This window comes from Kogia breviceps, chromosome 14 (genome assembly GCF_026419965.1).
Source record: "Kogia breviceps isolate mKogBre1 chromosome 14, mKogBre1 haplotype 1, whole genome shotgun sequence".
Classification (NCBI taxonomy): Eukaryota; Metazoa; Chordata; class Mammalia; order Artiodactyla; family Physeteridae; genus Kogia; species Kogia breviceps.
This window is the reverse complement of record NC_081323.1, coordinates 90,138,085-90,205,079: the sequence shown is the minus strand read 5'-3', so window position 1 is coordinate 90,205,079 and position 66,995 is coordinate 90,138,085. Positions and strand designations below refer to the sequence as shown.

The window sequence follows — 66,995 nt, the reverse complement described above, 5'->3', positions numbered from 1 at the left end:
CCCCACCCCGGGACCCTCGGATTCCCTAGGATCCTGCGGTCCGCGTGGAGGCCTGGACGCAGGCGACACTCCCCAGCGCCCTTGCAGCCCGGTGCGGCCGTGTGCCAAGTTCTGAGCAGACAGCACGTCACGCGGAGCAGCCCTGGGTGGGGTGGGGGTGACCCGAGCCGCCCCCACACGTTCCCCCTTTCCCTGATCACGGGGTTCCCACCTAAAGCTGCTCCCCCGCCGAGGCTGAGCTGCAGCGAGAACCGCCCCCCCCACCCCAGACTCAGGGCCCCTGCACCGCTGCCGCCCCCATCCGCCCCCCGACCCCAGTCACCCTGCTCGCCTCTCCCGGGCCGTCCTTTCCCGCGGAGCCCCGTCCGGGGCCGCAGCCCCCCCCACGCTTGCGGTCCGCGCGGCGAGCCCTCAAGGCAGGAGCCGGCCTCTGGTCTGCGGGTGGAGCCCGGCGCGCGGACGTGGCGTCACCTCTCGCCGCACGAGCGGGGCGTGGCGGGGCGAGCCCCACGCGGAGTCTCCCCCCGCAACAAGCAGAGGTTTCTCCCCCCAGGCGGGGGTCTCGGCACGAGGCTGGACTCCCTGGAGGGGAGCGGGGAGACCCCGAGGGTTTCAGCATCTTGGGCGAGTTGGGAGCGTGGGGAGACGCCCAGAGGACCAGGGGAGAAGGAAACTCACATTCGGGAAACATTTTGAGAGAAAATGGACAGGGAGTGGACAGAGCAGGGCCGGGGCGGGGGGCGATGGCAGTGCCCACACCCCCAGAAGCGATGAGGAACGAAGGGACACAGAGCTGGCACAGGCGGACACCCCAAAACTGGCAGACAAGGTCGTGATGAGCCATTGACACGGTCAGTAGCCCTGCCCACCAGAGAGAGAAGGCAAGCCTCGACTGCAAGGGCCGTGGGTATGATTTGGAATTTTCTAGTAGTTGCATTTTTTAAAAAAGTAAGAGGGACTTCCCTGGTGGTCCGGTAGCTGAGATTCCGCGCTCCCAATGCAGGGGGCCCGGGTTGGATCCCTGGTCAGGGAACTAGACCCCGCATGCCGCAACTAAAGATCCCGCATGCCGCAACTAAAGAGCCTGCGTGCAGCCAAATAAATAAATAAATACTTTTTAAAAAAGAGACGAGGGCTTCCCTGGTGGCGCAGTGGTTGAGAATCCACCTGCCGATGCAGGGGACACGGGTTCGTGCCCCGGTCTGGGAAGATCCCACATGCCGCGGAGTGGCTGGGCCCGTGAGCCATGGCCGCTGAGCCTGCTCGTCCGGAGCCTGTGCTCCGCAATGGGAGAGGCCACAACAGTGAGAGGCCCGCCTAGCACCAAAAAAAAAAAAAAAAAAAAAAAAAAGAGACGAGATTAGTTTTGATAACGTATCTTAGTGAACCCGATATATAGGAAATGTCTCTATCTCAACACGTGATCGATATATAATTCTCTAAGCGAGCCGTCACATCTTTTCTGTGGGCTCATTGTTGGAAATCCCAGGTGTCTCGCACTCTGAGGGCGCGTCTTACCTCGGACCGGCCGCACCTCAGGTGCCCGATGGCCACACGTGTTGCACCCGCTGTCACCGTCCCCCAGGGCCATCTGAACCCCCCTCTTCCACGGACTGACAGGGAGGGGCTCTTTCGGAACTCAGGGCTGCAGCAGAGCATCTTTTGCTCCCAGGAAGCCCAGCAGACCAGGCCCCATCCTCAAGGTCACACCTATGCTCGCCCACCAGCCCACCCTCTGTCCCCCAGCCCTGGGGACCTTCCTTGCTGGACTTCTGCCCCCCTCCCCGTGCCCTCGCTGGCCCCTCAGCTTGTCCCTCCCTGAGCCACCAATTCCTGCATCTTCTCCGCACCGCCCCCCTCTCCTAGACACAGCATTTTACAGCTAAAACTGCCCCTGCCGTGAGCGAGCGGAGCCTCGGGCCCTGACCCCAGCACCCCTCACCACCCCCCCCGCCACGACGCGCTCACAGAGGGGGCGGGTCCACCCCAGGCGCCGGCCCCAGAGCCTGACGCCTCCGTGCACCCGTCCTATCACCTCTTTCCAGAAAGTTCTCCCTCATAAATAAATGAGAATAGAAATGGCCCATATGGAAATATTGTTGTCAAAACCACTGATTAAGTTTTACACAACCAGTGCGAGAGCAAACGAAAAGGTTTTAACTTTTTAATTTAAGGAAAGAGGAATATGATATAATTTCAATTTGTGATGAGATAAGATGTTCTCAAGACTGCGTTTCGATTGGATTACATCCTCGCGGACTTTGTGAAATATCGGCTGCACGTGAAGGTGCGGGGGGCGTTCGTTATTAACGTAACGGGCCGGCGTTCACGCCATCCGCCATCAGCAGCTCCTGGGCCCGCTGGAGAGACCTCGTTAGCGCAGAACCTGGAACTCCAGCCTGGGACGCGAGGGCGTGGGGAGGCACCTAGGTGGACCCGCAGAGGGGCTCTCAGGACCTGCCCCGGCCACCTGGGCACAGGCCTCTGCTGTGCGGGGAGGTAGGGGGCGGAGGCCCGGGGGGCGGGGAGCCCAGAAGTCCGAGCTCCTGACTTGGGGGTGAATGGGAGCACCCTCGGGGGGGAGGGAGGTCCCAGTTTGCAGAGGCTGCGTGCAGGAGGGCGGGGTCTGCAGCGCACGCCTGGTAGGAGGAGGGGCAGGGACCCCTGTCCTCTGGCTGCACCGCTCCCGGGGGGTTGGGGGCCTGCTGGGCCCAGGGGATGCAACCACCCCGAGCTCACATCCACCACCCACTGCACAGCTCCGGGTACTCAGGCTCCAGAATGCCGTGACCTGGCCACACGGCCCCAACGCCCCCTTTTGGGCTTCATGGGCCCCCAACCACTCGTGTGCGCGCCCCTAGGCCTACCCCGCGTCCACCACGGGCAGGGAGGCCCCTCCCAGGGCAGGATGGGCCCCGGTGGGAAGCGAACGGGGAGGCCCATTCCCTGAACAGGCCCGGCTCGACCCCTGGGCGCCCTCTCAGTGATTCTGCTACGAAGGCAGCCAGCGCTGCGCTCAGTGGCCCAGGAGGGACCTGGTGCGTGAGCGGCAGCTGAGTCACACCTCGCTGCGTCACGCAGACCTGGGCAGCCCTTCCTTTCCGGGACCCCGAGAGATGCTGGGATGTGAAGACATAAGACCACACAGAGATTCTGTCTGTGGGGCGACTGTGGTTCCTGCCGCGCTCAGCAAACAGGGCTCCTCCCCTGAGGAGCTCCCACACGGGAGGGGGCCCCCGCTGGCAGAGTCCAGGCCCTGGTCCCCGCACCGCCCAGCCGGAGGCCAGTGACACGGAAGCCCAGGCCCCGCCCGTGCACCTGCTTCCCGGGGGGGGCCGAGCCCTGCGTCCCCATATCCCAGAGGCCCCCCTCTGGCAGCTCTGCCCAGCCAGGGACAGCCCTGTTGTCCCCCTCGTCCTCCTGCATTTGTGCTGTGTGAGCCAGGCAGGGCCCCTGGCCTCTCTGGGCCTCAACGCTTTCCTCCGGGAAGGGAGGGGAGTTGGCTGGGGTGTGGGCACAGGGGGCTCAGGCGCCATCCGTGGGAAGGGCCAGGCCAGCCTCAGTTGTCACAGACCAAGACCACTGCTCTGTGCACCCCCCAGGGCCCCCCCAGGCCCTGGCTGAGGGGGGAGGCTGGGACCAGCCAGTGGGGGGTGCAGGGGTGAAGGAGGCAGGTGGGGACACCCCCCGGGGTCTCACAATTACTTACAGCCGCTGGGGCCTCATGTGCCTGCTGATGCCCCGCTCCTGGCCAGGGGCCGTGTCGGCCGGGGGTCGCCTACAGGAGCCCCTCTCTCTGACGCTCGGGGGGTGGGGGCCCGCAGGCCGTGCAGACCCCTGCACAGGTGCGGGGGCGCCAGCAGGTGGAAACTGAGACTGGGGACGGGGTCGCAGCGTCCCGCGGGCCAAGCTCCCTCCGGGCCTGGGAGGCAGGGCCACCAGCTTTGAGATGCCCCCGAAAGCCCCCGAGCTCTTGAAGCCCTTCCTGCTTCCTTCCCGTCTCTCTCAGGTCCAAGCGCGGCGGGAGGTGCCTGCTGTGTGCCCTCCCACACCCCGTGGGCACTGTGCCCACGTGAGCCCACGTACTTCTCCAGCCCCGGTGGCCCCAACCACAGCAGGTCTGCGCCCGGCCTGGGGTTCAGGCAGGCCCTGTCCCTGGGGGGGCTATGGACACCAGCAGCATCGCTACCCCCCTTCCCAGTTGAGAAAACTGAGGCCGGAAAGGCTGGCCGAGCGGTCCAGCGTCACAGCTTGAGATGCAGGTCTCATTCATTCATCACTCACGGGACAAAGCGTGCTGAGCCCCACCACGTGCCCGGCACCGTCCCGCGTGCTGGGGACACAGCCCAGCTCCCTGCCTGGGGGGCGCGGAGCGTCCATCTCAGAAGACAAAACACCAAAATTCCAAAAGGGATGTCCAAGTGTTGGAGACAGGCCCGGGCAATGGGCAGAGTCAGGGCTCGGGGCTTGTGGGCGTTGGGGCTCCAGGCGGGGGGGCGGCAAGGGCAGGGCTCTGCGGCGCGTCCCCCTGGACATCTTCCTGGCCCGGCGCGGGCCGAGCGGAGGCAGCCGTGGGACAGGCGAGGGCGGAGGCACGGCGGGAGGCCGGCCAGCTTCCCCGGGGCGGCAGGAGCCCCTGCTGGGTCTCACCCCCCCCCCCCCGAGCTCCCAGCAGCCCGGACCCTCCACACGGCCAGGCCTTGGCCTGAGGGTCGCCTCTGCCCTGAATGTCCTTCGGTTCAGGCCCCAGGCCCCCCGGCGGCAGGGTGTGTGGGGGCCTGAGGGGCGCTGCCCAGGGAACGGCCCGCCCTGAACCACCCCCGGACCCCGTCCCCGATGAGAACGTGGTTCCTCTGGGCCACGTCTGGGGAGAAGCCCTCACGGGTATTAAGCACCTCCTGTACGCACAGGAGGGAGCTCAAAGCCCCAGGAACCACTCAGCAGACAGGGGCTTGCGTCCAGCTGGGCCTCCCACTCGGTGCCCTGCCCTGCCCTGCCCTGCCACGCCCGGCTCCCCTCTGGGGTGTGGACCCCCTTGCAGTGGTCGGGGTCCCTGGGGTGAGTGAGCACTGGCTGACTCTCTTCCAAGCTGGGGGACAGCAGTGCGGCCAGGCCCCGCCTGTACCCTCAAGGGTGGTCCCATGGTCCCCCCTGCCCTGCCCCCCGGCTGAACGGACGTTGCATGACCCGGTAACTCCCCTGCCCCTAAGGACACTTCCGTGCTTGTCCTGCCGTGACCGGGTTGTACGGGGCCTGCAGGCGCTGGGCCCCCGGTGGACAGCAAGGACACCCTGCTGGCGGCTTGGGGCCTGGGGACGTGACCACCAGAAGGGACTCTGCTACCCTAAGCCCACCCAGCACCCCTGGGGCGGCCTCTGGGGTCCCAGGGAGCAGCCATGGTGGAGGGCAGCGTGCGTGTCCCCAGCAGGACCAGCCCCAGTTGCCCACAGCCTGACGGGCTGGACAATGCATGCTGGGTGGAATCCTCCCTGCCCTGTCTTAAAGATGCCTCGCACACCCCAGCCCACCCAGGCTCCCAGGACCATGTGGAGGGCACAGCCCTGGGAGCGCTGGAGGCGGGCCTCATGCTCCAGTCCCAGGCCACAGCTAACTTGCTGTGTGACTCCAGGGGGGTTGCCTTGCCTCTCTGAGCCTCAGTTTCCTTATCAGTAAAATGGAGCTCCTTTCCTGAGTGGCCCTCTGCTTCCCCCTGGTGGTGACGAGGCCACATTGCCGCAGGTCCCAGGCGGGGCGTGCCTGGAAGGACAGCGCGGGGGTCTCAGCTGAAGGGTCAGGCCGGCTGGTCCAGGCCGCCCCCCACGGCCCTCCTCCTAACACGCAAGTCCCTCCAGGGCCTCTGCTCAGAACCACCCATGGCGCCCAGCGCCTGAGGAAGGAAGCCAAGCTGCCCCAGCTGGCCAAGTCCCTGCACGGTCCAGGCCCCACCAACCACTCAGGGCCGCCCAGCTCCCTCTATCACCCCGCCCTCCAGGGGGTGCTCACTGCGATGGAAGGCAGCAGGCAGTTTCTGAGCCCCTCCACCATCACTGCTGGTCCAGACACAACCACATGACCCCATCAACCTCACAGGCAACAAGCAACCCATCGGTCACCAAAGGCTCAGAGATGGCAGGGCCCTAGCCCAAGGCCACACAGCTGAGCAGCACAGCCATGACTGAATCCATCTCCAAGCCAGGCAGCTGCCCTCCTCGCCCCAGATCACATCCTGAGCTCAAGTTCCCAAAGTCCCCACCTGAGACCCTCCAACAGCCCGTCAAGGCAGCAGGAGCGGCGAGAGCTCCGGAGATCCAACACGCTCAGCCGGGATGTCCCAGCTCTGTCCCCACCAGGACCCACGGGGTCCTGACCCGGCCTGCCACCGGGTGGGGGAGGACTGGCCCTTGGCCGTCGCTGAGGGTCCACCGGGACCCCCGTGAAGGGTTCTGCAGCGGCTGCAGACAGCACAGGAAGGCACAGCTAGCCGCACACAGGTGAGGAAGCTGACGCCCGGAGGGGAGCTTTCTCGGCAGGTCTCCCGAGGGTGGGGGCAGCGCTGCTGAGGACTCGGGGCTGGGCCGCAAGGCGGCTCTGCTCCCTCAGTGCTTCCCTGCACGGCCGTGGCCCCCCACCAGAAGTCGGGAAGGGCGGTGGGCCCCATTCCCTTGCTGGACGCCAGGAACTCGGCCCCAGGGCCCAGCCGGCCTCCGTCCTAAAGGCCAGAGTCACAGATCTTGACTGCGGCCCCCCCACCTGGGGGTAAGGCCAGCGCCGAGCGCAGCTCCCGCAGAGCCGGCACCCTGTCCCAGCTGCTGTAAGGCTCATGCCCAGCCAGCCCCTGCGGCCAGGTCAGGAAGTGGCGAAAATGCCCAGCCCAGAGGGCCCGCGTCTTCTCAAGGCCATGGGCACATCCGCGCTGGAGCAGAAACGGGGCGTGGCCAAGCCCCCCGGGCTGCCCAGGAGCGCGTGACCAGATGGGAGAGGGAACCCAGGCCACATGGGCAGTTTGTTTATTGAGGCTGCCCAGCCCCCCAGAGAGGGCGCTGCAGGCTCCGCCGCCCACAGCCACGCCACACCCCGCGGGGTTCCTGGGGCCCCGCCAGGCGGCTACTCGGGGTTCCTGCTTTTAGTCTTCACGGGCCAGAGGCTGGACAAGCGGAACCTGGGCTTCTTCCTCTGGTCCCCACCACCCCTCTGCAGGTCTGTGGGGCAGACACAGAGGGGTCACTCGCCCACCTGATGGCCAGTGCCCTGCGGCCTTCCCTGCCACCCGCAGAGCCTCCCGGGCCCCAGCAGAGCCCAACCCTCTGCCCTCCCCGGGGGGGACCACCGTGCGCCTGCCCTTAGAGTGCCACTGGGCTGGGCACGGCTGGAGGGCAAAGCAGTCCCCTCACCCCGACCACAGGGCCACCCGTGCTTCTTGGATCCCTCAAGCCACGGGGAACTCACTCCCTTAGGGTGAGCCTGCCACGTGGGTCCCAGCACCCACTCCGACGGGAGGCCCAACTCCCCCTGGGCCCAGCCCAGCCCAGCCCCGACCTCCCGCGCCACACGCAGTCACCCAGCTTCCGGATCATGTTCTGCAGCATCTCGTCCTCCTCCTGCTCCCTGAAACAGAACAGGCTGTGAGGACCACGCCCGCGGTGGGACTGCATGGGCCGCCGGGGCACCTGCCCGTAAGCCACAGCCTGGCACCACCCTGCCCCTCCCAGCGCAGGGCTTGCCCCCTGGGGGTCCAGCCCCTCATTAGTGACCTGGGGACAGGAGGGGCCTGGGTGCACAAGAGGCCTCATCGGGGAGAAACTCCAAGACAGGCTGCCTGGCAGGGCCTGCCCTCGGCCTCTGGCCCCGCCTGCGAGATGTACCTGGTGAGTCTCCTCCTCCCGATGATCGATGATCGAGATGATCGATCGATGATCGGGAGGGGAAGGCGCTGAGCCTGAGGTGAGAGCCGGGCCCCCTCCCTGGGCTCCGCGGCCCCCCCTCCCCTGAGCTCCCCCCTCACCTGAGCCGGTCCTCATCCAGGAAGTCGATGATGTCACTGCGGTCGTTGACGGTGTTCACGTACTGGTTCAGCAGGTCCTGCTCTCGCTGCCGGTCCTGGGGGGACTTCAGACCCTCTGCAGGGACAGCTGGCATCAGCCGGAGCCCTGCTGGCCCCCCCTGCTCAGGGACACACCGACCCACGCACTCCCCAAGGCTCAGGCTCCGCCACTGGAGGAGGGGGTGGGGTCTTGGGGCCTGTGGTGGGCTCTTGGCAACGCCGGCTGAATGAGTAAGTGCACGTATGGATAAGTGAGTGAACGAGTGAGTAAGCGGACAGCCGCGTCAGAGACCGTGGGCACGCGCTACCCGGCCCCTGCGCACATTAACTCAGTCCTCACAACAGCTGAAGGAGGCGGTGCCAGAACTGCCCCCGCTTTGCAGGGATGAAACCCAAGCACAGAGAGGTTGAGTGACTCAGACAAGGACACACAGCCAGGAAGTGGAGGAGCTGAAACTCCACTGCGGCTCGAGAGAGAGTGTGCCATGATCGCCTCCTCCTGGCAGCCAGCCGTGAGAGGGCCTCGGAAAGCCCGCACCGGTACACCCACCTCCTGGGACTGAGCCCCCTCCCGGCCCCTCCCACCTCCACAGGCCCGGGCTCCACGCTGGGCGCGGGGGACGCACCCGGCTTGGCCATCAGCCGGCGCAGCTCCCCCTCGATGTCCAGCTGCTGTTCCTCCAGGCGCTGGTCCCTGGCCCTGCCGAGGTGACACGGATGTGAGCCCGGCCCGGCCACTGGCCTCCCCGCGCCGGACAGGCCCGTGCGGAGACGAGCGCTTTCCGGGAGGACCGCTCACTTGTACATCAGCTCGGACTCCAGCCTCAGCAGCAGCTGCTTCTCGTGGATGAGCCGGAACCAGTCCGCCATGAGGGCGTCCTCCGAGGCGTCTGCGGAGAGGGGCTGGCTGGGCACGGGGCGGGGGCGGGGCCGGGGCCCAGGGTGGAGCTGGCAGGGGGGTTTGGGGAGGGGGTCGGCCCGGGGCTCACCCTCCTCGGCCACACGCAGGCGCTTCTCCAGCTCCACACCCCGGAGCTCCAGGGCGTCCAGCTGCCTCTCGATGTCCTGCACCTGCTGCCGGATCTCCTCCTGGGGCACGCGGTCAGGGTGCAGCTGGGGATGAGGGCATGGTGAGGGGGGTGGGGGCGAGGGCCCCCCCGGGGCTGAGCCCCTCACCCACCTGCACCCCAGCCTACTCACCCTGACCGGGGAGGGCACTGAGTCGCCAGGCGGAACAGGGATGCTGGCCGGGCCCGAGGGCCTCCCTGCAGGAGGGGCAGGACAGGCCTCTTCAGGCACCGGGCCCAACGGGACCCAGGCGGGGTCTGGAAGGGCGCCTGACCCCCCACCCAGCCCCATCCTCCCGGGACACCCCCCGCACCCCGGCTTCCCTGCTGCAGCCAGCAGTGCCCTGGGCAGCCCCGGCCGGTGTCCAAAGGGCGAGAGCGCACAGACAGACCCAGGCCCCGTCCCTCCTCCATGCCAGCACCCCGGCCACCCCTCCCAGCGGCGGCCAGGAGCTAACGCCCCATCGTCGCCGAGCGTCCGCGGACCGAGGCACCAGGAGGCAGGCGAGGCCTCTGCTCCGTCCTCTCGTCCCTACACTGAACGGGCCTGGGGTCCCGCCTCCTCCGGGTGCGCGAGGCTCCTCGGCCCCAGGCTCGTCGTCCCTCCACGCTGGGCTCCGTGGGCTCCTATACATCCTCCAAAGCCCCGCCGGGCACATCCTCCCAGAGGAGCCCCCTTCATCTGCACCCCAAGCAGGAACCGGGCGGCGTCCCTGGGCTGACCTGGTTCGCCCTGGGAAGGGGCTTTCTCCTCCTTCCTCCGGCTCCAGGCAGGGGCTTCCTTCCCCGAGGGCTCCGGCCGAAGCCAGTTGCCAGAAACGTCCAGGCTGGCAGGGACCGCCAGCTTCCTGTGGCAGGACTGGGACGGGGAGGGAGATGCAGCTGCCCACGGGCGGGGGACAGAGTCACATGTGAGGTCAGCAGCCCCGGCGACCCCCCCCCACTGCTTCCCTGAGCTGGGCCCCCCCGAGGGGCACCGACATGGGAGTCAGCCCTCACGGCCAGGTCCTGCCCGACGGGAGGGGTCACGTCCACGGGAGGGGGAAGGGGCAGAATCCTGACCCTCGACAGCACACGGGGAAACGAGCCCAGGGGGTCGGTGACCTGTGCGGGGACGGCTGAGTGCTAAGAACAGACACGCCCAGTCACGCACGTGCACGGGCATGCACGCGCGCATTACACGTACACACCCACCCGCCAGGACCACCAGCTCCCCTGGCCAAGCAGGGCCACTGCCCCCGAGGAGAGGACCACCTAGACCCGGGTTGCCTGGCTGGGGATGGCCGGGGGGGCTTCCGTCTGGCGTTACCTAGGAGGCTGGCCCCGGCCGGGCCTGGCGTCCTGTCCACTCGCACAGGGGTCAGGGTGACGCGGACGCCCCCCTCGGAGCCCCCAGAGACCTTCTGGGATGCATCACCCGCCCTCGGCTCTCCCAGGACCTGAGGCGCCTTCGGCTCCAGAGCCCTGAATGGAAGGCAAGAGGTCAGGGGAGGGGGACAGGCTCCCAGCACCCCCTGCAGACAAGCCTGGGGGAAGCCGGCCCGAAGGAGGGGCCTCGCGGTGCCCCCCGGGCTCACGTCCCTGACCCCCCCTCCTGGAGCACAGGTGCACCTGCATCTCAGGTGTGAGCACGTGTTCAGGTACCCACAGCCGATGGGCACCGGCCCCACCCCTACCTGGGACCCCGAGCACGCGTGACGGACCCCCGCGGGGCACACGGGGCAGCCGCCACCCACGGCGGACCCGGACCAACACGGGCTCAGTCGCCTGTGTGACCCCAGTGGCTGTGACCTCATCCACGGAAGGCTGCGGCGGCCTTCTCTCCCTCTCCATCCTAGCTGAGCTTTCGGGGGGGGCCGCCCCCTCCCCACAGCGAATGGGGGTCCCAGCCCAGCACCAGGGTCAGGCCTGGCGGGCGCACACCAGCGAACGCGCTTGCGTCCCCCAGGGCCTCCAGGCTGGCTCAGGGCGAGGGTACCGAGGGACCTGATGGACCCTCCCTGACCGTCCAAGTGCAGTTACACGAGGGCACTTGGCCTGCGTCACTCAGGCCAGCAGGAACTGGTTTCTGCTTCTACAGCTGACGCACACAGTGAGACGTGCACACAGCCCTGCTGTGGATTTCGGCGGGCGTGGGTGCTGTCATTCACCTGTAAGCACGCGTGAAGCACCTACTGTGTGCCAGGCCCTGTGCTTGCCCCGGACACAGGCTCCTGTGCGCACAAACCCACGGCACGGGCACGGGTCCAGCGCCCATCAGACCACCCACCCCTCACCTCTCGGCGGGGCTTTTCTTCTCCACGGGCTTCAGGCGGGCCCTCCATCCTGCCGGCCCGTCCTCCTGGCCCTCCTGGGGGCCGGCACTCGAGCCTGGTGGGGGTGAGGAGCGGTGGTCTGCTGGGAGAGGCTGCACCTCCCCCGCCCCTTCTTCCTGCTGCCGTCCCACCCTCAGGTACCCCTGCGGCCAGCCTGGCCCCCGGGAGGGAGCCCTGGCTGAGCTGGGGACGGGACTCCACCCTGTGCTGTGTGTGCCTGGGGGGTTCGAGTCACTGCCCCTCTCTGGGCCCCAACAGGCAAGGGTATGGCGGGTGAGCCCCAGGGATGCAGACTGTGTGGGGGGCAGTGACGATCTGCAGGCGCAGGGGAGAGTGGTCTTCAGGCTGGAGGCTCAGCCACGGGGAAGAGTGGGAAGGACGCTTTGCGTGGTGCGCGCTGCCAGCTCGGTGACACCACGGGCGCCCCCAAGGGACAGCCCCGGCACCCAGAAAGGACCAACTCTGCAGTTCCGCAGAATGTCCAAAACAGCCCAGAGCCCAAGGCCAGGGCAGGCAGGGGGGCTTCAGGGTCTTCAGAGCACAGGGCCACCGTCGCCGGGACAGGGCAGTGACGATAGATGCACACGGACAGCGGCGGCAAACCCCGCGGGAGAGCGGAGACCCCACAGAGCGCGGCAAAGCGGGAGGGCAGCACTGGCTGCCCGCCGGGCGCCGTCACCGGGGAACAGCGGCGCGGCAGGGACTGGGCCCCGGGGCGTCGGGCAGGCGGGTGATGGTGACACAGGGTGGCGCACCCCCAGGCGGGACCCTGGGAGCCAGACTGCGCAACAGCAAACCGCGGCAGAACCGCAGGCCAGGGAGCAGAGCGGCCGTGACGCACGGCGACGGCCTGGGCGCGGTGACCCCAGCTCCGCCCGTGACGTGGGGGCCCTTACCCTCGGCCCGCGGGGCCTGTGGCTCCGGCCTGGAGCCCGCACCCGCCCCGACGGCCCCTGAGGGTGCAGCCGATCCTCTCCTGCCTGCCCGGGGTGGCGCGGTCCTCGCAGCGGGGCTGAGGGCCTGCAGAGACGCCGACGGCGACCGCTTGGCTGACGGACTCGCTGCTGGCCCTTCGGATCCGGCGTGGGAACCGGGAGCAGGGCCGGTGGCGGGGGAGGGCCTGTGGGGGAGGGCGCGGGGGTCGGGCCTGGCTGCGTCCGGAAGCCCCCCCACGACCCCCAGGCAGAAGCCCCCCGGCCTCCCCCGGCAGCTGCTCCCGAGGGATGAGGCGGGCCGTAGGCAGACGCCACCCTCCTGTTCAACCCCGGCACCAGCTGACATGCACACACACCCGCAGAACCACTGCGTAGGGCGCTGCCGTGGGGTCCGCCCCCGTGCCTCCCCCCTCCCCCCACCCGCCCGCCCAGGAGCAGCTGGGCCTTCCGCGTGGAGGCCGAGCTCCACCCTGAGCCACATCCAGGAGGCCCGCACACGGCCACCGTGCGTCCCCCCACGCGCACACGTGCAGGATGGCAGGCTGTCGGCAGGGCCCCCGGGCACCTCCGCAGGCCAGGGCAGCTCGTCCGTGTGCCCCGGGCCCCTCGTGCGACCAAGTTCTCTCCCCCAGCTCCTCCCCCACCCCAGGCTGGGCTCCCAGGAGGAGCTGGGCCAGATGTGGCCCCAGGGAGCACTCCCGGGAGAGCCCTTACACACCCTCGGACACCGCTCGGCGCTGGGGTGGCAGGCGGCCCGCTCTCCCCCGCCCCGTGCCCTCCCTGGGAGCCCCTGGCACCACCAGCTGGCCCGGCGGGGGTCAGCAGCTCCAAGCCGGGAAGGCCCCCCACAGGGCAGGCAGCATGAGGCAGTGGGCGCAGCCCTGTCGCCAGCCTGGTGTGGAAACTTGCTGGGCGACTGCAGTGGGGCCGGTGGTGTGCCCCCAGCCTCCCACCCCCCGGAAGCTCAGGGTGTGACCTGATCTGGAAGCAGGCTCTTGGCAGGTAAAATCAAGTTAGGACGAGCTCATCCTGGACTGGGAGGCCCTGACACCGGAAACAAGCGCGGAAAGGAGAGGACAGACGCACAGAGAGGAGGCCGTGAAGACAGAGGAGACAGAGTCGAGGGCCGCGGGCGCCCCCAGGAGCTGGAAGAGGCAGAAGGGGAGCCCCCGCGAGCCTGCGGACGGAGCGGCCCTGCCCACACCTGGAGTTCCGACTTGGGGCCTCTGTGAAGGAATAACGGCCGCTGTTCCAGCCACCCAGGCTCGGTGCTGTGTCCAGCGGCCCCAGGACAGCAGCAGTGGCGACCCTCCTTCACCCCGCCACCCCGCTGCTCCGTGTCCATTGTGCAGAAGGCACCAGGCCCTCGGCAGCCCCACTTGGGGGGCTCGGACCACCCCCGGCCTCAGTTTCCTCATCTGTGAAATGTGTCCTCACGTAGGACTGGGTGTGGCCAGGCCCCGGGCGGCAGCGTCACTGCACCCGTGCCCCCAAAGCACGTCACACCGGCTCTACAGTGTACAGCCGCGTCCCCGTCCTGCGGGCCACCTGGCACCCTCGTCTACGTCGCCACATTTCCCAGACGAGGAAACCGAGGTGGGGGACATGCAGCCCCGCCGTCACCCAGCCCCGCAGGGCCAGAGCCCAGAAGCCCTCCCCGGACGCCCCAGCCCCTCTGGCCTCCTGGGCTCGCACCCCCTGCCCCTCCTCCTGCACCCACCTGCCTGGTGCCTGAGCGCCAGCCGCTCCCAGCTCGGGGAGGGCCCTCCGGAGGAAGCTCAGCGCCTGCTCCCTGCTGCCAGCCCTGGGAGGAGCGTCCGCCGCAGCTGGGGCCCCGCCCGCCGGGCCAGGGCGGGGGGCGGCCCCGGGCGTCTGGAAGAACCTCTCCCGGGCCTGCTGCTGCGTCCTGGAGGACGATGGGGTCCAGGCCGGGGCGCTCGCTGGCACCGGAGACGCTGGCCTTGAGCTGAGCTTGGGCTGAGGGGCTGCCCCTCGGGGGGCTACCCGGCCTTGGGGTGCGGCCGGGCGAGAGTCCCGGGAACACGGGGTCGCGGCGGAACGAGGGCTGCCTGCCGGCGACGACCACCCCGTCGGAGAGCTGTTGGCCGCGTGGGCGCTGGCCTTGCCGCCCACGGGGCCCACCGAGAGCCCGGCCCCGGCCGGGCCCCCCGCGTGGACGTGGGAGCAGGCGGTGGCCGAAGGGTCAGCTGCAGCCGGGGCGGAGCCTTTGGCAGTCGGGCTGCCCACCGCGGGCTCCCACGCGGGCGGCCCGGCCTTTGGCCCCGCGTCTCCCTGCCCGCTCGCCCCCTGGGCCTTCCGCGGGGAGTCCACGGACTGGGCTCCAGGCAGCCTGGGGGTCAAGCCCGGCAACGCGGGGCCGGCAGAGGCGGTTCCAGGGTGGTGGCCGGGGCAGACGGAGACGCCGGGCTCTGCTGTGGCCTCGTAGGCGCCCGAGTGCGGCGTGTCGGAGCGCTGCTTACACCTGGGGTGGGCGGGGGAACCGAGGGGGCTCCAGCCACAGGCGTGTTCGCTCGCGCCTCCCCAGAGCAGGCCCGCGCGGACCGCGGGTGCCCCCGGGCGGGTGGCGGCTCACTCCGCAAACGCCCCTTCTCCCCGGCTCCCCCACGGCCCTCTTTGGGGCTGCCCACCCCGTCAGCACGCACGCGGGCCCACCTGAAGCAGCTCCGGTGGTACAGCCTCCCGCCTGCCAGGTGCCGCTGCACCAGGTGCACGTGCTGCCCGCAGACGCCGCAGGTGCTGCTGACGGAGCCCCCCGCAGCCTGGCCCTGGTGGGGGGAGCCATTGACGGGCCTGCCCCGCCGTCCCTCCTCACAGCCACCCCGTCAGGGGCCAGAAGATCCCACCGTGCGGACCGGAGAGTGGAGGTCCCAGGGGAGGCTTGTGCCCGGGCCGCCGGACTCTGCGTTCAGGGTCTCCAGCCTGGCCCAAGGGCAGCGGGCTGGGGGCTGAGTTTGGGGGTCTCCAGGGGCCAGGAGACAGATTCTGGCACCTCCTGTTCCCACCCCAAGGCGCAGATATCCTACCCAATCCCCAGTGCCCCACCCCAAGTCATCACCCTGTCCTGTCTCCACCTCTGAAAAGCGGGGCAACCGCACCTCACTTTGCAGGGCTGGCCTGGGGGTGAAGGACATGCCCACATGCTCTCCTGGCCCTACGGGGTCGGGGGGTGGCCTAGGCAAAACACTCGCTCGGGGCCCTACTTGGCCTTCGGGGCCTCCCTGGCCTCGGTTTACCTGTCTGTACAACGGGGATCCACATCCCGACCACCACTTGGGGAGCCAGTCCAGGGGCAGCTGAGGCCGTGTCTGGGACCCGGGGGGACCCCACCCCACCCTGGGCACTGTGGGTTAGGGACACACTCAGGCCCAAGAGCCCCACGCAGTGGAAGCTGGTGGAAAACCCAAGAACCAGAGGGAGGGCGGGCCCGGGCGCTTACAGCCTTCTGCTGGATGGTGGGGTTTGTGCTGACTGGAGACAGCGGCCGCCCCCGGGCTGGGGGGGGCGAGGGCCTGGCAGCTTGGGACGGGGCCTTCTTTCCAGACGGTTCCTCACTGGCGTCCGACAGGGGCCTCTTCACACCGGCCATGCCCCCAACTGGCACGAGACATACAGGGTCAGGGGCCCCGCCCCCGCATGCTGGCTCTGAAAGACTCTGGGGCCACCCCCGGTCCGGGTTCCCTGGAGGTACCAGTGCCCAGCCCGGGACCTGGAGAGGTGGGTGGGGGTGGGCGCCCCTGCTCTCCGGGGGCCGGGGAGGGGTAGCCCCAGTGAGCATCCATTCCCAGCAGGGGCCTGGCCTCCCCCACGCTCCTCCCCTCCCCTCCGAGAGCCCCGATCCGAGGTCAGGGAAGAGGGACTTTCTGTCTCTCCACCGAGTGGGGTTCTACGGCAGGCTGGCCGTGCGCCCAGAGCGATTCCGGGGATTTCTAAGCCCGGGTGAGGCGTGTCGTGCCGGGGCGGGGGGGCTGGTGCTGGGCTGCTGGTGCACAAAGTGGCTGGAATGCTGAACCCAGGCCGGCCCCTCCCCTGCCCGGCCGGCTCTCAGCCACACCCTGCCAGGGCCAGCTGACCACCAGCACCGCGTGGGGGCCCCTGCAGCAGGGCCCGGGAGCCCACACGGGGCGGGCCCGGCCTCCCGAGGCAAGAGCCGTGCACACGGAGCGGGAAGGGCGGGGAGCTGGGTGCGTCTGCCCAGTGCACAGGGAGGGGGAAGGCTGAGCCTGCTCCAGCAGGGGCGGTGGGCGGCCTGGGGCCTGGCCCCCGCCTGTCACTTGCAGCAGGACGCGGAGGAGGTGGCGGCACCCACGGCAGCGCTGGGTGCGGGCTGGGGCGCCGGGCGCGGACCCGAGCGAGAGGGCCACGCGGGCACTCACTGGGGCAGCGCCCGTGGAAGTAGTTGTAGTACTGGGACACGTAGGTCAGGATGCTCAGCCGGTCGGGCACCTTCAGGGCCACCATGTCCTCGGCGTCCAGCAAGGCCGGGATGCCCAGCTGCTCCTCAGCCACACGGAAGGCCTGGGGGGGCGTGGTCAGTGGGCTGGGCTGGGAGGCCCCTCCCCCGCCTCGGTCTGGCCACCAGCTCCTCCCCCACCCCCACCGAGGGAAGGTGGGAGGGGCCCGAGGCAACCGAGCCGCTCGGAGCCCAGAAAGGTCTGGGTTCAAGGTTCAAGTTCTGCTCGGCCCGCATGGCCTCCCGGGCCTCGGTTTACCCGTCTGTACCACGGAGAGCACAGCCCAATCACAGGATTGAAGGAGCTCTGGGGCCCATCCCGGCGGGTCCTCCATAACAGCAGCTGAGGCCACGGCCCGGTCCTGAGGGGGCCCTGCCCAGCTCGGGCTATTTGCATTTGCTCTGGGACTTCAGCCCCAGGTCACCGTGGAGACCCCCTCAACGGCCCCCACACCCCTAAATCTGTACGCCCCTGGCCGACACCAACCTTACTGGTCAGGGGGCAGCTTTCTCCATGGGAGGAGCCTTCCCCAGGCGGGGGGACACCTGTGTGCTAGGAGACAAAGCCAGGCAAGGGACACTCACTGGGCGGGGGGTGGGGTGGGGTGGGGGTGGGCTCTGCGCCCTGGGGGGACGCAGATCTCTGCTGCTGCTTCTTCCCCGCCCCTGCCACAGCTGATTCCTCTGCCCAGACTCTGCAGTGGCCTATGGGGGCTCCTCCCCCGCCCCCGTCACCTCCCCTCCCTCCCCCATCCCCTCCCTCCCCTCCCCTGCCCTGCCAGACCAGAGGGGCTCCTGCCTTCATACTCTAGCCCTCCCCTAAACTACCACGACCCTCACCTCAATCTCTGTGCATCTAAAACAAGGCCCCTGGGCTCCCAGGCCCGCAGGCCCCAGCAGTGACCACCCCGCCACACAGGGAACAAAGGCCTCCTGTTGCCTCTGACTCCTTCAGAGTATTGACTTGGCCAAAAAGTTCACTTGGGTTTTTCCGTAGGATCTTATAGTGAAACCTGAACTAACTTTTCGGGCAACCCAATATACCCAGAAGCTGGCCACTCCGGCTGCCAGCGCCGGCCCCCTAACCCCACCCTGCTCTCCGCACAGAGCCCGTGGAACCGGAGCAGCTCCTATAGCACAGCAGCCTTCAGAGAAGCCAAGTCCCCCCACACCCCAGCCTCCTCTCTCTGTCCCAGCCTCCGACCCGCCCACCCGCCCCTCTGTTCCCGCTGCACCCCCCTGGCTGCTTCCCACAAGCCTGGTGCCCTCCAGCCCCAGAGCCTTCGCCCCTGCAGCCCCTCTCCTGCGCCTTCACCCAGAGTCCCCGCCCCTCCCCGCGCCCCCACCCCACCTCTTCCCTGGGGCTCCTGTTCCCGCCCACACGCTATCCGTGGTCCGACGGCCCTGTCACGGTGGACGCATCCTGCTCTCAGCCATCCACGCGTGGCTAGGGAGTGCCTGAAACGTGGCCAGTGCAGCTGAGGAACCGAACGTGTCATTTTATTTCACCTCAGTTAAGTTAAGTTTAAATTCCAATCGCCAGCGCTGGGGGTGCTGCCCCCAGACTCGCAGAGCTGACGGGGGCGGGCGTCCTGCTCGCGGCTGCACCCCGGCAGGGACCTCAACGGAAGCGCAGAGAACACGGGCCCAGCTTCTGGGCATCGGCCCCGTGGGCTCATGGAGCTCATTTTGCAGCAGGGAAGCTGAGGCTGGCTGGCACGGGGTGGGGTCCCACAGCGGGATGGCTGGGCAGGACTTGAAGCCAGCCAGCCCGGGACCCACCCGGGGGCCCCGCCCGGCAGAGCCACCTCTGAGCCTGCTCTGCCTTGGGTGGGAGGGAGGGTCCGACCCGACCCGACCCTCCCCTCCCCACCGAGGAAAGAGGGACCAGGAGGCCTGGCTACGAGATCAGGGGCTACTCTGGGGAGCTGGGGCCGCCCGGCTTGGGACAGGCTGCAGAGCCCGGCGGCGGGTGCCCGGCCTCCCTGCCCACCTGCGGGCATCAGTGACTCCGCAGCTACCCCGGGGGGAGCTTGTGCCCACTCGGGTCCCTGGGACACAGGCTGGGGACGGCGCAGACCGGGCTGAGGAGGCACTCACCAGTTTGTTGTTCTCGTAAATGTTTTCCTTCCTGAGGGCATCGAAGTTTCTGGAAAATTAAAACACAAGTGTTCAAAGTAGCTCAGGGTCCAAGAAGGGAGGGGCCGCAAGGGCCTCAGAGGGGGAAACCGAGGCCAGGGGTGGGGCCGTGAAGGAACGAGGTCACACAGCGCCCAAGGGGAGTGGAGGGCTGGGCACCGGTCCTCAGGGTCTGGCCCCGCTCTGGGCCCGAGGATGCCGTCCGGCGCCTCCCGAGACCCGGGCCCCCACGGCGCACACGGGCCGCCAGCTGCAGACTCCACCCCTTGCCCTGCAGAGGCCGAGCCCCACCTCTGCGCAGAGCCCCACCTCTGCGCCGCCCGGTTAGATGTAGCTGGAAGCAGGCCCCGGGTGGCCGAGCAGGCGGCCCAGCCAGGGCCCAGCTCGGGGTGGGCTGCTTCCCCCTGGGCAGCTCACGGGCCTGGTGGGTCACGGGAGGCCGCTGGGCTGGGGTTGAGGGGCTCCTGTGGGCGGAGCTCCACGCTGCCCACTGGTCAGAGCAAGCCGGGCCCTCATCCCACCTCCTGGTTCCCACCACTCGCTTTATTTACCCAGCGCCTCCCACGAGCGCTGCTGTTCTCAGCTCTTGAAAAATATCAACTCGCGCCTGCAGGCGCCGTCAAAGCCCGCCTCTCACAGATGAGGCGATGTGGCACAGAGAGGCTCCGTGACTTGCCTGAGGTCACACAGTGGGAAAGCAGGACCGGAGCAGGGCCTCGGCCCCAGCGTCCAGGTGTTCGGGGTTCGAACGTGGCAACCAGCTGCCCAGCCGTCCTCCCGAGGGGGCAGACCCTCAGGCTGAGAATGTCAGCGCCCCCGGTGCCTCCCCCACACACTTGAGCATAGGGGTGCAGGGGCCCCGGGCCCGGCCAGAATGGTAGGCCTCCCCGGGGCAGCCAGGAGCACAGCGATCGCTCCGAAAGGAGGAGAAGCCCAGCGCCAGCTCCATGCCGGACCCGGCACTGCACACACACGCCCCGCACAGCACACCCCACCGGAAAACACAGCCGGACCCCAGCAGGCGGCCGGCCCAGCACGGACGTTCGGCTACGCGGCCCAACACCGTCGGGAGGGCTGCTTAAACACAGATCTGTCTGTCTGTCCATGTGCTGGGCGGCAGCCTTGCCACTTTGGGGTCGGCTGGCTTGTTCCGGAAGCCTCGTGGCCCAGGGGAGAGCCGGGGGCAGGGCAGGGGGGCCACATCCCGACTCACCCCGCCGTGCCGTCTGGCCCTGTGACATCCCGGGAGGCCTATGACACAGATGAGGAGACTGAGGCTGGGGCGGCGGCGGGCCCCTGGCCACACGTCGGGGGCGGGAGGGGGGCGGGGCTGCGCTCTGCCCACTTCCCGCCTCAGGGCCCCATCGGCCTCCAGCTGCCGTGTTCATCAACCTGCCCGGCGCTCCGGGAAGAAACCTCCCAGTTTCCGGCTGGACCACCTCCCAGGTAACGTGTTCCAGATGTGAGACCACCCCGGGAGAACAGAGGGCGCTTTGTGCCCAGGACAGGACGGCGGACAGACCTGTCTGTGGGGGACAAATGACCGGAGGAGTGGGAGGGTGGGTGTGGCAGCCCGACACCCAGCGACATCCACGGGCACGCGGAGGGGCTGGGCCCCGTCTGCCACCGCGGGGGCTCTCAGCCGTGCAGGCCCCTCCATCCTCAGCGACTGGGGTCTCGGGAGCTCCTCTCCCTGCCTCCCCCCACACCCCTCTGAAAGCTCAATCTCTTCTCCAGATCTGCGCAGGGTCACTGACCGAAACGGCCGTGTCCTCAGCAAGATGCCCGGTGCTGGAGGGCAGGATAACAAGGTCTGTTTTGTCTCCAAACAAGAAGGAGAAGGAGGCCCTCTGCCCCCTGCATTGGCCTCGGTCCCCCCGGGGGGCTGCAACGCCTCCGTCTTACGATCCGGGGCAGCCAGCTGCCCCCAGCGCCCTCTCTGCCTGCAGACCCAGAGTGAGGGTCTCAGAGCTCAGCGTGAATCGGGGCACCCACAACGCGGTGCCAGCCCCCCTGAGCAGGGCCAAAGGCATGCTGGCCAGAGGGTGCAGAACTGCCCTTCCACTCAAGTTCAAGGACCACCACCCTCAGCACCAAAGCCAAGCTGCCTCCCTGGACCCGCAAGGCTCCGCGGCTGGGCCGGTCTACCCTGGCCAGTCCCGTGACCAGCGTGGCCCTCCCTGACTGAGCCCCCTCCAAGCACCCCGTGCCCCTGCCCCTCTCCGAGGCCAGAGCTCACGTCCCCGCGGCAGGGGGTTCCGCCGGCATCAGCGTGGCCCCTGAGAGCTGCGGGGCTGGGGCTCTGAGGCCAGCGGGCTGGTGGAGACAGGCGAGGGGTCAGAGCTGCCTCGCAAAGCCCTTCAGAGAGCGCCAAGGAGAGGCCCGCGCATCCCCGTCAGGAAGTCCGACGGGACCGGGTTTCCGCCAGCAGGCGAACCCCCGGTGGGATGGGCTGAACTGTCCCCCCAAAGAGGCCCGATGGAGTCCTAACCCCCAGGACCTCAGGACGTGACCTTATTTGGAAACAGGGACTTTACAGAATCAAGTTAAAGTGGGCCACTGGGGGGCCCTAATCCAAAATGACTGGTGTCCTCCCAGACAGGGGAAATCTGGACGCAGAGATGTGCGGAGAGGGAGGACGAGGCGGAGGCGTGGGGAGCAGACAGGTCTGCACAGCCGGGGCGGAGGCCCCAGAAGGGACCTTGACACCGCCCTGGGCTCCTGGACGGAACGGCTGGAAGGCTCCCTTCTGTCGTCTCAGCCGCCCACTTGCAGGACCTGGATCAGCAGGCCTCGCGGGCTGATACCCCGGGCTGCCCTCCGGGAGGTGGCGGCTTGCGTTTAAGGCCTCGCAGGGTCAAACTGCAACAGCATCTTTATCCGAGAACCTGCGCCCCGGCGGGCGGGGACCCAGGGCACCCGCCCCAGAGAGATCATTCTTTTAGGCGAACTCCTGTATTTAAAATCAGGGACGTTCTGGGAATTCCCTGGCGGTCCAGTGGTCAGAACTCCGCGCTTCCACTGCCGAGGGAACGGGTTCAATCCCTGGTCGGGGAACTAAGATCCCGCAAGCCCCTTGGTATGGCCAAAAATAAAAAAATAAAAATCTGGTATGACTCCAGGGTACCTGCCTGGGGCCAGGCACACAGCTGGCACTCTGTGAACGCTGCTGATGAGTTAGTTTGTCCAGTGCTTGCTGAGTGAGGGGCCTTCCAGTACCGGCCTAATGAATGAGCTCACTGGGTCTGTGTGCCCTGCCCTGGCCGGCGCCGGGCCTGGCTGAGAGAGCCCGAGGCACGCATGGCCCCTCCCGGCCTGCTTCCCGCTGGCCACAGCTGACCAGGGCTGCTGACCTCCTCCTGCCCCCAATGCCTCGGGGGCTCTTGGGAATGTGTACCCCCTTCCAAATTCCTGGAGAGCTGACCTCACTCTGTTTATTTCCTGGAACTAAATGCAACTGCATGGGGGTGGGTGCTGGGATTGGGGGCGGAGTGGGGTGCAGGGGGAGATGACAGAAGCCCAGCCTCTTTTCCGGGCATCCCCAGCACATCTGGAGTGGGATTACCCACCATGAAGGCGAGCAGAGAGGGAGAGGGAGAAACAGACAGACAGACAGAGAGGCTGAAATACAGAAATACACATGGAGGGAGACATGGGTACCAAAGTGCCCAGAGATGAGACAGGAGAGCCCAGAGGGCAGAAGAGGGCAGCGGGGAGGCAGGGTTCAGGGACAGAGACGCCAAGGCAGACGCCCTGGAAGAGACGGGGGAGAGGGCGGACAGAGCCAGGGAGGAGTGGACGGAAGGGTCGCCCGAGGCGAGGCGGGGAGGGGAGGTGCCCCCTGCTGCAGGCCTTCCTCAGGCTGGCGCAGACCCCGACCCCGACCCCGACCAGGGCCCAGCCAGGAGGGGTCAGCCCGGGGCTCCTGCACTGGCCTAAGGGGGAGTCAGGGGGCGTAGGGCCCGAGCCCCTCCGCAGTCACAGGCCCTCAGGCCAAGAACAGAGGCCTCTGTCCCCAGGCGGCTTCCTGCTGACCACGAAGCCAGCGTGGGAGGGGAGGCCAGCCCGTACCCCCGTACCCGCGGCCCAGGCCCCTCTGCTCTGGCCCAGGAAGCGGCTTCTGGGTGCGGGCCTCCGGGGGTGAGTCTCCTGACACTCCACGACGGGTACGTCTCCAAGAGCAGCCAGGGAGGCACGCTCCACTTGTGGCCCAGCCTGGCGGGGGCCCCAGAGCTGCGGGGAAAGGTCAGGGCGCCCCCCACGGGACTGAGGAGCGGGGGAGGCCCAGCGAGTTTACACAGAACCCACTCCCTGAGCCCCGACCCCTCCGCCGGCTCCCACAGAGGGCCGGCCTCCAGCACCCCTCCCGCCCCGCAGCCCTGGAGAAGGAAGCCCAGCCCCTGCCTCTGGGAAGGGCTGCCGCCCTGGCCCTGGCGTCTGGCCTGCCCGCAGGCCTCCTGGAGCTTCAGTCCTTCCTGGTCTGGCTAGAGAGGAAGGAACACTCCAGCCACACAGGTTTACTGCCCGGAGGCAGGAAGGGTGTGTTTGTTTTGAGAGGTTCCTGCTCCTGTGCTCACCTGGCTGCTGGGCTGCTGGGAGGATGTGGCGTCACTGGGGAAACAGACCCTGCGGGGCCGGCAGGCGGGCATCTCCAGGCCCACCTGCAAAACCTACAGCTATGGGGTGGGCCCAGGGGGCGGCCAGGGGCGGGGATGGGCCAGGCGGATCCCTGGTGAGCCCGAGAGCCGCACACCTGTCCGTGTCCCCGGGGGCACAGGCGCGCAGATCCCGGTGGACAGAGCCAGCACACGAGGACAGCCGGGCAGCCGGAGCTCCCACCCACGGGCTCAGCGCCCAGCTCCTCCTTTCACAGCGCTCCCCTCCACTGGGGGCCAGGAGGAAACAGGCTCCCAGGAGCAGGAAGGACAGGGAGGAGAGAAAGGGAAGGACTTCTTGGTGGCGAAGCTAGGAGACACGGAGACAGGATGTCCACTTTCCTGCTGCCGGAGGGTCTTCACAGGATGGGGTGGGTGGGGGTGAGTGTCACCCACCCCACGAGGTTCCTACGTGTTTCCTCCCCCTCACGCACCACTGGGGGCCGGTGGGGTGCCTCCGGGCTTCTTGGTGAGACCACCCCTCCCCCAGCCACCAACTTGCCCAGAGGCATCGGCGGGACCAGAGGTGACAGAGGGGTATCTAAGGCACAGACACAGGCCCGTGACACACATGGGCCCACACACACGGGATCCCATCAGCCAGTATCTGCGGAGCCCCTTCTGGGCCCCGCCACGTATGGGAGCCTGACTGGTTCTCCACTGCTGCCTCAACGACCGTCCGCAAACTGGGCGCCTTAGAATGACAGACCTTTATTCTGTCCCCCAGTCTGGAGACCAGAAGTCTGACATCAAGGTGTCAGCAGGGCCAAGCTCCCTCCGGAAAGCTCAGGGGGAGATTCTGTTCCTTGTCCCTCCCAGCCTCTGGTGGCCTTCCCTGACTGTGGCCACGTGCCTCCATCTCTGCCCCCGTGGCCTCCTCCTCCCGTTGCCGGCTGCTCCCAGGCACCTGCAGAGCCCTCACCTGGCAGCAACGGCCATACTCGCTGGGCCCCAAGCAGACCTCCCTCATCTACAGACCTCCGACTGCGTGCTGTTGACTACTGAGCGCTTGTCACGTGCCAGACGTCGTCTAGGCACCAGGGACACAGCAGTGAACAAAGCAGACAGACATCCCCACCCTCTGGAGCTGAAAGTCCAGTGGGGGCAGGTGACCAATGACCAAGCCAGCAGTAAGTGAGATAACTCAGTCCCGTGTGCGAGGGTGCGGCCTCCTCCTCCTCCTCCCAGGTCCTCCCTGCCCAGCCTTCACCACCCTCTGGAGCTGCCTTGAGCTTCTGTTCATTTATCTGTTTGCTGTCTGTCTCTGTACCTAAACCATCACTCTCTGAGGCAGGGGCCAAGGCCACCTGGTACACTACACAGTGCTGCGTATACAGCAGGCACTCAATAATGGTTATGTGAACTGCTGTAAGACACCAGCTTGTGCTAGCATGTGGCCACACCCATGCGCGCCTGTGATCACTGGCCGGCAGTGCGTGCTGGGACAGGTGCGCACGCACACGCGCACACACAGGCCTCTAACCCCAGCACAGCTGGGAACACATGGAAGCTCCCGGGGCTCGGAAAGGCCCCAAATCTCCATTTACACCCGCGCGGCATCCTGAGGTTGCTGGGCTGGCAGAGGGCGGCACCCTCTTTCCCGCCAACGGCAGACCTCTCCCGCTGACCCGGTCCGGGCTGCCTGGGGTCAGCCGCCAGCCAGCCTCCCGTGGACCCCGCCTGCCCCGGGCTCCATGACCACGCGCCCCGGCCCCCCACAATCAAAGCCAAGCTTCGGGTGTTCAGAGTGGAAGCGCATGCTGCCCCAACATCTGGCTCTGAGGGCAACTAAGGCAAATCCGCGGGCAGGGAGCAGAGACGGCTCCCCACGCGGCTCCACAGATGCATTTCACAACCCCAGGCGGGAGGAGGAAATCCATGCAGGCCTCTTTCTTAAGACTAGCTTCCCCATAGAGGGCAGTGCTTGGGGACAGTCCCTTGGGGTACAGCGGACATCTGGGTGCAGGGGAGGAGCCCCATGTGCCAGCCCTGGTTCTGCCTGGCATGCTCTGTTTCCTGAACAGGCTGTATCCTCGCTGGGCCTCAGTTTCCCCATCTGTACAGCAAGAGGCCCAAGGGCAGCACTGAGAAGGTGCTGCCTCTGGCTGCTCCCAGCCGGAGCCCTCCCTGGCAAACACGCTCCACGCACCCCTGGTTCCAGCCATGACTTCTCAGGAGAACACCTTTAACATTTAACAAACAGCATGCTTTTTCCAGGAGGCGTCTTCCGAGGACACCCTTCCTGAGCCTCCATCCACCCAGCCCAGGCACCCTCCCTGGCAGCTTTACGCATTGTGAATTCTCACGAGGCAGGGGGGCCAGGGCCTCACAGCACAGAGCTGTCCCAGCAAGCCGGGTCCCAGCCACAGCCAAAGAGCGTTTGCTGAGGGAAGAACAGACGGAGTGGGGGTCCAGGGCGGGGACAAGATCTGGCAACAAGGCAGGGCCAAGCTCCCAGCCTCGACCCCTAGACCCTCCTGGGGGGAGACGACCTAGCCCCCTCCCTGCCCCACCTCCCAAGGTCCCCATCTTATGCTCCATCACCCTAGGGTAAGGAGGCCCGGCCAAGGGGACCTGGGGGGGGGGGGTGTCTCAAGCTTCCTGCTCTGCATGGGCCCCTCCCCCACAGTGACCCTGGGCTGCATTCCTAAAGGTGCCGGAACAGGCTGGGGGACGGCCAGTACCACACAGAAAGACCCGAGTGCCCCCCCACCCCCTGATCTGGTAGGTAGGTCCCAGGACAGTGGGGGCCTCAGAGGGCCCAGAATATGCTGACCCTTTCCCAGGGAGACCGACGGGGAGGGCTGGCTGTGGCCGGAGCCCAGGACGCTGGCCTGAGTCACGGACTGACTAAGCCAGCGGGGGCGGCCGGACGTCCTGGCTCCGGCCCAGCTCCACTTGGTGGCCGGGCAAACTGAGGCCCTGCAGGGGCCACGGGGTGGGCGTGCCTGCAGGGTCCGGCTCCGCTCGGCCCCAGAGCGTCCCACCAGGCCCCGGGCCGGGCGTTCTGACCGCTGCCCGTTGCCCCGCCCCTCGTCCGAGGTGCCCGGCCTCAGTCGCCCCGCCGGAGGCCGGCGCGCGGGGAGCGGGCGTACTCACATGAGGTCGGGCCGGTGGCGGTGCAGGATGGCGCAGAAGGCCAGGCCGTCGCGGAACGACGTGGTCATGTTGGTGATGCTCACGTCCCGGTAGCCCTCGCACTGCTGCCGGCACCACTGCTGCAGCGCTGTGATGGCCGCCATGAGGGCAGCGGCGTCCGCCCGGCCGGCGCCGGGGCTCCGAAAGCGCTCCCGGGATCTGCGGCCCGGCCCGAGCCCGGGGCAGACGAGGAGCCCGCCCCAGAGCGCCCTGAGGACTAGGAGCCCGCGGGAGCTAGGCGGACTCAGCCCGCCAGCCCTTGCCCCCGGCAAGGCCACGCCTCCGCCACCACAAGGCCCCGCCCTCAAGGCGCCGCTCCTCCCGGCCACGGCCCCGCCACACAAGGCCCCGCCCCATCAGGTCCCACTCCTCCTGGCCAGGCTCCGCCCCGGAGAGGCCCCGCCCCCGAGCCAGGACCGGCCCCGGCCCCGGCCCCACCAGGCCAGGGGAAGGCTCCCGCCACGAACTGGCCCCGCCCCCTATAGACCACGCCCAAGGCCCCGCCTGCCACTCGCCTCCCTCCCTCCCAGGGGTCCGCGGGAGGCTTCAAGACTTTCTTTTCAACGCCTCTGCCACCACCTTCCTGGAGCAGTACGGTCAAGGCCACTTTACAGACGGGGAAACAGATCTGCCCGAGGTGCAGCCGGGCAGGCCGGCCGGTTGCCCCCACCCCCGCCCGGAGCTCAGCAGTTACGCCCGTCGCATTTCTGGGCTTTGAAAGGACTTTCCCAAGCGCCCTCTCTTGCCGGCGGGCATGTCAATCTCCCGGATTCACGGAAGAGGCAGCGGAGGCTGGGCAAGGGGCATGGTGCCCGAGGTGGCCCCGCGGGTGGGGCGACTCCCTCCAGGAGTCTCCCCGCCTGCGGTCTGTGGGAACGGGCAGCTCCTCGGGCCTGAGACCCCTCGGGGGTCTTGGTGTCCTGATCTGTTTCCCAGTTTTCCACTTTGAGCATCTGTGACCCAAGTCTTTATTAAGGAAAAGTACCTCTTGTGGGGACCTCAGTTATTGGGCTGCTCCCCTCCACATTCTCGGGGAAACCTGTCTGTGGGCATGGGTACAGATAGCCAGAAACACTGACACCAGACAAGTGAAGTGACCCCGCCCACCCGGCCCCAGGCCCAGGGCTTGTCTAGACAGGACCTGGCAGGAGGGAAGGTGTTTTCCTGAGATAGGCCTGGCAGGGGGACAGGGTGGCTTCTGTGCCCACTTGCAGGAGTGGAGACAGTCTTCCAGTCCAGAGCCAGCTCTTTCCTGCAGCTGGACCCTGTGGTGGTGAGCTCCCCGTCACAGGGGGCAAGCAGGTGCTAGACAGGGAGCCCCTGGGACCTGGGACTGTCGCTGGCTGTAGATGCTGCCCTGACCTGCTGGGGTTTCCCAGCTAGAGGACAAAGGGCAATGTCCTGCCAGTTCAGTTGGACTGGTGGCTAGTCCCAGAACCAGGAGCCAAGTGGGTTTTCCGGACCCCTAGGACAGCATTTAGGAGAACTGCAAAAGCCGGTGAGGTCGGGTAAGGCCAAGGTCAAGAAAAGGGGGGGGGGCGGTGGTCACAGGGCTGGACGAGAGGCAGACAGCGCTGGAGGCTCAGAAGGAAGAGGAGGTGGCCAGAGCTCTGATTTTGAGGAGTTTAAGCTGCACTCTTGCCCCCACTGGCCACCACGTGGCCGCCTCTGGGGACAGTGACTTGGGAGGTGGCATTTGTGGTGGTGTCCCCATCAGCACCTCACACACAGCACGTCCGTCTGCCAGCCCTGCTCCTCTCCAGGGCCTCCCAATCCAGGACACCCCCAGCCTGCCCACTTCTCCCCACTGCGGCCACCAACATCTTGCCCCTGGCCACTGGTCAGTCTCCCTCGGCTCCCTCCTGCCCTCTGGCCAGCACAGTCCACCCCTCCCCAGCAGCCAAGGGATCTTTCTAGAAAGCCAGTTGGACAAGCCCTTCCTTGCTTGGCCTCTGCAGCGCTCTGAATGAAGTCCGGGCCCCTTATCACATCTCCAGCTGCTCCCTGGCCTGCCCTGCCCTGCTGGCCTCAGAGCCTCCACCCCTCTTGCCTCCGGCACTCAGCCACTCCTGGTCCTCCCAGACCCCCAACCAGCCCCACCCACAGCCGGCCCATGGCGTCCTGCCAGCTGCTGGGGCCACACGCCTGGGCAAGCTCCTTGGCCCCCGTCCTCTCACTGCCCACATCCTGTCCTGCAGGAAGCTGACCACTGCCACCCCCTCCACAGCCACAAGCTGGTGTGAGCCTGGGTTTCTACAGGAATCTTCTAACCATGGTTCTGCTTCTGGCTTGCCACCTGCAGTCCATTCTCAACACAAAATCTCGGATGACCATGGGAGCCAGAACTTGCCCCTGCCACTTCTCCAGCCCCTCCTCCTCACAAGGAAAGCACTGTCCTCAGCATGGACCATTGTTTCCTCTCCCATCTCCCCTCCTACGACCGCCCCAAGACCTCAGCACTTGCCATTTGCTATGCCTGGTCCAACGTTTCCAGCCTCCCTTGCAGGTCAGTGGGGCTGTTGTGGCTGAGTCCTGGCCCATGGAGGTGATGGATGCACCTCACACTCTAAATCTTCCCTGGTCTGCTGGCTGGAGGCAAAGGACCTATTAGATGATGGGGCCACAGGTGGACAGGCTTGGACACTGCAGGGTCAGGCAGAAGGTCATCACTGACCGGGGACATCCAGATTGGCCTCTGGGTGAGTGAGAAATGCAGGCTGGGTCCAGCTGCTGGAAATTTGGGACCTGTTTGTTACAGCAGCTAGCATTCTTACCCTGACTGATACACATACACAGATAAATGCAAAATTCCCCCTGTGACAGTGCTCCAAGGGACACACAATGCCATTAGATGGTGAAGAAGGGGCCCTCGTCTTGGTCCAGAGGCCGGAGATGGCTTCCCTGGGGAGGGGACATGAGAACTGAGACCTGAAGGGTAAGTGGGAATTGGCTTGTCACAGAGGAAAGGGAAGAGTGTCCCAGGCAGAGGCCCTGCAGCAGGAACGAAGTCACAGGGGAGTATCCGAGGAATGGAGGAGCTGGGCAGGAGGCGGGGTGCGGCTAGAGAAAGTGTCCGGGAGGGCTTCTAGCATTTTCACACCCACTTTCTCACTTAATGCTTAAGGCCACTCTTTAAAGTGGGTTGACCCTACCCATTCTGCAGCTCAAGAAAATTAGGTTCTGAGGAGAGAGCAGACCAGTGGATCAGCCAGACAGAGCTGGGGCCTAGGACCCGGCATGGTGGAGTGCCCGAGGAACCCGGGTCAGCCCAGGCCACTGCCCTGCCCCGGCCGCCCTTGTCTGGGTCAGAACTTCCAGTCCGGGTGGTCTCAATATCCTCCCCTCCTGCTTTCCGCCACGTGTTCAGACCCCTCGGTGATGATGGGGGCCCCTCCCTGGGAGGAAGGTTGGCAAGGACATTTGCTGGGGACCCAGGGACGATCCGGACCAGGGCAGCACTAATTTGCATCCAAAAAGCCAGCTCCTGGAGGATGCGCCACCTACTAGGCCCCTAGGATGGTTCTTGGTGGTGGGAATGGGCGCAACACCTTGAAGCGGTGGGCTGGGTCTGTAGACCCTCTAACTGGCAGACTGAACCCCAAGTCACAGATTTGACCAAGGCTGATGGCCTGAGCTGGAACGTAATCGGGGGCGCCTGTGCAAACACAGCAGACCTGGCGGTGCCCTGAGCCTTCAAGGCAGAGCAGGGAAACCAGGGGAGGCAGTCGGGGGCGAGAGAAAGACGGGGCGGGGGTGTGGGGAGGCATCCACCCCCGCGGCCCTTCCCCCAGGACTTCTCAGAGCCTTCATCCCCGGCCGTGCACCGCGACTCCCAAGGGAGAGGCCACGCTACACAGGGGTTCCCAAACGGACTCGCCCACAGAACCTCTGCTGCAGGGGTGTCTCAGGAAACGGGTGCCACACACCAAGAACCGGGAGCCCTGGCTTGCGCAAAAGAGCTGCTCGGACTCCAGCGGGCAGGTCCGGGTCGGCAGCCTCGCTCAGCAGCTTTGCCCTGTCACCCTCACTTCTCTGAGCCTTCACTGCAAGGTGGGGGCCCTCATCCCCAGTAGCGCCAGGCTGAGCTGTGGCAATGCGGCTCCCTGCCGCGGTAACAGTATTACCTAGCCAGGTAATTGTGATCGATGCCACCCGTCTTTACATTGATTGGTCTGGACTAGTTAAGGATATCATTCACGTCACCATCGCACCCTGAGCGCGTCACCTTTAATAAATAAGTGAAAAAGGCAAAGAGCGCTATCTAGGTTTGGCTCTCCTCAAGCTCGATCCATGAAAAACAATTAATTTTCATGGCCACTGTGGCTGTGAGAGACGGATGCTGGAGGGTGGAACGCAGAGCCCCCCGGAGGGACGCCAGGCCCTTGCCGCCTGCAACGGAACCACCTTGGGGGGGTCACGCTGGCTTCACGGCAGAGCATCCAAGGGGTGTCCCCTCATTCCCCAGTTCCCAAGGCCGTGGTTGGGTCAGCCAACGGCTCACGCAGGCGGCTGTGGATGCCCGCACCCCAGGCAGGAGGGAGCTGGAAGCTGCGACACCCCATTTTAAGGGGCCACCACCCATTAATTAATTAGGCCCAATGAATAATGCATGCTGCCTTGTGCATATTTATACAGCGTGCTGTGGATAGTACACGTTCTAGCCCGAACACCTCACAAATAATTCACAACCCACTCCTTCCCCGGGCTCCGGGGGAAGCTGGCCGGTGCTTCGGCTGGGGCTCGTGGGTGGCTTCCAACGGCCAAATTTTACATTTCATTATAAATGGCTTTGCTGGGCATGTTGGTAACTTTTACATTTCCATCCCCTTTATTATTAATGGCTTTCCCGACACTGCACACAATGCGATATAAATATTTGATCTGGCATCTATAGTCTGCCATTTATCATTTATAACGGGTTACAAAAACATTATAAAACATTTACCGCACATTTATAGATCATTTTTGGCTACCACGACGATGTGTGACAAATACATTATGAATCCTTCTCACGCCATTTATGGGAACCCCTTGTAATGGGGCCTGGCCCTCCTGTCCCATCACCAGCGTGCAGGGGCTGGCAGGGGCGCCAGGGAGCGGGCCCCGGGCGGAAGGAAGCCTGGCCCTGCCTCCAACAGCTGTGTGTCCTTGGCCAGAGCACAGCACCTCTCTGTTCAGAAAGCAGGTCACAGCGACAGACACCCTTCACCGAGCACTTCCTCCGTGCTCACAGTGCCCTGAGACTCAGGCGTTATTTTCACACCCCTTTGACAGACACGGAAGCAGAGGCGAATGGTTTGCCCAAGGCCATGGTCAGGGAGCGCTGAGCTGGCCTCAGAGCTCTGGGGTGCCTCTAGTTACCGGCCCCAGGTCTGGGGGTGAGAGGTCAGTCAAGGCGGCCCCTGGCCTTGAATGGGGCAGGACACAGAGACTCAGGGCGAGGGCGCCCAGGGTGGGGGGCCTGGGGTGGGGGGACCTTCACCCTGGCCTCTGCCCCGGCGGCCCCCCAGCTCCTGCCGCCATGTGCTTTGCCATCCCAAAGGCCCTCCTGGCTCACGCTCTGGCCTGTGGGCGCCTGGGGTGCCGTCCGCAATGTGGACCCGGGATGAAGGGGTCCGAGGGGCCTTTGGGACCCGGCGTCTCGGAAGGCCCCCAGGAGCCAGGCCCAGGTGTGCCGAGCAGGTGGCAGTCAGCAGCTGCTTCCTCCATCCCAGGGGTCAGTGGGGCCCTGAGCTCTGCAGCCAGAAGTCCCGCCCCATAGCACCCCCCTCCCTGCACGTGGCCTGCACCCACTCACTGGACAAACGGCCGCTGAGCCCCACCCCCTCCAGGCCACGCTTCATGCCCGGGGGGCAGACAGGAGGCCAGGGCTCTGGGCTCACCACTCACACGCGTTGAGAGCTCTGTGCCACGGTGCAGCTGGACAAGCCGAGTCTCCTCACCTGGAAAACTCCCGCTCACTCTCCAACACTACCTCGTCCTCAAGCTCCCGATCGACCCTCCACCTTCCTGAAATAGCCCTTCCCGACTACCCCAGGCACGAGCCTTGTGGGGCCTGACCTCTGGTCCCCCTGGGGGCCCAGCCTGGACTGGGGACCGGGCTCCAGGGTGAGACCTGGACTCCAGTTCTGCCTGCCTGTCCTCCTTCCCCAGGGAGAGGTGGCGCGGGCAGGCCCTGGGAGAGCCCTCAAGCCACACCCACCCCTCCCTGCCAAGACACCCGAACCCACCCCACCGCGGCCCAGGTCAGAGTTCTAAGTGGCTCTGAGGGCGTTAACAGGGGAGAGGGGAGGGTCCTGCTTCAGGACCCCTGGGCAGTCCTACCCCATGTGACCTTGGACAACTAACTGGGTCTTACTGCCCTCATCTGTGAATTGGGGCCATAAGGCAGCCCTCCCAGGGCGGGACGTGGGGGCCCTGGTGCCGGGAACCCTCGTGGGGAGACCTGGGGGCCCTGGGACCCCAGCTGCCCACGCCTCTCTGGCCCTCTGCCCGGCTGCTGTCTGACCTGTTTGAAGGTCAGGGCTCACCCCTTCCCAGGACTGAACATGAAGGAAACAGGTGAGCTCATCACCATGGCAACGCCACACCTGGCCCCACCCTTCCCCACCTGCTGAAGCTGGTTGATGGGGTGCCCTTTGATCCTCCCTGGGGGGCCTCCCCTCCCCCAGAGCGAAGAGGACTGTGGGGTCCGGGCGGACGCCTCGTTTTCTTGTCAGTGAGTGAGCGCAGCCCCTCTTAACAAGAGGGAGGCTGAGGCCCAGAGAGGGGAGCCCAGCTGCCAGGGTCATGTGCCAGGACTTCAGAAGCCCAGGTGGGCTCTGCCCCGCCCCCTCCACTTCTCCTCCTTCCTGACACTCAAGGAGCCCCTTCCCCAACCTGACCTTGGACAGGTCAACTTCCCAGGCCTTGCAGGCTGTGAGCCAGGCGAGAGCAGCCCCTGTGGAGAGCCCGGGGCTGGAGGCTGGGGTGGGACACACGGGCTGACCTCACGTCTTTGCCCCAGCCCCCCGGCCTGACCCCACCCCGGTTCCCGCCAGGTCTGGGGCTTTGGGCTCTCGGAGCAGACTGGACTTCACTTCCTCCCTCACCTGCTCTGCACACCCCAGGCCAGGCGGACCCTGGCTGGATTGACAACTCCAACCACCCAGCCAGACCCCCCACCTCCCAGCGTGGCACAGAGCGAGAAACTGAGAACACACAGAACCTGCGGGGAGGAGGCACCTGACCCTGGGCGCAAGAAGCCGTCCTGGGGACCGCCCTGGTGGTCCAGGGGTTAAGAATCCGTCTTGCAATGCAGGGGACGCCAGTTCGATCCCCGGTCAGGGAATTGGGATCCCACATGCCGCGGGGCAACTGAGCCCGCGCACCACGACTAATGAGCCTGCGCGCCACAACTAGAGAGAGGCACGCACGCTGCAACAGAGCCCGCGCGCAGCAACGCGAGATACCGCGTGCCGCAACTAACACCTGATGCGGCCAATAAAAATAAATACATATTAAAAAAAAAAAAAGCCTTCCTGGAGGAGGAGCACAGGAGCCGAGAGCTGATGGAGTGAGAGCCGGCACGGTGTGCAGTGAGCGGGGAGAGCAAAGGCCCCGTGGCAGGAGAGAACGTGGCAAGCTTGGGCTTCCCAGTGGACGTGGTTGGGTGCTGAGCTGAGGCAGCGGAGTTGGGATCCAGAAGGTTCTACCTGGCCGTGCTCCTGTACCTTGGGCCTCCCCACTCAGCAGCCAAGCGCCGTTGTGCTCTGCGGGGCACAGGCTCCGGGTTCAGGCCCACACAGGGAGCTGGCACTCCGGCTCCCCACACACGCCGTGTAGACAGGAGCAGGTCAGGTGGCCTTGACCCCGAGGGGGCTCACCCGGCCTCCACAGGCCCACACTCACCCCACACACATGCACACCCACGCCCGGGCCCGCCATCCACTGGGCCCCCCGGCCCCTCCTCCCCGAGGCCCTGGGCTGGGCGCACCTGTGTAAAATGGGGCCGGCTGGACGGTGTTCACGGCAACGGGGACCTTCCGAGGAGTGCTGCCCTGCACGTCCGCTCTGACCGCACCCTCCACACACCACCGCCCATCCCCACGGGCCGTCCCCAGGGGTCCCGCTGGCCCCACCACCGCCACCTGCCAGGCAATGCTGCAGCGCCCAGGCTGGTAAGCACGGTTCTGTGGGTACCGCCCGTGCGCCAGCCACCCGCCCGCAGCCCTGCCGGGACGTCCGCCTTTGCCCGCAGAAAGGTGAAGGCGGAGGGTGGTCGGAATCCCCGCCCCCCCCAGCCCCAGGCCCCCCCAGGCCTCGGCCCTGACATTGCTGGGACTGGGCAGGAAGGTGGTCTAAGGGCTCCCGCAGCGCCTGTCTCTCCGCCTGCTGGGCCCTCACACAGCCCAGGGTCACGAGTGAACTGCCCCAGCCCCACCCCCCCAACCCCAGGGGGCCCGTGCTCCCGGCTCCGGGTAAGGCAGCGGCACTTTGGGGCGTGCAGGTGTCCCAACAGCTGTCACCCAAGCCCAGACGGGCAGGGCCGTGGCAGCCCGCAAGTGGCATGGCACTTCCTGCTCGGGCGCCCAGGGCGGGAGGCAGGAGGGGGCCCTTCAGCGCCATGTCCCTCTGTGCAGGGACCGCAGAGGGGCAGGAGCTGCCAGTGGCCAAAGGCCGGTTCCACGTGTCCGAGCAAGAGCCCACACAACGGGGGCCAAGAAAGAAGCCAGACGGGACAGGGGGTCCTGGGGCTCCACCAGGGAACGGGCAGGATCTGGATACTGAAGGGCTGTCACACGGGCAGTGGCGGGGTGGCCGACCCGTCGGGCTCAGGGGAGCAGGGAGGCTGGGGAGAAGCAAGGACGGGGAAAAGGGAGGCTGGCAAGGCCGTGGCCGACCAGGGGCCTGTGGGGCTAGGGGCACAGCCCTGTCCCTGGTGCGCATGGAAGCAGGGACCACCCCCCACCCCACAAGGGTCTGTCTCTAGCCTCAGCGCCCCCTGGTGGCCCCAGCTGAGCAGGAGCCAGGCAGACGGGGACCCTGCAGGGGGAGGGGGGCGCACAGTGGAACCCGGGGGCCACAGGGAGACCGGGGCTCTGGCAGGGCACTAACGGGAGCCATGGGAGGGAGGAGTGGGACGCCACCTGCGTTGAGCCTGGAGGGGATCGGGACGGCATTGCCCCCAGAGACGAGGACACTGGCCTGGAGAAACCAGTGCCGCCTGGGGGGACCCCAGGGCCCTCACTAGAGGGAGCACTGCCCCCTGCCCTCAGAGTCCCCAGGCCAAGTTCTCGGGCAGAGCCGCGCCCCCGCCCCCTGCCCCAGCACCGCAGCTCCGCGGAGGACGCGCCCCTCAGTGGCTGCACTGCGCCAGCCCGCGGGGGCTTCCTGGAGCGATGCCCGAAGCCGAGGGTCTCGGGGAGCTGAGGTCCTTGCTGGGGGGGGAGAGAAGACTGCTCTGCCGACCCCCAGCGAGCCCCGCTCCCTCCGGGAGCTGACGAGGCCAAGCCCGCGGGCAGAGAACTCGGGGGCAGGGGGCGCCCGGGCACTGCCAGCTCTCCCCCAACCCCGATGCTGCCTGAAAGTGGGGAGCTGGGTGGAGGGCAGGGAGGAAGGGCCGAGGCTGTGCCCAGCAGGCAGGCGCCCTCCTGTCTCCAGATGGACACTGTCACACGCCCAGCCAGGAGCAGGCAGGCTGGCCGGGCCCTGGGGGCAGGGCTCCAAGCTCCCAGGCCCCACGCACTCCCGGGGTCTCCAAGGAGGCAAACCACACAGGCAGCAGCATCGCGGAGTTCAAAGGTTTCATTTGAACCCAGCCCCTCGCCTCGACTCGCTAGGCTGTCAGCATCCCCTCGCAGCGGGGCTGTGCCCCCATCACTCCGCAGGCGGGACAGCCTCCGTGGCAGACGGCCCCCCACTGCCGGCCAGGGGCGGCTGGGCCTGGGCTCTGAGTGCCGGCCCCGCCTACCTTGGTGCTCCCGGAGGAGGCCACCAGCGGACCAGGCGTGCAGTCGGGCTGCGGCCCAGGCTCACATCACAGCCTCCATGTGCAGGATCCTCAGGGCCTCGGAGATCTGGGCGCTGGTGTCCACCTGGCCATACATGCCCACCAGGAAGGCCCGGTGCAGAAGCACGGCTGCATGCTCTGGGGACAGACGAAGACCCCGTCAGGCTGCGCTGCCCTGACATTCTGGCCGCAGCGGCCAGGTCATCAGGCAGCTCTCGGAAGTGGAGCCTCTGGTCTTTCCCCGAGAGCCTGGCCCCGGGTACCGAGGCCTCCGCAGGCACCAGGGCCTGGGCGGGTGGGGTCGGGGAAGACTCACCCTGGCAGAGGAGGGTGTACTCCGGCAGGTTCCGGAGGGCCGTCTGCGCTACCTCAAAGTCCCGGCTGCCCAGGCAGTACATGAACGTGGGCAAGAAGTCGGCTGCGATGCTGAAAGAGCCACGTGCTCAGGTTGGCACCTCCCCCCGTGTCAAGACGGCCAAGGCCCCGATGCCTCCGCAGAGCCCCGTGCCGGGCCCCACCGGACAGGAGGAGCAGGAGGCCTGGCCCAGGGCACTGGGCGGCCTGTGGCAGCAGGTGACGCCGGCTCACCTGGGGTTGCTCTGGATGGAGCGCAGGGCCAGGCTGAAGGCCAGGCTGCGGCAGGACTCCTCAGCTGAGCTCATCAGCCGCTGCAGACTGGTCTGCGGGGACGGGGGCGGTGTCAGCAGGGCCACCCTCCCGTCCAGGGGACCCCACTCCCTAAGCCCCCTCAACATCCCCCGTCGCTGGGCCCTGGGACGTCAGGACCCATGAAGCACATAGGAGCTCCAGCGCAGTGTGGAGGAGCGGGCTGCCTCAGTTCTGGGCGGGACTGAGAATCTGGGGCGGGGCCGGGCTCAGACGTGGCGCCCACCCCCAAAGCCCAGCCGCTGAGGGCTGAGCGGGGTGCACAGCAGGAAGGAGGGTGGTGGGCGGCGTCCCTGTCTGGGGCCCAGTGCGGCTTTGCCCTCCCGCCCCAGCCTCTGACACGTGTCTCAGTTCCTCCGGGCACATGACAGCTCCCGCACCGAGAAGAAGCCCAAGATCTCGGGTCTCCGCCGGGACATCTCGTCCACGTCGCTCAGAACCTCCAACAGATCTAAGATGGGTAGAAAGCGTATGGTGAGGGCCAGGCTGCAGCTGCTGGGCTCGGGGGCGAACCTGTCCCCCACGCAGCCCAGAGGCGGGAGTGGTGGAGTCCCGGGGCCAGAGCCCGCTGCCCCACAGCACACCTGCCGGGCAGGGACCCCGGCCCGGCCTCAGCACAGGCCCTGGCGGAGGGACCTGGTTCTACAGGTGCAGCATGGCTGCTCTAACGTCAGTGCCGGTGCCTCCTGGAGCTTCCATAGCATCCCTAGTGCTTGCTCAGGCCAGGGGGCCCCCAGCACCTTGGGACGGAAAGCACTGGGGGTGCCGCTGCCTTCCCAACTACCGAGCCAACGACCCCAAACCGGAGGTGCTGGCCGACCAGGCTTTCAGAGGTTTCTGAGGGGCCCAGGGATCTGCATCGGCACCACACTCCCCGGATGTCTGCCCCGGCTGCCCCGAAGCCACACGGCACAAACGTGGCCCTGCCCCTCCCCGCAGGTGGCCACCCAGGCCCTCGGCTCCTCCGTAGGGGACCAGGGGCTGTCGGCCAACTCCCCGCCAGGCCCCTCTTCCTCGGTGCCCACAGGGACTCCAGGGGGCTCCCCGGCGCCACTGGCCAGCAGAGAAGCCACCCCCAGTCTCCAGCCCTGCTTCTTCCCCCGACCCCCTCTCTACCCGCCCCTATTCCCACTCTGAGGAAAGAGCCCAGCCCCTCCCGGGACCTGGCAGGGGCCCTGCTGTATTCTGGATGCGCCCCCCCCACCCAGGAGAAGCCTGGATGGCCAAGGGCCGCTGTGGGACCCAGGATGCCGCAGGGACAGAAAGGGAGGCCACCACCCACCACGGGGCCGACTGGGTCTGGGGGAGCCAAACCCCCAAACTTACCCTCGACCGTCTGGCCCCGGGAAAGCCTCTTCACATAGGGGGCCACTTCAGCTGCGGTCAGAGGAGTGAAGAGGGAGATGCTGACCAGAGGCAGGGGGCCAGCCGAGCTCTCGTCTGCAAGACAGGAGGCCAGTGCTGTTGGGTGGAGACGAGGACGGTCCGCCCCAGGCCACTGTCCAGAGGGCCTGAGAGCCACGGACACACTCGACACAGAGGCCGCGGGATCCATGTGCGTAAGCGAGGGGCAGCTTTGCTGAGCAGTGCCCAGAATCACACCAGATCCCCAAAGATGCAGCCCCTGCCCTGGGCTGAGCACGGTGGTACACAACGGGCGCTCCATAAATGCGCTGAAACGAGCCTGCTGGGAGCTGTCTGGGAGACACGGCACTTCTCTCTCGAGCCTCTCACCCACCACGCTGTGCGCGTGGCCTTCCCCGCTGCCCCCGGCACACAGCAGGTGCTCAGTAAAGGCGCCCGCGTGCAGAGCCCTGTGCTAGGCACGTCCGTGGACGGCCGAGTCACCCTCGACACCAGCGACTTGGCAAACCCAGGGCAGAACGGCCGTGAAGGGCCAGCAGCGGACCTGGGCCCCCGGGCACTCGGCCCATTCACAAACCCACCGCGTGCCCGCCAGACACGATGCTGCAGGTGCCGGGTCGCCCCACTGTAGGGGCCACAGGACGGGGACGGGGACGAGGACAGAGACCCAGCTGGCCCCACAGAGGGCAGGTGCCGTAGGCCACGCCGGCCACACGCGACTCGGTGCTTTGCGCGTGTCACGGGCGGGGCCAGCGATGCCCGAGGGCGCCCAGGGCAGCCCAGCCGCAGCCCCGGCCCCACTCACCCTCGCCCTCCTCGTCCAGGCCTCGCTCGGCCCTGCCGTCCCTGCTGGGAAGGCTCAGCCCCGCCAGGAGTGACTTGAGCATCACCAGGTCACTGCTGTCGAAGGACAGGTCACTGGGGGGGCAAGGTTCTCCGTGAGGACTGCGCCACAGGTGGGAGGCGGGCAGGGCCCCGTGGGCAGGGGCTCAGGAGGTGCCCCAGGGGCCGAGGGAGGAGGGAGCCAGCTCAGAATGGCCCCGGCGCCGTGGGCAGTGTCCAGCCCCGCCACCACGCCCCCTGGGAGCTCCCAGCCCTGAGCACGCCACGACGGGACCCTGGCCGGAGAGGGGCCGTGCCAGACGCGCACACTCACTGGAGCGCGTCGGAGTGTTTCTGCAGGAAGGCGACGGCGGCCGGGGCGTTGCAGGTGATGTACTTGTGGGTGAACTGCACAAACTTGCTGATGAAGGGGGCCAGGTGGCGGGAGGCCTTCCTGTAGTTCTGCAAAGGGAAGCGCGAGGCGGGAGCTTTCAGGGCCTGAAGCATCCCCCGTCTTGCCCGCGTCACTCCCCCTGGAGCCTCACAGTACACCCTGGACACCAGCAACACGCCGCCCTCTGCCGGGCAGCACGTTAAGATCCCTAACGGTCAGGAGTGGCCTCGTCCCTCATGAACCCTGAGGAACGTGGGGTCTCCCCAGGCGCGTGAGCAGCTGGGGGCCTTCCCCGGGTGAAGCTGTCAGGCAGGCAGGTGGCCCGGCCCTGCCCCTGATGCAGCCAAGGGGCTGCGCCCTCACACGGCCGCCTCAGGTGGACAAGGGGATGGACCCTCAGTCCTGGTCAGAAACACCGGGGCTGCCAGAGTGGTGGGAGCAGAAGGGGACGAGCTGGATGGGGAGGGAGCTCAGGACGGTCGGGGGGCGGGCCGGGCGGGCAGGGGCACTGGCTGAGGAGGGCGCAGGGAGAGGCACCGGGCCCAGCGTCCGGAGCGTGGGCGGGGCACCCACCAGCAGCAGGCGGAGGAAGGAGAGCAGGCAGTCCCACAGCGCCCCCTGGTGCTCGCTCTGGAACACCTGCGGCTGCAGCAGCTCCAGGATGCCCAGCACGTGCAGGAAGAAGGTCAGGTGGTTCTGCTGCCGGAACTCCTGGAAGTTCAGGTGGTTGCGGCCGTGCAGGAGGGCGGCGATCATGGGCAGGTGCCTGGGGGCGACGCATGCGCTCGGTGGTCCTGGGCCGTCTCCCCCTGCGCCCCTCGCCCCGCCCCCCGAGGGCCGACATCAACTTGCACTTGGAGCCCAGCCGGAGCCCACTAACCCCCACCGTGACGTTCTGGGCCGCTCACCTGACCCACCCTCTCCCGTGTCCACCAGCCCCCCACCCCCACCCCCGCCACCGAGACTCGGCTTAGTCAGGAAGCAGCCGAGGCCCCGGCTGCCCGTGACGACACCACCACGGTGCGCGTCCACCCGCTCTTAGCCGCAGAGCCCGCCTTACAGGAACGCGTGGTGCGGGAGCCGCTCCAGGCTGGGCGGGGAGGGCACACCGCCCGCGAGCGTTGCGCGCTCCGGCTGCAGGTGGGACAGGCCAGGCGGTACCTGAGTAGCAGGATGGGGTGGGCCACAGCCAGCTTCCGACAGGCCATGTTGGCGTCGGCCACTCGGTTCTCGGCCGCCCGCGAGTCGCTGGTGTCCGCCAGGAGGGTGATGAAGCGGTGAATGAGGCCGTCCAGCTGAGAGGGACGGGGGTGGTCAGAGCCGGGGCCGCCGGCAGCCCTCGCACCCTACCTGCCCGCCCCCCCGCCGAGTCCGCTGCCCTCACTGCAGGGGCTACGATGGGGCTCACCGGGCAGCGTGCGGACCCCTGCTCCAGGGTCCCCGGACCCCAAGGCCCTGGCATGGTCCCTAAGGACCTATGCAGCGACCCAGAGAAACCTGTTCCCCTAGTGCTTTCTGGTGCTCCTGGGGGTCAAACAGGCCGTGGCCAGAGCTCCCAGCCAATCTCAGCACGTGGTGTGTGAGGTCACCCTCTCCGCACAAACAGAATAAAAGCCCTACGTTAGCTCCGACGAGAAAAACCAACCTTACAAATAAAGCGTAATTTCAGGTGTGTAAATCAAGTAACACACCAAAGTGGAAGGAAGCACAACTGGAAAAACCTCAACTTCCCTCCCTGTCCCAAGAAGCAGGGCAGGCGGCAGATGCGACTCCAGGGTCCAGCCCAGGGAACATGGGCAGGGGGCCCACCAGACCCCCCTTCCCCCACCATCACCCAAGGGAGGTGAAGGCAGATGCCACGCAGACCCGCGCACAGAGGCCCCACGCTGGGCCAAAGGCCAGCGCCACAGCAGGCAGCCAGGAAGGGCTGCGGGTGCTGGGACACATGCCACGCCGTCACACACGCACCACGTGGCCTGCTGTAGTCAACCGTCCCTCATCAGGGAACGAGGAGGACACCCACCCTCCTCTGCTCCACACCCAGAGGACTTCCTGGAGGAAGAAAAGATCGTTTCTAGACCCTTCGAGAGGCCGGACAGGCGAGGGTTGCAGGGCAGCCTCTGCCCTCAGACATGCCATCGACACTCACCAGGTGCCTTTTTTGTCTTTAGATCTGAGAAAAGGCATTTCTCTACCTCCCAGTTGGCGTTTCTACCTCCAAGTGAAGGACAAAGGTGGCCCCGATAACCCCGTAGGGCTTTACCTTGCAGACGCTGCTGCCAGCGGCCCCTTCGCTGTGCAGCAGGACGTCAGGCACAGGCACCCGGAGGTCTGGCCGCTGCAGGTAGAGGTGCACGAGCAGGTCTCGGCAACGCCTGCCCAACACGCTGTGAGAGACCAGAGACCAGACTCGGGGTGGCCGCGGAACGGGGGAGCCGCTGTTCCCACTGCGGGCTGCGTGCAGAGCTGGTGTGCCGGCCCCTCACCCCTACCCCACCCCCACTGGTGGCCTGGGCTCATCACCACGGTGCTCGTGCCTGAGCTGCGGCCTCCCGTCACACGGGCAAGGGGACGGGGGGCTCAGAGCCCGGGGCCCAGCACCCTCACCTGTCAGCCCACTGCTGGACGCAGCCTGTCAGGTGTGCCGTCACCTTCCCGACGCCCTCGTCGTCACCGCGGCAGCAGCTGAGCAGCAGAGGCAGCCGGGCCTGGAGAAGGCCGCAGGCGCTCGCGTCCCCGTCCCGGCTCCTGGTCTCCGCCTCCGCCAGGATCAGCTCCACCAGGCCGATGAGCTCCGGGGCCTGGACCCGCAGCACCAGCTCCTCCCGCCGCTTCTGCAGCGGGCACCGCCAGTCAGGCCCGGCCACGTCCACCCGCCACCCCACCCTGCAGGCAGCAGACACCCCAAAACCTGCCTGAGGGGTACGCTGGTCCCTGCCCTGCCAGATTCGAGGAATGTGGATGCAGGCCCAGAGGAAGTCCAGGGAGGCCGAGGGGTCAAACCTGGAGGAAGCGAGGTGGCTTGGCTGAGCACGGGGCACGCCTCCAGGCGGAGGCAGGCAGGGGTGGGGCGAGATGCTCCCTGCCGGCCGAGGGCCCAGGTCAGCCGTCAGGGTACGCGGGCTGCCCCACCTGACCTCTCTGCAGCTCACGGTGGCAAAGCTAACGTCGGCCCCGGCCCGCCCCGCCCTACCCCGCCCCACGCTTGCAGCCGTGCACAGGGGCCTCTGGCGCCCCCGCAGCATAGCACGGACGCCAGCCATTCACACGACCGGAGGACAGTGAACCCTACTGTCTGCCTGCTGGTCACCCAGAGAAGGGACATGAATCCTACTGTCTGCCTGCTGGTCACCCAGAGAAGGGACATGAACCCTACTGTCTGCCTGCTGGTCACCCAGAGAAGGGACACCGGGCCAGGCAAGAGCGCCCTGGTTCCTGAGGAAGCCAGGGGGAAGGGTGCTGGATCAGATCCCCCCGCCCAAGGCCCCCGACGCTGCCCTCTGAACTCGGCTCCCGGAGGAGTCCAGGCAGGGCAGCTGCCCCACGGGGCCCCGAGGCCCATACTGCCTGTGGCAGGAACAGACCTGCCGGTGGGGGACAAGGGTCCGGGGGACTCGCCTTTGCTCCCGGTTCCTGCCCAGCAGGACGTGGATACACTGGTGCAGCGTGGACCAGCTGGACTGGTGCGTGAGCAGGGCTAAGAGGTAGGGTCGGAAAGACGGCACCTGCGGGCCGGGATGGCCTTTGCCCTGGGGAGGGAGGAAACCTGCGATGGTCCCCGCCGGGCTGACGGCTCTGCCGGGTGACGTCAGCAGGTGACAGCCCACGTGTGCCGGCACAGAGCAGAGGAAGGTGTCCGTTTCGAGGCATATCCGAGGCTCCCGCCCAGAGAGCCACCCAGCCAGGCCGCTCACTCCACAGGTTAAACATGGGCTGAACGGAATCCACTCCTCAGAGACCAGGACACACGCGAGCAAAACCCGGGGCGCGGGAACGCCTGGACGGGCGGGGCCGCGGGCGCGTGACGTCCGCTCTCAGAAGCGCAGACCAACTGCGCGCCGCAGGATCACGGGCAGGGGTGGCCTGGCAGCCCCTCCCCGGCGACCTGGTCAGTGTTTCCCCCCCTTCCCCACGGCCGCCCCCGCGGAGCCCTGATGTGGGCTCCGACCCCTCAGAGGACCCCACCCCTCGTCACGGGGTGCTGAGCTCCACTCCCCCTACCGCCTCGTGCCCTGTGAGGACCTGAGCCCACGAAGGACCAAGCCACCCCCCGCCCGCCTCCGTGACCAGATCTGGCCAGTTGTGGTGACCCGCTCAGAGGAAACACGGGACCTGTCTGGCCACTGAGACTCAGGCCTCGGATCTGCTGGAACCGACAGAGAGACAGCCCCGCCCTGGGGCTGCCGGGCGGACTGCGGGCCCAGCGCGTCGTGTCCAGGCGAGGCCCACCTTGCTCTGGGAGAACAGCAGCCGCTGCTGCAGGTCCGGGCAGCTACTGATCACCTCGGGGTCCAGCATCTCCAGCCAGTCGACAAGGAGCCCCGAGCAAGGTCCCAGCCGCACAGGCTCCAGGCTGCAGGGAAGGTGGGGTGGGCTCAGACGCAGCTGGCCGGGGCCGCCCCCTGCCCCCCTCCCAGCCGGCCACCGCGCCGCTGGCTCACCTGCAGCTGTCAGAGTCCTGCTTCCCCAGGGCCGGGGGCTCCCCCTTCTCCTGCAACAGCAGCGAGCTCACCACGGCCACGGGCCCCGAGGCCGGGAAGGCAGAGGCGGCAGAGAAGAGCGCGGCCAGCAGCTCCTCCAGGTGAGGCGACCTCACGGCGACCAGAGCCCGGAGGACTGAGGGGGCGGCAGAGAGAGCACCTGCATCACTCCAACTCAGGGGGCCACCGGACGCGAGGACACACAGCCCCGCCCCCAGGCCCTGTGCGCGGGGCGCCCAGGAGGGGGACCTGTGTGCGGGGCGGCGAGGCGGGGTCTTTGTGGCACCCGGGGCCCAAGTACCTTTACTGATAAGCTCGGGTTCCACGTCACACCCCTCCCCAGACTTGAGGGTGGCCATGATGGCGCGGATGGTGGAGCTGACCACTTCCGGGTCCCCGCGGAACGTCAGGGCCTCCGCCAGGTGCAAGAGCCCGCTCCGCACTGCAGGGGAGTGCCGTGTGACCCACGGGACTCCTGCCAGGGGTAGCTGGGCAGGCGACTCCCCTCGGTTCCCACACGTACACTCGCCCCTGGGGGACCTCCCCAGCGCCCCGACCCCCAAACCGCTGGGCCCCACTCACCCCGACGCCACCCGGGACCCCTCTGGGAACAAGGCCCCGGTCCCCCTGACGCGACGGCAGAGAGCCCAGGACCCCCGTCGACCCCGCCTCACCATCGCTGATCCGGCGCCGTGCCGAGTACTGGGCAGCAAACAGCTTGAGCTGGGCCTGCAGGGGCCCGGCCTCCACGGCGGGGCTGTCCAGCCACTGCAGGGTCTGCACGAGCACTTTGAGGAAGCGCGACGAGAAGCCGGTGTCCTGGGGCACGCAGCGCTGGGGGCGGCGCAGCACGGCTCAGACGGGGCCAGGGCCGCGCGGAGCCGTCCCGCCTGCCACGGCGGGGGCCCCTCCAGCGCCCGTACCCACAGCCCACGAGGGGTCTGCTGCCGCCTGTCCTCACGGAGCTCAGAGAGGAACGATCGAGGAGGTAGCACACACGTGCGCACACGCAGGGGCAGTAAGGTGAATGTGGCAAAACCACTGAAACCAGGTGGCGGACGCGGTGAAAACCCACACGCTCCGGCCCTGCTCACAGGGAATTTCTGTCACGGAAGCGGAGGATCTACCCCCAGATCCACAGCAAAAGCCACGTCTCCTCATTTAGGAGCAAGGGCCGCGGCCCACCGGACAGCGTCAGGACACCCGTCAGCTGGGGCCCAAGCAGGCCTGGCCATAGAAGCCCCGAGGCTGGGGGGTCGGGACAGGGGACGGAGGCCTTGGCCGCGCGAGGCAGAGCCCGGGCGCGGGGACTTGGGGCCTACCTGGTACTGGCAGAGCTGGCGCATCAGAGGGCAGGCGAGGAAGTGGTTCTGGTGCATGACCATGGCCAGCGCGCCGCCGTGCGGGGAGTTCAGCAGGGTGGCGAGGGCCTGCAGGAGGCGCACCGCGACGCCCGGCACCTCGGGGCTCCCCTGGCGGACTCGCGCCAGCTCCCGGCCCAGGGCCTGTTGCAGCGCCAGGGCTACGGGGCGCGCACTGGAGCTCTGCCACCGCGGGCTCGGGCTCAGCGGGAAGATCTGCTGAAAGGCAGCCATCAGGACCGCGCGGCTGGCAGGTGGGGCCTTCCCCGAAGAGCCCTCCTCGCACCCCGCACCCCGCACCCCAACCCCACGGAGGCTGCCGGCAGTTGGCACTGGTGTGCCCGGTCCCCAGCAGACTCTCCAGAGGGGCGTGGGGGCGGGGGGCAAGGACTGGGAAGAGGCCCGTGGCAACAGGCCCAGGAGAGAGCGCGTGGACCTGTGCACACACGTGTGCATACAGGTGTGTAAGCGTGAAGACGGAAACCGCGCACCGCTGCTCTGCGGCGCCTGTCACAGTGAGGAGGGGGCGAGAACACACGTGCCCAGGGAACCCTTGGCCGTGGATTCCAGGCTGGGGGAGGGACCGGGGAGGGAGGGTGTCCCGTACCTGCAGAAGCATACCGGCCAGGTCGTCCTCGGGGCCCAGAACCCGCACCTGTGTCACGGCCCGGGTCCTGCCCTGGCCCGGTGGCTGCTCTGGGCTGCTTTTGGGTTTCGGCGCCTCCGTGCTGTCTGCAGGGAAGGAGGAGGTCGGCTGAGAAGCCATCATGGCCAGCTGTGGCGGGGACCATGCTGACCACGGCCAGGCTCAGCCGGCGGCCCACCGCCCAGACAGGAGCGGGCTCACAGCCCCTGCAGAGGGCTCTCACCCCGGGACCCCAGCCTTGCCAGGCCTGCCGAGGCCCAGGAGCAACAGGGCCCAAAACAGAAGCCCGGACGCCGGGCAGAAGCAAACGCTTCCCGAGTGGCCACGCGAGCTGGGATGGGTGCGTACCTCGCCGGGCGGGCAGGGAGGCCGTGAGCAGGGAGTGGAAAGTCTGGCCTCCGGACGCCCCTCGCTCGTGCTGGACCTCGACCAGGTGAGCCATGTAATCTGCGGCGGGGGGCAGCCACGGGTAAACACGGGTCCCCAGGGAGGAGGGAAGCCCTCCACACGGTGCCCGCAGAGCTCCAAGCCTCCCCAGGCCCCGGGAAGCTGGGCGACAGGGCCTTTCCGCAGAGAATCAGACCGCACCCGCAGCTCCCTCCACCCTCCAAGCCGAGGGCTGGACGCAGCTCCACCTTCCTGCTCGCAGCCCCTGCCCCGGGGCTGCTCCACTCCGCCCCCAGCCTGGCTCCCCTGCCCCGGGGCTGCTCCACTCCGCCCCCAGCCTGGCTCCCCTGCCACAGCCCCACGGCGGGCCCAGGGAGCTCGGGGGGGGGGAACCCGGCTCTCACTCTTGTCCATGATGTTCTGCTCCAGGGTCTGGGGGTCGTGGGCCACCGCCTGGTCCAGATACTGGAGAAGTTTGCTCATGCTGGACACAGGGATGCCGAAGGACTGCACGAACAGCAGCAGCTGCTGGGGCTCCAGGTCCTGCAGGGCTGAGGGCGGCTCTCGCTCAGCGACCGCCACCAGGTGACCCTGGCCCGCGGGGCCTGGCGGGGCCCAGGGCCCAGAGGGCAGCTCCAAGGGTGGCTGGTGGGTCCTCAGGCCCCCCACCCTGCGTCCTGAGGCTGCGGGCCAGCCCTGCGCTCCCTCCAGCTCAGAGTCAAGGCTCCCCTGGGTGTGTCCTGCCGCGCTTCCCAAGCCAAGCCACCCCCCAAACTGCCCGGCCTGCTACCCCCACTGGATACCACGCTGACCACCGCCGGATGCCCCTCCTCCTCGCGGCAGGCCGCCCAAGGCCACTCTGCACCCCAGAGCCAGCTCCGAGGCCCCAGCCCCTCCCCCTCCGAATTCCGGGACCACTTGGTCTTGGCTCCTCCTCCAGCAGCGCTGCTCACGGGAGGCCCTCGGCCTCCCCACCTGACCACAAGGGCGCGTGGGCAGCTGTCAGTGCACTGACAGCTCCACAAACATCTGCTGAATAACAGACACCCCGGAACCCACCAGAGGCCCCCGAGCCGTCCTCTCTCACAGGCAACAGGCAGAACACACGCGCAGGCCTACAGCAAGAGGCAAGGCCTGGGCCTCCCCGCCCGAGCCCGGCCGGCCATACCAGCGTCCACCAACAGGCAACAGGCAGAACACACGCGCAGGCCTACAGCAAGAGGCAAGGCGTGGTCCTCCCCGCCCGGCCCCGCCGGCCGTACCAGCGTCCACCAACAGGCAACAGGCAGAACGCACGCGCAGGCCTACAGCAAGAGGCAAGGCGTGGTCCTCCCCGCCCGAGCCCCGCCGGCCGTACCAGCGTCCACCAACAGGCAACAGGCAGAACACACGCGCAGGCCTACAGCAAGAGGCAGGGCCTGGGCCTCCCCGCCCCGGCCCCGCCGGCCATACCAGCGTCCACCAACAAGCAACAGGCAGAACACACGCGCAGGCCTACAGCGAGAGGCAAGGCCTGGTCCTCCCCGCCCCGCCCGGCCGGCCATACCAGCGTCCACCAACAGGCAACAGGCAGAACGCACGCGCAGGCCTACAGCAAGAGGCAGGGCCTGGGCCTCCCCGCCCCGGCCCCGCCGGCCATACCAGCGTCCACCAACAGGCAACAGGCAGAACACACGCGCAGGCCTACAGCAAGAGGCAGGGCGTGGGCCTCCCCGCCCCGGCCCCGCCGGCCGTACCAGCGTCCACCAGGCGCGGGACCTCCGAGCGGATCATGCGCAACTTCAGCCAGTCGGGCAGCAGCAGAGCCTCTTCCGACGTGTCCACCAGGAAGGCCGTGGGCAGCGGCTTCTTCTCTGGGAACCAGATGTCCAGCAGCGCCCGGAACTCGCCGTCACCAGCTTCGGGAGAGACAACAGGGCAAGCACCAGGGATGGCTCAGCGACGCCTTCCCCGACCTCGCCACCCTAGGAGCTCCGGCCGCACCGAAGCCTGAAGGCCAAGGCCGGCACGTCCTCGGGTTACAGGTGCGAACTGGGGCTTCAGAGGATGGAGGGGAATCTACCGGGAGCCGAGCGTGGCCCGGCGGCAGAGGCTTTGCACGGCTGACTCGGGTAATCCTCACAACCGCGGCGTCGCCCCGTCTCAGCTGAGGAAACGGAGGTGCAGGGCTGGCCAGGCCGCCCAGGGGACGGTGTAAGGCTGGGGCCAGCACGCGCTCTGGGCTCTGTGGGCTTGGTCACACCGGCTCCTTCCGGGACTCGGGGTGCACAAAGCCCCGGGCAGCCGGTAGGCCAGGCCGGCACAAGGCCAGCCTCCCCTGGACACAAGTAAGTGGCAGGGCAGCCCCCGGCTGCTGGACACAGCCCACGGCCAGCGAGTCGAGGGCCACACCCCAGGCCTGTGGAGAGGACCCGGAGCTCCCTGCTCTGGGCACCAGTGTCCCCTCAGCTGGGCAGCCCCACGTGGACACCTCCACCTCCAGAAGCCATAGTGCAAAGAGGAGCAGGCACAGAGATGCCCAACAACACCCACGTGCACCTCACGATGACGGGACAGCGTGTGGGCTGACGCGGCACGGAGTCTGCAAACCCCCGGCCTGCGGATCGGAAGGCTCGGCGGCGCACGGGGTACCGTCACGTGGAGGCTCTCACGTGCGCCCCCAGGACGGGCAGGGGAGGGTATCTACCTCCAATGGGAGACCCAGGCCCCACCGCCCGCAGGCTGCTCACCGCGGGGCGGCCCCAGCGTCAGGAGGATGACCATGGCGTGGACCACCAGGATGTGCATGGTGGCCGTCTCCCCGCTAGTCCAGCGCAGGAAGACCTGGTCTTGCGACTCAGACTGGAGGGAGAGGAAGGGGCTGAGCGGGCCGAGGCGAGGGCCGCGGGGGCCGGACCCAGGGCGCCCGCCCGCCTTACCCAGCTGTAGACCTCCTCGCCCTCCTTGCTCTTGCGCATGCGCTGCACGTAGCGGGAGAAGATGGAGAGCAGGGCAGCCAGCACGGCGTCCGACTCGGCGCTGCAGGAGCGCTTGGAGAAGAGGTGGGACATGATGGTGGAGCGCTCCACGATGAGCCGGGCCACGTCCTGGGGGAGCACGGCGTCAGAGGGCGTGGGGCCCAACGCCAGTCGTGCCTGGCCGACAGCCCTGTCCCCTCGGAAGGCCGCCCCGACGCCACGTCCGCTCTGCACGACCACCCCCCGCCACCGGGCAGCAGGCCGATGACGGACGGAAGGGCCCCACACGCAGAGCCCCGCAGCCGTGCGGGGCTGTCAACTGCCAAGCGGGCGGGAGGGGCAGCAAGAAGTGACAGGCTCCCTGGAGAGGGCCGGCCCCGCTCGGAGAGGAGAGCGAGGCATGGGGCAAGGCACCGTCCGCCCTCGAGCGACAGTAACACACGCTCCTTGAGACCCGACGGGAAAGGCCATCTGCAAACAGCCGGACGCCACGTTCACTTGAAAGCTGCAGCGGTGACGCAGGGCAGGCTGGCCCCTGGACCGGGCTCAGCAGGGCGAGGCCTCCAGCCCGGACCTTTATTACCGTCCAGCCCCTCGACAAGGAACCCAGGCTCGGACAGAACGCCACTGCCCACCGACCTCTGTCTTCAGCCCGCTCCTCACTCCCTCCGCTCACTCGTTCTACAAAGACCCAGGGCCTCTAGAACCTCCGTCGCTGTCAGCCAACACGCTAACAGGGGAGCAAGGTCACAAGACAGAGGGGCAGAAGCGAGGCCGACGAGGGAGAAAGCGGCCCCGTGCTCAGCTCACAGGGCCCCCGCAGCAGGGAGCAGGGTGCGGGCCCCAGCCGCAGACTCCTGGGTGGGCCAAGCCACGCCTCCCCCAGCCCAGAGGCGCAGAGGCAACCAGGCCTGGATGATCACAGGGCACTGGGGGCTCCGGCCCTCGAGCCCGGCTCCGGACAGGAGGGCGCCGCAGCCGAGGTGTGGCCCTGCCGGCCCTGCGTCCCGACTGGGCTGGCCACGGTCCCCCCGCGCCGCCCCCCTCACCAGGGCCAGGTCGCTGTGCTGGCTCTGCTCCTCCACGGGCGTGTGCTGGGACAGGTAGACCAGGTAGGCACTGATGGTCTGCGGGTCCGTCTCCACGTGGATGGCCTGGGGAGTGGGGGGAGGGCAGGCGTGTGAGCGCGCGCCCCGGCAGAGCTGCCCGCCGCCGCCCTGCGGCCCCTCACCTGCTGCAGCGCCAGGGCGGTGGGGGTCCTGACGCTGTCGAAGAGAGGCAGCCTGGGCAGGTCGCGCAACAGCCACTGGTAGCCCTGCAGCGCGTCCGAGTCGCCCGAGTCCTCCTCCATAGGGGGCTCCTTGTCCTCCCCGTCCCGCAGGCTGCCCTCCGAGAGCACCAGGGACAGGCCCTGCAAGCAGACATGCGCCCGGTCGCGGGGCCACCCGCTCCCTCACGGCCCCGCGCGAGGGGCCGCTGCCCGGCCGAGACGAGCTGTGCTCGGAGCTGCCACGCCTGGGCGGACGGAGTGCGGGCTGGCTCCCCTGGAAGGCCATCGCCCGCGCCGCGGGAGACACGGCAGGACGGCCACTGAGCTGCTCTGGGGACGTTTCCCATTAGCACCCAGGGAGGGGGCCCAGACGGGGGAAAAAGGGCTCTGAGCCCTGCGAAGTTCATGACCGCACCCTTTCTGTGCCCGAGAGTCAGCCAGAATACAAGTCTGGGGAGCAAAGTCCTCGTCTTAACAAAACCGGGGAGAGCGGGGGTGCACGGGGAGCAGCAGGCCCAGACGGGCCGCCTCACCTTCGTGGCCAGCACCCGGGAAGCCACCTGGGGGGAGCCGAGGCGCCGTAAGAAGTAGTCCAGCACCTCGCAAGCGGTCTGCTCGTCGGCCCTGGGGCCCAGCAGCAGGTCCTGCAGGCGGCCCAGCAGCTGCCGCTGCTTCTGCTGCCTCTGCAGGGACAGGGGACCCTCAGGGCGGGCCTCCAGGGCCGGTGGGCTGGGTGGGCTCGGGGCGGGGGTGCCGACCTGCCGCTTCCTGGCTTTCTGCTCTTTGCTCTCGCCCTCCTCCTCCTCCTCCCCGGAGGCGGGCTCGTCAGCAGCGTCGTGCAGCAGGAACTCGCACAGGCACTGCACCGGCAGCACGTCCAGGGATCCCTCGCTGGACTGCACCAGGTCGGCCAGCCAGGGCATGGACTGGGAGGAGGCCTGGGCAGGGCGGCAGCCACACGGCTCTTTCCGGCTAATCCTGCCGCGGCCCCTGCCGGCCCACCTGCACGCCACCCAGCGGGGACTCCCGAGGCGGCCCTGTGTGCGCCCCGCCGGCAACATGCCACGGCCGCCGACCGCGCTGGGAGCGACGTGCAGGCCCAGGAGCCCGTCGCCACGTAGCCTTGTCTCTGGGTGTGCCCTCTCTGGCCACGGTCTCGCCTAACGCCGCAGCCCACCGACGCCCCTAGAAAGTTCCCCGCTCGCCCGCCTGCAGCCAGCCTCCTCCTCCCAGACCACAGCGGGACTCACCTGCCTCTGGATGATGTTGAGGAGGAAGTCCGGGTTCCGGCTCCGACACAGCAGGTGCCCGAGGCGGAGGGACTGGTTGAGGCCTTTCACCTGATCCAGGACGTGAGGGGGAGGCCTCCGGGGCGGCCCTCTGAAAGTTCCACATGACCCAAGTGTGTCGAAGCCGCAAGCGCACTGCTCCCCAGGCGACAGTGGCGGGTGAGGGCGGGGCCGCCCGCCTCCCCCCTGGGGGCAGCTGCCCGTCTTCCCCGAGGCCCGTGGTCCTCCCCTCCCAGCCCAGCCACGGGGGCTCTCGGCTTCACCACGGCCCGGCCGCGCGGAGAACCAGGACAGTGGCCAGGACACGGCGCCCCCGCCCGCCCCTGGCAGCCCAGGCCTGGCCCCGAGCTCCACGCAGCGCATACTGGGGCTCAAGGCTGGTGAGCTGGGACAGGAGCAGGCTGCTGCTCTCAGTGATGGTCTGCTTGGTGGACGCAGCGGCCAGGTGCCCCTCAAACGCCAGGATCTCCTGCTTCTCCCGCTGCGAGACCTGCAGCTCCCGAGTGACCATCTCAGTCCGGGTCTCCTCGTCCGTCAGGGTGCACGGCGGGTACGAGTAATTGCTGGGGACCAAGCAGGAGGAACCTGTCGCCGGGCCACCAGAGGCTGGCTGCCACCAGGCAGCGCTCAGAGTGGGGGCTCAGAACTTAGGACGGCGCCCCTCGCCCAGGCCCAGCTTGAGCCGTCAGGCTGTGGAAGGGACCCGGGGGCGGGGGGGGCGTCGGCAACACGGCCACAGTCAGACCCCCATGAGGGAGCTGGGCAGCCCTCAGAGCCCACAGCCGGCCACCCTCTCTTCCCACACAGCCGAGTGCTGGCACCTCCAAAATCAGCCCACGTGTGTCAGGATCCTGGACCCGAGCGGCGTCTGTCCAGGATGGCCACACGGGACCCCTGGACCCTTTCCAACGGGCCAGGTGGAAAGCCGGCTCACGGCTTCAAAGACACATGCGGCTTTCTGGGGGTACAAGCAGCTGGACCCCTGTCACGTGCTCTAGCACGTCTAACCTAGTGTCCAATCTAGCGTCCTGTGGCAGCCACAGGGCGGCCCCGCGCGCCTGGCTCCCACACGCCACGGCCTCAGGCTCCACTCCACCTCAGCCAGCGTCCCACAGCGACCCTCGCTGCCCCCGAGGGCGCTGGCAGGCTGCACCCATCCCCGCCGCAGGAGCACAGCACACACACGCCCCCGCCCAGCGAGGGGGCGGCCCGCGGCGCGGGGAGCCCGCAGAGCGGCAAGCCGCTTACTTGGTCATCACCATCTCCATGAGCATCTTCAGCGTGGGGTACTCCTCCCAGGCAGCCAGGCCTAGGGAGCAAGGCGACAGCAGGTGGCGGCCGGGGCTCCCGGCCGAAGACCCAGCCCCTCCCCGCCCGTCCCCAGTCCCCAGCCGGCTCTGCGCCAGGTCCTGACAGGCAGGACGCCCAGGCGGGGGAAAGGTCAACACCGGCCCCGGGGCCCACGGCTGGCCAGAGGGGGCTCACCGATGTTCTCTGGGTTGAACGCGGCGACGACCAGCAGGAGGGGCCACGCCTTCCAGTAGAGGGTGGAGATGGCGAGGTTCGGAGGCTGGTACCTGGGACGCAAGGTGTTCATGGCTCAGCCTCGGACCACGAGGTCCTGGACGGGAATGGGTCCAGGCCAGGGCGGCGATCGCTTCACAGCCCCAAACGTCAGTACTGGAGCCTCAGTGACTCCTCTCTGGGACTTGCGCCCCCAGGATGTGCATGGCTGTACCCAGCACACCGCTCAGGCCCACACCCCAGCCCTGGGCTCCGGGACACCTGCCCTACTTCCCTCAGCCTTGGCCTCCCACCCTATCGCACGGGAACAGAGGAAAGGTAATAAACACTCCGTAATGCTAACTACTGTCGTTATTCTTTACATCAGAAAACCAGAAAACACCCCAGTATCCGTCAACGTGTAACCATAACTTTCAAAAGTCACACATCATGCTATCGTAATTACAGTCCTTTCAGATGACGCAACAGAAAGCAGCTAAGAAGCTGTTAGGAAAAATGAAATAAATCTGATATAATGACTTGGCATCACTCCCAAACTCGTCTATAGCTTGGACGCAATCCCACCACAATCCCAGTTGGCTTTTTTGTGGAAATTGACCAGATGACCCTAAAATTCACATGGAAATGCGAGGACCCAGAAAAGCCAAAATAACGTTGAAAAAGAATAAAACTGGAGGACTCACACTTCCCAATTCCAAAACCCAGCACAAAGTTACAGTAACGAAGACAGGAGTGTGGGCGTGAGGACAGGCATATAGGTCAATGGAACAGAACTGAGGATCCCGAAATAAACCCATATGTTTAAGGTCAACCGATTACCCATAAAGGACAGTGATGCGTCCTCATGAAACAGAATGAAGTCAGAGCCGTACCTCACACCATATACAAAAATAAATTCAAAATGGACAACTGACCTAAACATTAAGGCTAAAACTATAAAACTCTTAGGAGAAAACACAGGAATAGATCTTTGACACCTTAGATGAGGCAACGGTTTCTTACGCGTGACACGAAGACCCAAGAAACCAAAGAAAAATAAACTGGGCTTTATCGAGATTAAAAAGCTTTTGTGTCTCAAACGGCACTAAGAAGGCATATATTTACAAATTATAGGTATGTTAAGCGTCTCACTCCAGGACCTATAAAGAGCCCTCACAATCCAACAACAAATATTCAAACAACCCAGTTTAAAACTGGGCAAAGGACTCAGATAGACATTTCTCCAAAGAAGGTGTTCAAATGGCCCACAAGCACGTGAAAAGCTGCACAATGTCACTAGCGATTACAGAAATGGAAATCAAAGCCCAAATGAGGGACTCCCCTGGTGGTCCACTGGTTAGGGCTCTGCACTTCCACTGCAGGGGGCACAGGTCTGACCCCTGGTCTGGAAACCAAGATCCCACATGCTGTGGCCAAAAAAAAAAAAAAAAAAAACGCCAAAATGAGATGCCACTACACACCCACTAAGACGACTAAGATAAAAAGGTGGACCATCGGTCTCGGCAAACGTGGAGAAACAGGAACCCCCGGACCCTCTGCTGGGAAAGTGAGACGGCGCAGCCGCTGCGGGGAAGTCTGGTGGTTCCACAAAAGGTTAAACACGTGACCCAGCAATTCTCCTCCTGGGTGTCCTTGCGAGAACCGGAAACACACGTCCTCACAAAAACGTACCCGTGGAGTTCCCAGCAGCGTGGTTAACTAAGTGCGCGTCAACCAGCAAACGGATCAACAGAACGCAGCGCCCGCACTTGGCCACAGAGAGGGACAGAGTACAGGTGCAAACGAAACCTCGGAGGGGCCCTGGACACGTGACACGCAGCGGAAGGAGCCAGCCACGCGGAACCACGCGCTTCATGATTCCGTTCACGTAAAGTGTCCAAAAACGTCCAATCCACAGGGACAGAGTTGATTCGCGGGGTCTCAGGGCTGTGTGTTTGGGGGCGGGGGGTGGGGAGCGACAGCTGGGGGGAACAGGCTCCTGAAAGGGACGCGGTTCTAAAGCTAGGCTGGCGATGGCTGCGTGACCCACGAACGCACCAAAAGCATCAAATCACAAACTTTAAATGAGTGAAGCATGTGAGAAATGAGAACTGTATCTCAGTCAAGTGGCTTAAGGAAACAGAGCACGAGCTCTCCGTTGTCTAGAAAACACCATGAATGTGTTCACACACACAGGAAACAAGCATCTAAGTGACAAAGACCAAAAAGGAGAGAACAAGGGAGCGGGTCACAGAGACCCAGGCGACGGCGGTCAACCAGGCCTTGGGTGGTTCGCCGCGCGGCCCAGCCTCATGGGTGTGTGTGGACGGGCCCCTGGACCCTCACCCGGGCGGGAGCTGGATGTTCTCCGGGTGATGGTAGGTGCACAGGTTCAGAACAGCGTCGATCAGCTGGATCCTCTCCACCTTCAGCACTTCCACGTCTGAAACCCAGAAACCACACACGGCTCACTCGGTGGAGGTCCAGGCCAGACTCAGGCTGTGGACATCAGAGAGCGAGGAGAGGGGGCGGGGCGGGGCTGGGGACGACACGGGCACAGGGCAGGATGCGACGACACGCAGCCAGCGTGAGCTGGCCTGGGGAGCCGGGGCACGTCTCCACCACGTGGCACCTGAGCTGGAGGGGCGCGGGCCGCACACAGCGCAGCTGGGCTCGGGGCAGGGCCGAGACGTGACCACGCCCGTGTCTGGGGCAGAAGCGCCAGGGCAGAGCCCCGGGGGGCAGCGAGCCCCGCCACAAGGAGGGGTCGGCTCCAGGCCCGTCGGCGACGGGACATACGTGCGCTCCAGAACAGGGACCGCCCTGCGTAAGGCCACCGCGGTGGCCCATTAAGGAGGCGAGAGACACACACTCCTGCCGAAGTTCAACCCGTGGAGAACGGGCGCAAGTCCAGGGTGAGCTCCAGCATCAGCCTAAGGACTAGATTGCCATCTAAGGCACACGCACAGCCCGATGCCCGATGCCCGACGCCCGTGAGGTCAGCAGCGGGGAGGGGAGGAGCCCAGGGGCGGGAGGCCGTCACCCACAGGGCGCGGGGCAGAGCCGAGGCCCTTACCGTCGGCCTGCACGGCCGCAGCCCGCTTCACCAGGTGGTCGGCCAGCTCCATGGCGTCGGCGGGGCCCAGCGGAAGCTCCCGGGACAGCCCGATGACCAGGATGCGCATCAGCGTGTCCTCCAGGATGGGCACCTCCGAGCAGAGGCGGAGGAAGAAGCTGCGGGCGAGCGGGGAGAGGCTGGGCTGGCGGGAGCCCACCCCAAGCCCGCCGGGGCCGCCCACCCCCACGGCGGGCGAGGAGGGGGCGGCCGCCCACCCGCCCCGCGGTCACTGGTGCCCGACGCCCCTGTGGACCGTGCCCCGCCGTCCCGAGGAGGGCTGTGGGGGGGCCCAGTCTCGTCCCGCAGCCCCCAAGCTGTGACGGGAGACGGGCACGGAGCACAGGCGGGGGTGAGGTGAGCACGCTGACCGGGCCCACGGTGGGGAGGGATGGAGCGACCTGTCAGAAGCACAGGGCAGGGTGTCCCCAGGTTCAGGGGACAGAGCACGACACTGGCTGAGGGAGGAAAATCGTGTGCGCAGCTGCTTGGAAGCGAGGAGGGGCAGGGAGCTGGAAACACCCCAGGGGCGCTGAGCTGGGCAGTCCCGGGGCACGGGCACCAGCTGAGTCCCCGGGAGGGTTGCAGGCGACTTAGCAGAGACACCGCACCCTTGGGAAAAGCGGCACAGGGTGTGCGGGGCGGGACAGGGACGGTGACCCTGACCCAGACCAGACAGAGTCTCTGGGCTGGCCTCAGCGAGCCTGGCCTGGGCAGCCCTCGTGGCCCAGGGCCGGAAGGCACACTCACTTGCGGTCACTCTCGGGTGGCCAGTTGTCCCACTTGTAGTAGGTCTCGGGCTGCTCTGTGAAGAGCACCTTGTGAAGGCTACAGGGTGGAGGGCGCCATCAGTGCTGGAGTAGACAGGGCTCCCACCAACCCCGTCAGCCCGCACGGGCTGCGAAGCCACACGTGCAGAGGGACCGCCCGATTCCTGAGCTCGGCAACCCCACGGCACCTCTGGAGGGCCTCCAGCCACCCCCCAATAAGGCCTGGGCGGGGGGGCTGGCAGGTGACAAGCCCCCCAACAGGGGGCTCCCAACCCTGGTCAGACGGGACCCCACCTCCCCCGTAAGAGAAGGCTCTGCCCGAGGCCCCGACGCCACACAAGGGTCGGCGGCTGCCCACCGGTGACCTGTCACCTCCGTGGTGAGCCCTGTCACCCGTCACCAGTCGGACCGGGGGGTGGCTGCTCATCCCGAGCGGGAGAGCGCGGCCGTACCAGTGCACGTAGTCCTTGGGGGCGAGCTTGCTGATGGAGGGGACGACGGTGTGCAGCCACCAGACAGCGTCCCGCTGGATCGCGGCGATCTGGTTCTGGAAGGAGCGCAGCACCTCCAGGTCTGCGGGGGACGGGAGGGTTACAGAGCCCGCACGGCAGCCAGAGGGCCTAGCTCAAGGCCAGGTGCAGGAAGGAGGCCTGGGCGGCACAAGCATCCTGCACTGGAGCGGGGAACTCGGCTAGGGTAAGGTTCAGCGAACACCTACCTGACCATGCTCACAGGCCCAGGGCAACCCGGGGAACTGAAACCCTCAGGTTCCAAGTGTCCTTCCAGCCAACGGCTTAAGGGGCCTGTGCAGCCAGGCCTCCCCAGGATCGGCCATGAACCAAAGCCCGCTGACCCAAACACCACCGCCCTGCTTCCCCTCCTACCCTTGGCCCAAGGGCCATGAGCCCGAAACGCCTTCACAACGGCACCAGGATCCGCGTGGGCAAACCATCCAAGCAGAGGACGGGCCTGGACCAGAAGCTGGTGTTCTCAGCCCAGACGGGAGGAACAGGAACCAGCCGGTTCCAGAAGCTCCCTCGGCCTCTCGGAGCTGTGCCGCGGAAGCGCCCCTTCCCGCCCCCGCCTCGGCCTCGGGGACGGCCTGCAGCCGTGGAAGCGCCCGCCGCCGCCGGGCCCGGAGCCTTACTCTTCTTCTCCCCTTTGTCCCAGGCGACGCCAGCCTCCTTCACCTGGGCCGTGATGCCCAGCATCATGGACACGGCCAGCACGTCCGTGATGTGCACCACGAAGCGCTCCTGCAAGCACAGCCCAGCTCAGCGGCGCTGCAGCCCTCGCCCGGGCCCTGCGCACGCGGGCCGCCGGGACAGGAGGACGCTGGGCGGAGAGCGGCCTTGGGACCGAGGACCAGCCAGCAGCAAGGCCAGGCCGGGCCACAGGGAGGAGGCTCAGCCACCAGAGCTGGACTAAGCCCGCCCTCCCGGGAAGAGGGCCACCCCGTGGGCTGTCTGCCGACCTGCCCACACGGCACTCAAGACCCTCCACCCCCGGCCCCAAGTCCTGCTCTCCAGCGGCACCTCCCACTGCTCCCAAACACCCCAAATCTACGGCCCTCGGTGCACTGTCTGCGTCGCCCTGCCCGCTCACGCCGTCCCCTGGCTTCCCCAGCCCCGCCGGCTACAGCTCTTCCCACCTCCACACCCAGCCCCGAGGTCACCGGCTCCCCTGGGGCCGCCCGGCCAGCCCCTCCTCGGACCTCGCAGGATGGAGCCTCCGCTGCCTCCGGGACGGGCCACCGAGCACGCGGGGCGCCCAGCCCAGCCCGGCGCGGGGGAAACCGCTGGGTGAGGGTCGCGCGGTAGACAGCCTGCACGGGCCTGGGGGGCCTGCGGGGCAGGGGAGGGGGCTGCCCACCTTGAACTCCATGTCCAGGTACTGGGGCTCCTTGCGTTCCTGCATGAGCCCGAGGCAGAAGGCCTGGAAGTTGATCTCGTGCTTGGTCTGCTTGATGATCTCGCGCAGCAGGGCCCGCGAGGCCCGCAGGTAGTCGTCCTTGTTGGTGAGCAGGTCCTGGAACACCATGGCCAGGAACTGGGGGAGAGATGGCGCCAGCAGCTGCAGGGGCCGCCCGCCGGCTTCCGTCCCCACCAGGCTGCAGGAGGGCTTCCCAGAGCCCCCGGACGAGGCCCCCGCCAGCTCCCGCCGCACGCCCACGCCCGGGCCCTGGCGCCCCACGCCCGAGCCTCTCACGCACGGCTTGGCACCACGCCGGCCGCCGCCAGGCCCTCGTCTCCAGCCCGGGCGCGGGGCGGGGGGCGCGGGCGTACGGCCACGCCGGGCTCCCACCTTGGGCGCCAGCGCGGAGCTGTGCTGCAGCACGGCGTACAGGGTCTGCATGTTGCTAGGGTTCCGCGCGTTGGACAGCTCGTTGAAGATCACGAACTTGATGGTGGTGCCCAGGTTGTCCTTGTGCGCGTTCAGCAGCTCCCTGGACGCGGACCAAGCAGGCGGCACTGGAGTGGCTGGGCCGCCCCCACCTGCCGCCCACCCCCGCCCTGCTCCTCCCCACCGGGCGCACCTGACGCAGAGCATGTAGTGGTTGAGCAGGACCTTGGGCTTGAGGCGGATCTTGATCAGGTGGGAGATGACGTCCATGTCCTCGGGGCCGTGCGTGCCGCAGTTCATGCACACGGACATGAGCAGGTCCTGGGCCGGCCGGGTCAGCTGTGGGGCAACGCCGTCAGCCCCGCGGCCCCGACCGCCGGGGGGGCCCCCACGCGCACGGCGCCCCTCACCTTGGGGTTCTGCAGCCACATCTCCAGCTTCTGCACCGCCATCAGCCGCACCTCCTTGTAGCCGCAGGTGGAGGTCAGGAGCCGCAGCAGGTTCCGCGAGACGTTGTCGATGGGCTGCCGCCGGTTGAGCTGGTCGCGCAGCATGTCGAGGACGTACTCCTCCACGCTCTCCGCCAGCTCCTCGTACCTAGGCCAGAGGGGGGAAGGCAGGCGGGCAGGAAGGCGGGCAGGCTCTCCGCGGGAGGGGCCGGGCCGGGGGGCCGCGCGGCACACCTACCTGGGCATGAGCTGGCCCTCCTGCTCGGGGCTGAGCTTCTCCTCCGCAATCAGGAGCTCCGTCTGGCTGTCCTCCTCCTCAGTGAGGGAGGGGTGAGGGCTGCTCCCTGCACACCAGCGCCTCATGAATACGGGCGCCCGGCCGGCCCTCGGGCACCCACGCCCCCGGTGGTACCCGGCTCCGTGGAGGGAGACGCCCCGGCCCGGCCCCCCCCACGGGGAGCCCCAGCCCGGCCGCCCAGCATCTCTCACCAGCACTGAGTTCCCCTCCACTGCGCCCCGCCTCCCCCTGCACGAGCACGCTCTTGGGAGGCATCTTGGTGTTAAAGGCCGTCTGGATGTTGTCCACGAAGGTCTTGCAGTGCGGGCTGTCCACCCAGATCCGCTCTCCCAGGGAGTCTTCAATGTACACCTGCGAGGACAAGGCCTGCACCTCCCGCCTGCCCTCTGCCACATCCCAGTGGCGCCGCGGGAGGAGCGAGCCAGGTGCTTCCCCAGGGCCCCAGCGGACAGGAGCAGGGCTGCCAGGCACAGCCCACAGGAAAGAACGCATTCAGTTGCCCCTTTTTCGCCCCGGGGGCCGAGCGGCGCACCCCACCTCCCTCGGCCTTCTGCCGCCTTCACCAAACAGCAATCTCCTGGGAAAGGCCCGCTCACCTTGACAAAGATCTCGGGCCAGTTCTCGTCCTCCTCGTACGCGGCCATGAGGAGGCTGCAGGCCAGCACGGACACCAGGCTGTTCCCCTTGGCCTTGAAGTTGATGGAGGCGTCCCGCCGTAGGAGGCTGCACAGCGCCTGCAAGAGACACCGTGGCGGCTGGGGAGGCCCATCTCGCCTCCACCTGCCCCTTCCCAGGACAGAGGAGGGGATGCCCGGCCCTCACCTCGATGACCCCCTCCGTGGCGAAGATGTTAGGCTTGATCTTGGCCAGGTACATGAGGCTCAGGTACAGGGTGCTGTCCGGCTTGGCCCGCGTGACCTTCAGCTGCTTCACGGCCCCGCACAGCACTCCCTCCAGCCTGTCGTCATTGCCCTCCAGCTCGGCCGCCTCGATCTCATCCAGCAGCACCGCGGGCGGGACTGGCGGGGAGATGGCGCCCTGTCAGGCGGGCAGCTCCGAGCAGAGGCTGCCTCGCGGGGGCCCCAGGCCACGGGCGGACCGGGCCAACCGCCAGAGACCGGCCAGCGAGGGTCTCAGGGCTGAGCCGGTCTCCCAGGAGGACGCCGCCGGGCAGATGCTGCCGCGGCCCGTGGGAACGACCAAGACCACGAAGGGTCGGCCTTAGCCAGGTGCCACCACAGCCATCCCGCCACACCCACGGCCACCCCAGGGTGATCTGTTCTTGAAACACCTTCTTTCCTACGAGTTGGACGTTTTTTCTAAGCTTTTAAGTCAGCCAGCACAATGTACCCGCAGCCCTCCTTCTCTTCTGTCGTGGCCGCTTCTCTGCCGTCCCTCCCCGGGTCTGTCCCGCAGAGGCTCTTCTGCTCCGTCTTTGCAGGGAAACCACTGGGAGCTTCGACCCTCTTCCTGCACAGCTGCCCTCTGCTCTGCTCTCCACTCCTTTCCTCTTCACTTCCTCGCACGTCCTCTGTCCCCCACCTTCCTTCTCCGACGGGAACTGCAGCTCCGGCACAGCTCCCGCCCGCACTGGAGTCCCCGCTCCGCACTGGAGTCCCCCCTCCTCTGAGGGACCCTCTCGGCCGGGCTTTGGCTCCACCCCATGTTTTCTCTGTGCTGCGTTTGTGATTTTTCTGTTTTACCTATTCTCTGACTTCCATTACGATATCTTCTCTGACCCAAGGGGTTTTTTAGGATTGTGTTTTTAGATACCCAAACAATGGAAGGAGGCGTCGTTACTGATTTCTAACTTAACTGCACTGAAGACAGAGAATTCAACAGTAGCCCCAGAGTGCCTTCTATGTGCCGGGGAAAATGACAAAGAGGCAGGAAAGATGGACCAGAGCTATGGAAGGTCTTGGCCGTGGAGATGTTCCAAGCACCAGATGCTATAAGTAGCTCAAGTCAGCCTTTTCTCCATTTTGCTAAAGGTGTTTGTAAAATACGCTATCATCCTGGACGTGCTCTTCGTAAGTACATTCCATCCAACCTTCAAAGCCACCCTTTCTGGGAGTCACGCGACGGTAAAACAATACCGAAGCGCAGCCAGCAGCGCGGAGGACCATGGCCTGAGTCAGGACTCGGCCCCACAAGCGCTTCCAGCGCCGACCGTCACCAGCCGCCAGGGGAGGGCCCTGAGCCGAGGGTCTCAGCCCCCAAGGCGCCGCTCCGCCCCGTCCTCCGCCTCGGCTCTGGCCACTGCGTGCCCTGCTCCCCAAGCACAGGTCCCCGCTCCAGGACGCGGGCCTCCACTCAGTGGTTTCTCCTACAACAGCCTGCACTGCCTGTTAAGATCCCATTCAGCCTTTGAGGCTCAGTTCCACGCTACGGTTCCCCGATGGGCCTTCCCTCTCCCGAGGCTGTCCTGTGAGCCCCTGCACGCTCAACACCTGGGACCGGTGTGATGTTTAACAGACCTGATCTACAGGGCATCGTGGGGCCACTAGAAATAATCGACGGAAAGATGGTACCGAAAAATCAGGAAACGTTAGGTGCACACAAAATTAAAAGCTTTCGTGTAAACAGCGGGCTTGCGGATCAGCTATAATCTGTCTTTAACGCTGTCGTATTACCCTTCCAGCTAAGAAAATAAGAGCAGGGAAGTAAGGCCTTCGTTGGCAGGAGCCGGGAGGAAGGAGGAGGCAGCCCAAACCTCCTCGTGCCGGGGGCAGAGGGGCCTCAGGAGACGCACAGCCCACGAGAACAGCGCCCGTCTGGGTGTGCTGCCCTGCAACCCCCATGCTCAGAACAGACCCCGTCACAGTGGAGCGAGCCCGTCCCCAGAGGGTAGGCGCTGGCGGCCCCCAGGAGTGCATCAGCCTCACAGCAGCTCTGCCCCTGGAGCTGGGACAACAGAAATCCGTACGAGGCTTTCCAATCCAGGAGGCCCTGGCACATGCTCTGTCTGCTTCAGAGAGTGGGCCACTGAGATGCGCACTGTCTGCGCTGCTCCCGCTACGTGGCAGCAGCCCATTCGGGCCCCAGACCTACCTGTGCCATCTTGCCCTGAGTGACATGAGCACTTGCCATCGCTGTCACAGAACGTGAAGCACAAGTGGGGTGAAGGCACCCTTATAAGAGGTGCTTTGAAAAACAAACTCACAGACCACTCCTGTCCTCCATTCTCCAAGGAACCTACACTCCACCTACAGTGCTAAGCCGGAAGTGGCCATTCCGAGCCCCTGGTGCACAGAAAAGGCATGGGCTACATTCTCTGGGGGACGTCAGGGGCTGACTTTACCTTCAATCGGGACCACAGACGGTTCCTTAATCGAGGGAGAGATTGCACGTTTCTCTGCCACTGCGGCCTCAGCCAGGCGTCCCAGGGCACTCAAAGGGGGTGTGGAGGAGAGTTTCGGGCGCTTGGTGAGCCCGGTCAGGGCCGAGGCACCTGCCAGAGCAGCTGCAGCATCCCGCTTGCGCTCCGAGGGCAGGTTGGAAGGGGCAGGCTTCAGCAGGGTGGATGCCGTTTTCGATTCAGTGGCCTGACCCTTCGAGCCCAGAGCAATGAAGTCTCCTGGAGGAGGGTGCCCTGCAGAGAAAAGACATGGAGAAACGGGCACCTTTACATAGCGGCCGAGGTGGAAAGGGTGTCCGAGACAAACTCCAACCTCCTGCGGTTTCCGAGGGGATTAAACAAGGGCTGGGGGAGGCCAGAAACCAGTCACCCAGCAAGTCCACGTCAGAGCTGGGACCGCATGACGGGAGCAACACGGAGCTTACTACAGACCAGGCCACCTCTACTTGACAAGTGTCAGTCCCCTTAATCCTCAACGAGTTTCTGGAACAGGCACCGTCACTCTCACTTTACAGGTGAGGACAACCAGGCACAGAGAGGTTAAGTAACGTGCCCAAGGCCACACAGCTTGGAGTGGCAAAGCGCGGGGCTGAGGCCAGTCTGGCTCCAGCCTGCTTTTAGCCACTGTGTTTGTGCTGCCCCCTCCTCCAGGCTCGCGACTCCCAGAGCCGCCGGGACCCCATTCCTGGAAACGGCGTTCGGCTCGGAGTAACGAAACCGCGACCCGACAGAGGAGCCGGGCCGGAAGCCGCGAAGCCCTGCCGCCGGGAGAGGCCGCGCACCAGAAGGCTTGGCCGCAGCGCTGGGCCTGCGGACGGTGGTGGGCTTGGCCCGGTTCATTCTGTCCCCGTCCGTTCGCCGCTGCTCGCTGCCGACGCCTCACTTGGGAGAAGACCAGCGCAAGTCAGTCGTCCGCCGTTCGCCCATTCATTCGGATCCACCGTCCGGGGTTGGGGTTCGGGGCGAACGGCCCGCCCCGCCGCGCGCAGCCACTCCCGAAGGGGCCGCGCGACCCCGCCTCCCCGCTTCGGACCCCGGGAGGGTCTGTCTCGCCGGCAGCCGCTGACCAATCACTTCTAGCGAGATCACCTCCGACCCATCGCACCGGCGCCCCGCCACCGCCACGGCCGCCCCGGAACCGGAAGCCACCCGCGGGGCCCGACTTCCGGAACAACCGGCAGCAAAACAGCGCAGCAGGGGCGAGACGGCGAGGAGGCGAGAGGGTCCGCGGGGCCTGCAGCGCTCCCTGGCGGCGGGAGGCCGGCGGGGCTCGCAGCCGCTGATCTCTACCCGGCGAGGCGGACGCTGTCACCCTCTCGTGCAGGTGAGGCTGACCTTAGAAAGTGACGTGCCCAAGGACAGACAACCAGGAAGGGTGGCCTCGGATGCTAACCCATATGTGCTGGAACTTCAGAGTCCTCTCCCAGGGCTTCCCTGGTGGCGCAGTGGTTGAGAATCCGCCTGCCGATGCAGGGGACACGGGTTCGTGCCCCGGTCCGGGAAGATCCCACATGCCGCGGAGCGGCTGGGCCCGTGAGCCATGGCCGCTGAGCCTGCGCGTCCGGAGCCTGTGCTCCGCAACGGGAGAGGCCACAACAGTGAGAGGCCCGCGTATCACAAAAAAAAAAAGAGTCCTCTCCCATTTGTGGGTAAAAGGGAAGGTTCTGGGTCCCCTGGTGGGGTCCAGGAGGGAGCCCAGCGACGGCGAGTGGGCAAAGCCAGCAGAAGGGCGGGGGCCCAGGGGAGGCCATGCCCTCATCAGAGCAGCACGGAGGGCATCCATCAGCCTCAGTTTGCCGGCCTGCGCAGTGGGTCACAGTGATATTCACCAGGTCTGCTCAGTGGCAGAGGACTTAGGGTCCATGCTCAGACCCTCGCGTCCTCCTCTTACTGGGGGTCTTCATGCCGTCCTGGGGCTCTGCACCCCGCCACTTGCAGCGGGCAGCCTCCCTCGAGGGCAGCCCTGATGGGTCCCTGCAGAGCGGAGCGGGGTCCCTGCACGAAGGGCAAGGTGCTCCTCACAGACCAAGTGCGTCAGAAAGGCAGCATCGCAGACAAACGAAGCCGGACGTGGGCCAAAGCTGTGAAATGTATTTTACTCAGTAACGACTGCGGCGGGGAAAGCGCTGCGTTTTAAAGGGAGAGGGAGGGGGTGGGCCCAGGTGAAAACTTGCAGCCGGTGACATGACATCTGGGCGAGACTCGTGGGCTAGAGGCCACCGAGGCGTTAGGGCAGGAGGCCTCACCGACTTCCAGCCACTGAGACTCGGTCTAAGAGCTCAGGCCGTGCTTGCCTGCAGCCTGGCGTGCAGAAGGGCCTGACTTCTGGAATGTGTTCCTCGTCCCCCCTCCACCCTGAAGCCCCCACCAGCCACCATCCAAGATAGCGCACCATCTTGGAAGCTCTCCCACCCGCCGCAGCGTGGATCGGAGACAGACCTGCCCAAATTGCAGACACGGGAGCAAAGCCGTGATTGTTATTATTGTAGGTCACTAAGGTTTAAGAAACCTTTTGGGGACATAATTTCAAACTTACGGAAAATTTGCAAG

At 66.8% G+C, this 66,995-nt stretch overlaps 2 protein-coding genes across 9 annotated transcripts; both read right to left on the bottom strand.

Moving 5' to 3' along the window:
* Positions 1-6,991: 6,991 nt before the first annotated feature.
* MICALL2 (MICAL like 2) lies at positions 6,992-26,960 on the bottom strand. 5 transcript variants are annotated; one of them, XR_010836486.1, is made up of 18 exons: positions 26,723-26,960; positions 18,930-18,978; positions 17,317-17,382; positions 16,753-16,894; positions 15,816-15,973; positions 15,032-15,144; positions 14,079-14,840; positions 12,320-12,543; positions 11,385-11,478; positions 10,418-10,572; positions 9,832-9,967; positions 9,242-9,306; positions 9,031-9,154; positions 8,841-8,931; positions 8,668-8,741; positions 8,003-8,117; positions 7,559-7,605; positions 6,992-7,199 (listed from the first exon to the last, which is right to left on the bottom strand). XR_010836486.1 is itself a non-coding variant. In XM_067012819.1 (18 exons), the coding sequence occupies exons 1-18, from the start codon at positions 26,863-26,865 to the stop codon at positions 7,105-7,107; spliced, it is 2,676 nt and encodes an 891-aa protein (XP_066868920.1). In that variant the 5' UTR covers positions 26,866-26,960; the 3' UTR covers positions 6,992-7,104. The 5 variants fall into 5 exon arrangements, 4 of the variants coding, with proteins under 4 accessions (XP_066868920.1, XP_066868921.1, XP_058893914.1 ...); XM_067012819.1 differs by having other exon boundaries at positions 9,832-9,990; XM_067012820.1 differs by having other exon boundaries at positions 9,031-9,130; positions 9,832-9,990.
* Positions 26,961-36,529: 9,569 nt separating this feature from the next.
* INTS1 (integrator complex subunit 1) lies at positions 36,530-65,595 on the bottom strand. Of its 4 annotated transcripts, none has more exons than XM_067012815.1 (47): positions 65,228-65,595; positions 64,389-64,679; positions 61,910-62,106; positions 61,684-61,821; positions 61,279-61,438; positions 61,028-61,133; positions 60,751-60,937; positions 60,534-60,679; positions 60,302-60,443; positions 59,870-60,046; positions 59,145-59,253; positions 58,450-58,570; positions 57,978-58,055; positions 57,189-57,346; positions 56,459-56,555; positions 54,095-54,186; positions 53,858-53,918; positions 52,975-53,172; positions 52,571-52,700; positions 52,079-52,258; positions 51,854-52,003; positions 51,282-51,461; positions 51,100-51,204; positions 50,012-50,179; positions 49,823-49,934; positions 48,830-48,991; positions 47,498-47,644; positions 47,055-47,153; positions 46,668-46,792; positions 46,022-46,279; positions 45,374-45,533; positions 45,001-45,141; positions 44,661-44,835; positions 44,449-44,572; positions 43,618-43,748; positions 42,915-43,002; positions 42,607-42,833; positions 42,263-42,386; positions 41,161-41,294; positions 40,573-40,765; positions 39,940-40,067; positions 39,589-39,701; positions 38,745-38,879; positions 37,799-37,869; positions 37,341-37,432; positions 37,069-37,178; positions 36,530-36,890 (listed from the first exon to the last, which is right to left on the bottom strand). In XM_067012815.1, the coding sequence occupies exons 1-47, from the start codon at positions 65,283-65,285 to the stop codon at positions 36,775-36,777; spliced, it is 6,594 nt and encodes a 2,197-aa protein (XP_066868916.1). In that variant the 5' UTR covers positions 65,286-65,595; the 3' UTR covers positions 36,530-36,774. The 4 variants fall into 4 exon arrangements, with proteins under 4 accessions (XP_066868916.1, XP_066868918.1, XP_066868917.1 ...); XM_067012817.1 differs by having other exon boundaries at positions 38,745-38,858; XM_067012816.1 differs by having other exon boundaries at positions 46,022-46,276.
* Positions 65,596-66,995: the final 1,400 nt, after the last annotated feature.

Coding starts and splice junctions, on each gene's coding strand:
- MICALL2 (XM_067012819.1), bottom strand. CDS start 26,865: ATGGCGGCCATCACAGCGCTGCAGCAGTGGTGCCGGCAGCAGTGCGAG. Junction 17,383..18,929: donor TTTACGAGAACAACAAACTG/GTGAGTGCCTCC, acceptor TTTGTCTCCTAG/CACACAGGTGTCCCCCCGCC. Junction 9,307..9,831: donor CCCTTCCCAGGGCGAACCAG/GTCAGCCCAGGG, acceptor CCCCTCCTGCAG/GGAGGCCCTCGGGCCCGGCC.
- INTS1 (XM_067012815.1), bottom strand. CDS start 65,285: ATGAACCGGGCCAAGCCCACCACCGTCCGCAGGCCCAGCGCTGCGGCC. Junction 41,295..42,262: donor CTGGCAGCAGCGTCTGCAAG/GTAAAGCCCTAC, acceptor CGTCCCTCTCAG/CTGGACGGCCTCATTCACCG. Junction 40,766..41,160: donor CACCCCATCCTGCTACTCAG/GTACCGCCTGGC, acceptor CGTCGCCCCCAG/GCACCTGCCCATGATCGCCG.